Source organism: Panthera leo, chromosome E1 (assembly GCF_018350215.1).
Source record: "Panthera leo isolate Ple1 chromosome E1, P.leo_Ple1_pat1.1, whole genome shotgun sequence".
Classification (NCBI taxonomy): domain Eukaryota; kingdom Metazoa; phylum Chordata; class Mammalia; order Carnivora; family Felidae; genus Panthera; species Panthera leo.
The window spans coordinates 1752384-1818299 of record NC_056692.1 but is presented as its reverse complement, the minus strand read 5'-3'; the positions used below and the strand labels follow the sequence as shown (position 1 = coordinate 1818299).

The following is a 65916-nucleotide window of genomic DNA, read 5'->3' as shown; positions in this document are numbered from 1 at the left end:
GACCTGAGCTGAAGTTGGACGCTTAACCAACTGAGCCACCCAGGCGCCCCAAGACTGCTTCAGTTTAAAGAAGACTAAAGAGGGGACACCTGGCTGGCTCAGTCAAAAGAGCGTGCGACTCCTGACCTCGGGGTTGTGAGCTCAAGCCCCACGATGGGGATAGAGTACTTTATTTTAATGTTTTTACTTATTTTTGAGACAGAGAGAGACAGAGCATGAGCAGGGGAAGGAGAGAGACAGAGAGAGAGAGAGAGAGAGAGAATGAATCCGAAGCAGGCTCCAGGCTCTGAGCTGTCAGCCCAGAGCCTGACACGGGGCTCAAACTCACAGACCGCGAGATCATGACCTGAGCCGAAGTCAGAAGCTTAACTCATTGAGCCACCCAGGCGCCCCTGGGGTTAGAGTACTTTAAACAATCTCAGGGCGCCTGGGTACCTCGGGAGGTTAAGCGTCCAACTCTGGATTTCAGCTCAGGTCATGATCTCATGGTTCATGAGTTCAAGCACCACATTGGGCTCCAAGCTAGCAGTGGAGAGCCTGCTTGGGATTATCTCTCCCTCTCTCTCCAGTCCTCCCTCTTGCTCTCTCTCTCAATAATAAACACATTAAAAAAAAAAAAAAAAAAAAAGACTGATTGTTACTTTAAAAATTTTTTTTAAAAAGAGACCTAATCCTAAGGGCCTGAATGGTCATGGAAAGTTTAAAAAAAAAAAGGGGGCGGGGGGAGTGCCTGGGTAGCTCAGTGGGTTAAGCGTCCGATTTTGGCTCAGGTCACGATCTCACGGTTTGCGAGTTTGAGCCCCATGTCGGCCTCTGTGCTGACAGCTTGGAGCCTGGAGCCTGCTTCAGATTCTGTCTCCCTTCTCTCTCTGTCCCTCCCCCATTTGTGCTCTGTCTCTCTCTCTCTCTCAAAAATAAACATTTTTTTAAAAGTTTCTTTAATAAAAAATTAAAAAAAATAAAACGTTGACATTTGGGGCATCTGGGGGAAAGATACACAAGAAGTCTATTATCCTTTCAAATTGAGCATAAACTTTAAATTATCTCAAAACGTGGGGCGCCTGGGTGGCTCAGTCGGTTAAGCGTCCGGCTTAAGCTCAGGTCATGATCTCATGGTTGGTGGGTTCGAGCCCCATGTCGGGCTCTGTGCTGACAGCTCAGAGCCTGGAGCCTGCTTCAGACTCTGTCTCCCTCTCTTTCTACCCCTCCTCTACTCAACGCTCTCTTTCTCTCTCAAAAATAAATAAACATTAAAAAAAAAAACAAATTTTTTTTAATTATCTCAAAACATCATTAAACAAAAGAAAAACGGGTGAAGAGTCGGAGGCGGGAAGTACAAACAATTCTTTTGAGGAGCGTTGCCATGAAGACGAGAGGAGAAATGGGGCACGAGGTGGGGACGGCTAAAGGCCGCCTGGAGCTGCGTGCGGAGGCAAGGCCCCGACAGAGAAGAAGATCGGACGAAGGAGGGGGCACGGGCTAGCCCTAGTGCACAAGCAGTCGCCGGGGCCAGCTCGCCCCTCGCCCCAGGAGGGAAGGCAGAGAGCCAGCTACGGTTACCCTGGCAGATGTGGTGGCGGGAGCCTACGGGACTGCCCGCCGACTGCCTACCGGCTCGGAGAAGTGGGAAGCAGGTGATCAGCTAAGACTGAGGGTGCAGAGAAGTAATCGGAGGTTGTCCAGGAGAGCGGAAACGTAGCAGGACTGCTGGGCAACACTAAGGGTCCGCTTGCCGTGATGACAGCCAGGAGTCTTAACTGAGACCAGTCAGCAAGGTTACGTGTTCCTCTCCAGCTATCCCGAGCTGCGCGGGCGTAGGCACAGAACAGAGTTGAACTGGACACAGACGTGGTATCGCCGGGCAAGCACGGTGTAGGGAGAGGGGCAAGAAAGTGATTATAATGGAATTTAAACCGGGTACGAAGAGAAGGGAGAATGTGACCGATAACAAACAGGTTAATTTCTTTCAAGGAGTGAGAAGTGCTAGGAAAAATGAAACGGGACAAGGTGACAGAGAACGTGCGGGACGGGAAGGACTGGCACAGGGTGGTCAGGAAAGACTCCCGCGAAACAGGGGCAGAGAAGCTGAGCCCTAAGGGAGAAGTTCACCTTCCCGGGAGTTTCACATCAAGAGGTTAGCGTGGGCGGCCACAGTCCAGACACACGGAGAGCTGTACGAGATGAGGCCGAGAGGCAAGCAGAGGTCACACAGGGTGGGGCCTCACGCAAAGGTAAATGTATGGTTTGGAGCGAGCATGCTGTCACCTTGTTGATGACGTTTTTAAGCAGACGGCGCGACTGGCTGCGGAACGCAACAGGGCAAAGCCCTGGGGTACAAGGCAGAATAAGACCCCTGTCCTTCTAAGAACACGCGGCCATAGGGGAAATGAGATCGGAAATGAGATCTCGGATTTGCTTCAAGATGCCCAGTGCGGGGGAGGGAGAAGAGCTGGGAGGGTGGCCATTAAACAATGTTGGTAAACGTTCATTGTTAAATTGGGGTGATGGGGACAGCATAGGATGGGATACTTCAAAATACTATTTCCTCTACTTTTGTGTAATCTGAAGTAAGTTCCCTACATCTTTTTCAATTACGTGTTAAAAAAAAAAATCAAAGCCTAGCCGTGTAGATGGGAGGGAAGGAGATTGTATACACGCGAAACGAATAAATAGATCACTTCAATATGGTCTAAGAATGGACAGTGAATCATAGGGTGGTTTGGAAAGGTTTCCCAAAGGCAGTGACAAATAAACAGAGAACTGAAACGATTTTTGTGGGGAGCGGGGAAGCAGGACAGGGAGGGATCCCGAGCAGAGACCTACAAGTACGAAGGCCAAGGGCCGAGAAAGTCCAGCTACTGAAGGATTTAAAATGTTTTTTAACATTTATTCATTCATAAGAGACGGACAGCACGAGCAGGGGAGGGGCAGACAGAGAGGGGGAGACACAGAATCGGAAGCAGGCTCCAGGCTCCAAGCTGTCAGCACAGAGCCCAATGCGGGGCTCGAACTCATGAACTGTGAGATCATGACCTGAGTGGAAGTCGGACGCTCAACTGACTGAGCCACCCAGGCGCCCCTGAAAGATTTTAAAAGACGGCAAACGGGATCAGAATTTTACTTTGGAAAGCTCACTCCGGGGGTGCCTGGATGGCTCAGAAGGTTAAGCGTCTGACTTCAGCTCAGGTCATGATCTCACAGTTCATGGGTTCGAGTCCCCCCCCCCCATCAGGCTCTGCACTGGCAGCGCGGCTTGGGATTCTCCCTCTCTTTCTCTCTCTCTCTGCCCCTCTCTGCCTCGTGTGCACACACACACACTTTCTCTCGATAAATAAATTAAAAAAAAAAAATTAGCTTAAAAAAAAAGAAAAAGAAAGAAAAGCTCACTGCAGCTGCTGTGTGAGAAATGGATGAGATACAACAGAACGAGGCAAGGAGACGAGGCAAGGAGACAAGTCAGGGGACTGTGGCTGGAATCGGTGCCAGAAACTGTGAACCAATCCAGCTTCACTGTGGGGCTACCGGGTTACCTGCAGGAAAGCAGAGTCATTGAGTGGGTCAACACAGACGGTCCAATCAGGGGATCTATCCGTCTTTCCAATAAGCTCCGGCCCATTTACTTTCCCTCAGTTCTCATCTCGACTGGGCTAGAAAGCCTCTGAGGGAAAAGATCATGCCTGTTTATCTGCCTAGGGTAGAGAAACAATAGCTAGCCCATAACAGATACTTGATAAAGGTCTGTTGAATACAAGTGTACGAGGAAGCTAAGAAAACCCGTGTACGGAGGGTCCAATATGAGACACACAAGCAGGAAAAAAGTGAAGGCAGAATATGCCACCCCCCCCAAAAAAAAGGCAACACAAGCAATATTAAAAGGGGTCTAGTTTTCCGCATCACTTTCAGCTTTGCTCAAAATTCTACTACACTTAGACACTTCGCAGAAAATAAGAAAGACGGTAAGTTCATGGGCTTAATGGGCACTTGAGGGAGGAGTGAAAACTTGAAAAGACAATGAAAGAAACCACGCATGTCTAGGCAGAATACATAATATTTCAGAAATGCCTAAAACCACACGAATTAGACGAGGAGGACTTAGAAGAGAAAACGCATCATCAGCTCCTGCTTCCAAAAGTGGGCTGAGATAGCAGAGGCCCAGTTCTGTCACAGTCAATAGCGAGGAGTAATGTTAAAATCAATGATGAGACTGTCCCTGATAAAAGTGGGGCGAAGACTGTAGAACCATCCAGCGGGTTGTGACCACCCTTTTCCTGGAAGGAAGCACAGGGCTGGGAAGGTCCCAGTAACGAAGACCAGTCAAGGAAGACCATCTTGAAGGATGGGTACAATCTGGGGGGGCGGGTTAGGAGAGGATGGAGAGGAGATGTTAAAGGAACGCCCGACGTTAGAAGACGTCATGTTGGACACGTTATGCATTCTTAGTGCCTTCACCTGGGCAAGAGGATGGGAGTTCAGGCGAGGATGGGGGCAAAGGGAAGGATACGGAAAGGAGTGGGCAGGTCTGGAAGCTAGTTAAATAATTAAAATCAACAGGACTGCATATGAGGCATGTGAGCAAGAGTTCAGGATGACATCTGGGTTTCTAGTTTGCAGAACTGCATGGATGTTAGATTCTCCCCTTAGTATAACCCAAAGGACCCTTCTAGGCCAGTCTAGAAAGCTCTGCATGACCTGCCCACCGCCTACTCACCTCACCAGCCTCATCGTGTGCACTCTCTTCCCCCACCACCTCTGAGGCCCAGACACAACGCCCTTCTTTTCAGTTCCTTCCTACCACATGAGCCTTCCACTGCCTGAACCGCTTCTCCCATTTTCTTTCCCTACCCAACCCTTACTCATCCGGGGGGTGGGGAGGGGTCTCAGCTTAGGGCCTCCGGAAAATCTCTGTAGTTCTCCAGGTTAGCTTAGGGGTCCCTACCATACAATTCTCACAGCGTCTGAAAACATTTTGCTCGTCGCCACTGCCATCTGTAAAAAGGCGCACCCTGAGCTCACCCCTTCGTAAGAGCTCAGTATCTGTCGACTACATTCACTCACGCCGTCGAAACAATCCCCAAAACCAGATACGCCGGGGCCTGGACTCGAACCCGCTCTTGTTCGAACCCGCTCGAAACCACCAAGAGCCTAGCGGTGGAGAAAAACGAGGCCCTTCCTGTTGCCTGAGTTTCTACCGACGGCTTTCCCAGGGCGTGAATGTGGCCCAGAGCGACACGGGCTCCGCTCTCCGCCCCAGGCCCCCTGCCCGCCACCTCCCCGGCGCGGCGCGGGGCCCCGCGACCCCGGACCCCGGGAGCTGCGCCCGCTTTCCTCCAGGGCCGCGGGCCACACTCACCTGGGCCCCGCCCACCGTCCCATGCAGCCGCAGGAGGCACATGAGCCCGGGCAAGTGCGCGGCCGAACGGACCGGGGGATGTACCGGAGCCACGGCGCTCCCCGCGCGCGGCTGCAGCAACCCGGACACGCTCTCCAGCAGCAGCAGGCGCAGACGCGGGCCCGAGCCCACCGCCGAGAGCCCCCCGGTCCCGCCGGGAACCCCGGCCGCGGAGCCCGCCGAGGGCCCGCTGAGAACGGCTGCCGCCATCTTCACCCGGGCTCCGTGGTGGCGTGGCGCGATGACGCAAACGCACCGCGACGGGCGCCGGGTGGGGAGGGGGCGTGAGGAGGGGGCCGCGGCCCCGCGCACTGGGCGGGCGGAGGTTGGGCTCGCGGCGCGGGCTGCGAGGGAGCATGCGCGGGCAGCGGAGCGCCGCGCTCGCGGGGCGGACCACGTGGTCGGGACAAAAGGCGCCGGCGTCCCGGGCCTCCGCGGGCTGTGCCCGGGGCTCGCGGCGCCTCCGCCCTCGGCGCGGCCGGCGTCCTGGGACCCGGCCTCTCGCCTGGAGTCTGGGACGGCCGTTGGCGCCCTGCAAACGCGAATGTAAGCAGCACGCGGCCTGAAGGACGAGCCGCCTCCGGTCTTCCCAGCTCCGTGCCCCAGGGGAGTGTGTGTGCTCTCCTGACCTTAGTCGGTGCACAGACACGTGAACGCAAAGTTTGTTTCACAACAGCAGGGTCTGCGCTCGACTCGTCTCACTAGGTGCGCGTCGTGGCGCCTTTACGCCGCTTTTTAAGCTGCGGGGTGCGATGAAATGGGTGCACCGTGGTCTAGTTCTGTGGCCCGATATGGTATTTCCAGCTGCTCCGGCTTTTCACTAATACACTTCCCCGAACACTCATACTTCCCTCTTTGTGCACAAGGATAATTAATAATTTGAACTGGCAAAAAAAAAAAAAAAAAAAATCCTAGTCTAAGGGCCTTTATTCCTCTCTGCTTGCTCCTCTGTCTAATCCTTCGTCAAGTCCAAAATACGTTAGCCCAGTACAACTACTTTTTTTTTATTTCTCCATCTCCGGTGCCACTGTGGTCCCAGTCACCATTCTCTCTCATCTGGCCTCTTACAATGGCCTCCTCATTGCTTCCCTCTTGGCCTTGTGTACTCCCTTTGCAAAGCAACCAAAGGGGTCGTTTCACATGTCAAGTCAGTTCTTGTCACTCCCGGCTTGAAGTCCTGCAGTGGCTCCCAAATCTGATGTGAATGAAACGCCATCTCTTCACCTGGGCCACCGGAATCCGTGTGATCTGACCCATACCTACCTACTTCTCTGTCCTCAAAGTATACCACCAGTATCCCCAGTTTCCCTGGTTTTTTCTGATCCTTGAGCCAAACTAGCCTTCTTTCTATCCCCCAGCTAGCCCTCTGCCACCTCAGGACCTTTGCCCATGTTGCTGTTTCTGCCTAGAGAAATTTTTCTTTCATTCCCTGTGACTGATATCATCTTCCCATCCTCAAAGAGGGCTTCTTTTTAAGTAGTTCCTTTAAAGTAGTCCCTTATTATTTATAGCCCTGGGGTTTGATGTCTTATGAAGCTCTCCAACCCCCATCATCCTTTACCATGTCACCCTGCTTATCTTTTCTTAATAACTAACTCCTAACACTATCCAACATGTATTTCTTTTCTTATTGACAATCTCTTCTAGCTAAAAGACAAATCTCAGGAGCGGAGTCTTCTCCCCATCACCTGGAGCAGTGCCTGGCACATAAAAGGTGCTCGATATCTGTTGAGTGTAAATGAGAGTTGGATAAAAGAGAAAACCTACTTTTAATTTTGACGGGAACCGGCCAAATGCCCGCTAGAAAGGTTGCATTGACTTAACATCCTACCGACCATGTAAAATAGTGCCTTGTACATAATCCTAATTAATACCAGGTTTATTCGTTTGTAGGACCTCTTCGTAGATGTGGAGACTTATTCTTGATTGTGACATGTGTTGCAAGGTTGCAAGGGGCTTCTTCCAATTTGTCATTTTATTTATTTTACCCTCTTAGGCTCTTAGAAGTAAGGTGTTAACGGTACAGACCACAGGCCTGGGCTAGACTGCTGGGTTCAGTCACCAGCTTTGCCTCTTGCTAGTTGTGTGAGCCTGCAAGTTCCTTAACTGAGCCTCCATTTCTTCATTTCTTAATGTTTATTTTTTAGGGCAAGTGAGTGGGGGAGGGGCAGAGAGAGAGAATCCCAAGCTGGCCACACACTGTCATCGGGGAGCCCAACCCCGGGCTGGAACTCACGAACCATGAGATCATGACCTGAGCCAAAATCAGGAGTCAGACCCTTAACCAACTGAGTCACCCAGGCGCCCCCTCCCCCTGGATAATTATAAGGATAATTATAAACCCTTAATGCATTGGGCTGCATTAAATGAACTGATATTTGTAAACGGCTTGGAACAATGTTTGGCATGTGGTTAAGTATTATAAAGTGCTAGCTGTTATTATTTACAGCCCTGGGGTCTGATGTCTTATGGGGCTTTTCCCAACCTCCGAGATTATAAAAATATTTTCCTATACTTTCTCCTTATACTTTTATAGTTCTATTCCATGCATTTAGATCTTTAACCCAAGTGGAATTTATTTTGTGTAGGGTGTGAGATGGAGACAGAACTTTTTTCTCCCAAATGAATAGCCAACTGTCTCAACCCAATTTAGTGAATATGCCATTCTTTCCCGAATTGACTTGAAACGCTGCCCTGTGTGTCTGTATCTGGACATTCTATTCTGTTTCATTGCTCTGCTTAGTATTACTGCACCGATAACACAATTTTAATTATTGTGACATGATAAATTACCTTAGCGGTAAGACAAATGCCTGCTCTATTCTTATTTTTTCAGAATTATCCTGGCTACACTTGCAAGTTGATTCTTCTGACTGTTTAGAATCAAGTTCCCCCCAAAAAGTCCCATTGTTATTTATTTAATTTTTTTATTTTTATTTAGTTTTATTTATTAATTTTATTTCTTCACTTTTTTAATTTACATCCAAATTAGTCAGCATATAGTGCAACAATGATTTCAAGAGTAGATTCCTTAATGCCCCTCCCCCATTTAGCCCATTCCCCCTCCCACACTCTCCAGTAACCCTGTGTTTGTTCTCCATATTTATGAGTCTCTTATGTTTTGTTCCCCTCCCTGTTTTTATATTATTTTTGTATCCCTTCCCTTATGTTCATCTGTTTTGTCTCTTAAAGTCCTCACATGAGTGCAGTCATATGATTTTTGTCTTTCTCTGACTAATTTCACTTAGCATAATACTCTCCAGTTCCAGCCACGTAGTTGCAAATGGCAAGATTTCATTCTTTTTGATTGCTGAGTAATATTCCATAGATATACACACATATATATACACCACCTCTTCTTTATCCATTCATCCATCGATGGACATTTGGGCTCTTTCCATACTTTGGCTATTGTCGATAGGGCTGCTAGAAACATGGGGGTGCATGTGTCCCTTCGAAACAGCACACCTGGATCCCGGGGATAAATGCGTAGTAGTGCAGTTGCTGGGTCGTAGGGTAGTTCTGCTTTTAGTTTTTTGAGGAATCTCCATACTGTTTTCCAGAGTGGCTGCACCAGCTTGCATTCCCATTATTTATTTATTTTTAAAGTCTAATCAGGTGCAGTAGTGAGAAAGGGTTGGGGGGAGGGAGTCAAATGAGGAGTTCGATCAGACTGGGAACAATCGCTTGAGATAAGTCACGACCTTGGGACCAGCCTCCCACTGCTATTTTCATATGGTGTTAAATCTAAGGACAACTTGTAAAGAAATGACATCTTTATACTGATGGTTTTTCCCATCATTATAAAGTAAAATGGTGTATCTCTTTCATTCTTTCTAGTCTTCTTTAGTATCTTTCTGAAATTTTCTTTATATTAGTATCTTTTTTTTTAATTTTTTTTAACGTTTATTTATTTTTGAGACAGAGAGAGACAGAGCATGAACGGGGGAGGGGCAGAGAGAGAGGGAGACACAGAATCGGAAGCAGGCTCCAGGCTCTGAGCCATCAGCCCAGAGCCCGACGCGGGGCTCGAACTCACGGACCGTGAGATCGTGACCTGAGCTGAAGTCGGCCGCTTAACCGACTGAGCCACCCAGGCACCCCTATATTAGTATCTTTTAATGCAGTCACGTTCATGCCATAAGACCACTACCCTTCAGTTCCAAAATCACTTTAGAGAGGTAGCAATATAGGTCTCATTACCTTCTGGTCATGACCCTTTGACAAAAGTGATTCGTGAGTCTAAATTTTTTTTAATTTTTTTAAATTTTTTTTAAATTTTTGAGACAGAGACAGAGCACGAGCAGGGGAGGAGCAGAGAGACAGGGAGACACAGAATCCGAAGCAGGCTCCAGGCTCTGAGCTGTCCGCACAGAGCCCGGTGCGGGACTCAAACTCACGGAGTGTGAGATCATGACCTGAGCCGAAGGCACCCTGTGATTTGTGAGTCTAAAAGAAGTGTCTGATCTACAGCTTGAAAGGTGTGAAAAGCGAGCTTAGAAGGTGGTGATGGAACTGAGAGCCTGTGTTTGAACCTTAGAGGTGATCTCGGAAACTGTGGTGTTGTGCATATTACTTTTTGTCACATCGAAAACGGAGGGGCGAGTGTGAAGTTAGTTCACCTGGCTGGGAAGGACAGGGGGAGAATGGGAAAAGAGATGGAAGGAAGAAGGAGAAATACACGAGCCCCTGAAGTCCAGAAATGTCAGGAATCTACCATCCCCCCCCCCCCCCCCCCCCCCCCCCCCCGTCTCTAGAAATGACTCTCGGCCCAGCCCCTCCTCCCTTTCACTCCATCATTCACCGTCTCTTGACTAGTTTTAGTCTAGACAACCCTGCCCCGCTCTCTCCATCCTCCACCCTGCCCGGAATTATCCTCCTAAAGGAGAAGTCTCATCATGCCAGTCTTTCGCTTGAAAAAAACCACCACTGGATCCATGTGTCCTCCCCCACCCCGCCTCCTCCGGGGAGGACCTCAGTCTCGTTCCTTCACCGGCTCTGCAGACTCCTTCACACTCCGTTCCAGTCGCTCTCCTCCTATCGACCCCCACAAACACTTCAGAACAGGACGTGCCTTGCCTTTCTCTGGGGGAGCACCCTTTCTGCCCACCCGTCAGAAAGACTGTCCTCAAATGTCTCCTCCTTCGGACAGCGTACAGTCCCCTCCGTCCCTGCCCCAGTCAAGCGCTGGCAGGCGCTGTGTCTTCTGAGTCATACCTCTTTTCTCGTATTCTTGGGATCATGATGCCTGTTTATGGGTCTCCCGAACTGTACTAGGGAAGCGGGGGCCATGTTAACTCGTGTCTGTGTCCCCATCGCCCAGCACGGTGACTAGCACATTACAGGCACGGATGGACGCACGGATGCTCGCTGCAAAGACTGCCGATGGAAAGGCCTGGGTGGTCAGAGAAATTAGGCAAAGGAACCCCGCGAAGACCAAAGACGGACACCAGAGGGCGCTGACACACCACGACCGAGAGGCGGGAGGGCGGGCCAAGGCTGCGAGCACGCGCGAGCGGCGCGCGCTGAAGCGAGCATCACGCAACTGGAACCGCTCACCCACGTGTGCGTCCCCGAGCCCTCCTTCCCAGACTGTGCCGGCGCCCGCTCCTCCGCCCCCGCCGCCTCCCTCGCCTCCGCCGCCGCCGAGAAAGCAAACAAAGGGGAGGGGACCCCCGCCGCGTCCTGGACGCGGGGAGCCAATCAGCGGGCTCTAAGCTCCCGGCAGGCGGGCGCCGTCGTTCCAGGGGGCCCAATCGTTCCCAAGCGGGTGCGGAGGGGCGGAGAGATGGGCGGGCAGAGCGGGGAGCAGGGACCGCGCGCGCGGGAGGGACCCCCGCCCCTTCCTACCGCTCGGGACGGCGGGAGGGGCTGCGGAGGGGCGGGCGCGGGGGCGGAGCCAATCAGCGCGCGGGTCTGAGCGGAGGGGGCGGGCGGCGGCGCGGCGCGCGCGAGCCGGGCTGACGCATCTGGCCGCGGTTCCCCGGACCCGGAGGGGGGCCGGAGGGGGGGGGGGGGGAGGAGAAAGAGCCGCGCGTGCGCAGTGGCGCGGGGAGGAGCGGGGACCTGGCAGCAGGGCTGCGAGGCTGCGAGCGAGCCGCGGACCGGGCAGGCGGCGGGCGCGCGCACCATGGGGGAGAAACCGGGCACCAGGTAAGGGAGGTGGGGCCACGCGGCGGGACGTGGGCGGCGGCTCGGAGCTGGTGCCGGGACGGTCCCCAGACAAGGACACCCGGGAGAGAATCCGGGGGCCGGACGCCTGGGTCCCTAGGGGGCAGCCATCCGGGGCCGCACGCCCAGGTCCTCGAGGATAACGAGGGGGACGCATGCCGGGCCCCTGTGCAGAAAGCGAGGGCTGAAGGGGACCAGGAAACCGGCGCCTGGGTTCTCGCAGGGATGTGGGGGCCGAGCGACTGGGCTCTCCGGTGCGGGCTGCGATGCAGGGGCGGAGGAAGGAGGAGCAGGTGGCCAGCCCCGAGGGGTCGGGTATGGGAAGGCTGGATGCCGGGAGGGGATCCCCCCTCCCCAGACTCGTCCCGAGCTGCTGGAAAGCCTCCTGTCCAATGCCCCACGGGCAGTCGGGCTGTCCCAAGGGCCAGGTGGCTCTGCTTCCAAACTTCTGCCTTACCCCAGGTTGCCAGGAGCAACAGCTTCATCTTGGGGGAGCGGAGTGCATGACGACCCTCCCCGCTTCTGGGCCTTACTCCTCTTCCCCGAGGTGAGGGAAGCCAGTATCTGCCCTGGGCACGCCATCCACTCCCCGGATGTTTTCTGTGCAATCGAGGCTCCTTCCTTCCACTGATACCCCGAGTTCTCTTTTTTGGTCTCTAGCAAAATCCACTTCCTGTTGTGGCCCAGCACCCCCAAGGGGGCAGTGGGTGAATGCCTGAGTCCCTGGGGAGCAGGAGGAAAAGAGGAAAAGATTGGGGCTGTGTGCCTCTGTCCAGAAGGGATCGGGAACAGGGCCCTGGTACCGGGCTGTCACTTGTTCCGCCAAAGATGATCATAGGAGCCCCGCCGCTCCCCAGCCACAGAGTAGGAGAACCCAGGCTTCTGAGCAGCAAGTCGAGCAGTAGTGGAGAGAGATGACCAGAGGGAGGCCTGATGTCCCGGATCAGGGCTCAAACACCCCCCGGAGAAAGGGGAAGTCACTGACTTGAGGGAGGCCCCCAATTTCCGTTATGTGGTTCAGGGAGGGGAATGGATGGACCAGAGGGGGGACTGCTGACTTGGCACAATTCCCGCCACCCCCATCCAGTTCTGGGCCACAGGAAATGGAGAGAACATCTGCTTCTGTGGGCCCCCTCCGGTCACCCCCATGATCTGCCTCCTTGGCCAGCCTTGGTGTGCACGTGCTGTGCCTCCCTAGCCTGGGCTCCAAAGGGCAGGTGCCCAGCAGCCGCTCCGGGGCAATTACCTCAAACCACAGCCCGGTGGCTTTCCTCCTAATAGGGAGAAACACCGGGACAAGGAGGAAAACTAGAAGCAAAGGGGAGGGAGAGCTGGATGCCACGGCAGTCAGCCCCCAGGTTGGGTCAAGAGGTGGTGCTTTATTCTAGCTGCCGCCGTATCAGCGCTTACTCTCCCTAATTGCATGGGGATACCCAGGGACTTCCATACCCTTTGCCTTATGGCCTTTGGATATCTTGACCTTCTGGGAAGAAGGGGGAAGTGAAGTTGTAAGAGCAAAACTAGGTGGGGAGAAGGCAGGGTTGGAGGAAGGATGGGCAGGTTGGCAGGATATTCGAGGACCCTTCCAGGGATCGCGGCTGAGCGGATTGGGATAAGTGATGTCAGGCCCGCAAGTGGCCAGAGCACAGGGGTCTCTGGACACCTACCTACCCTCTCAGCAACGGGTAGAGTCCGGGCTTCGAGCGTTTCAGCTCTGGGAAGCGAGAATCCCCCTCAACTCAAGGAACTTAAGCCCAACTGCAGAGACAGGAGAGTGTAACGGCTTACTGACAAAGAGCATGGGCTCAGAGCCAGACTGCCTCTGATTCATCTGAATCCCACCATTTACTTGCTCTGGGGCCTTAGGCAAAATCCTTCCCCTCTCCTGTGCTCTCGTTTTCCTCACCTGTGAAATAGAACTATTAGGTCCTCCATCGTTGGGTTGCTAAGACTATTAAATGAGATAACACACGCCCCCGCTAAATGTCAGCCCGCACCATCATCTTCATGGTCCGGCGGGCATTGTGCTGGGGATGCCCGACTGGATGAGGTCTGTGACGTCCACGGTCTACCTAGTGACACACGGTCCACAGCTAACTGCCCGGACACGCTATCACAAGTTTTACCACCAGTGAAACATGAAGTGTGACGGGAACCCCCTGAAAAAAGGGGGGTAACGGGAGTCCGGGCTGGCTCTGCCTTCTGGAGGAGGTGATATCTGGGCTCGGCCTTCAAAGACAAGTGAGCTTTGAGGCTGCTGAGATCAGGGATGGGGAACCCTTGGAGGTTAACAGAGTAGGGCCGCGCTTAAGTAGAGCCTCCAGGTAGAAACCATTTCAGGAGCGAAAGCCAGGGCCACTGCCCTCCAGGTACTCTGGCTGTCTTCGGAGCCCAGAGAAGACAGGTGGAGGGTTCGGTCTTAGACCGACACAACTACCGCCTGCCTATTCGGGTCCCTCCGGGGGATGTCCTCTGGGAAGAGCCTGGGTGGTTTCTGGGCAACCAGTGACTACTGACTGCCACAGGAGGGGACCTAGAGTGAGAGTGCACGGAGGAGGGGGGCCCGGGAACATTAAGGACCTATGGCCGCCCTTCTGGTGAGAAGTGGGAGGGGTAGGGCTGGCAAAGCCCGGAAGCCTCCGGGCTGAATCCTGGGGGCGGGCGAACCCTGCTTCTCAGGCCGGCTCGGGAGGTCCCTGCCGAGTCTGACGGAGGCAGTGGGGCTTCCCTTTCTGTTTTGTTAGGGTCTTCAAGAAGTCGAGCCCTAACTGCAAGGTGAGTCGGTTTGCCATGCTGCTTCTCCTCCCAGCCCTCTGTGGGCCCGAGCAAGGCCCGGCCCGCGCCTAGATGATCCCCAACCTCTAGCCCCCACTTCCTGTGACAGCTGAGAGCCCACTTCCTTCCCTCCTGAAGCCCCTTGCCGCCGCAAAGGCTGCTCGCCCCTGCACTCAGCCATGGGCTGGGTGGGGACCGGCCTGAGGCCAGATGGAGGGGGAGGAGCCCCAAGCCCCAGCTGTGACCCTCTTAGGAGCCGAGCTCAGGGTGCCTGGGGTGGGAACAGTTAGCACCCCCCAGGCTATGACCTGTGTATCCCAGAGGAGTGACACCACAGCCTGCTTTCTAACTGGCTGCCTGGGGCAAGTCCTCCCCAAGCCCCACCACCCCACCCCACATACACACACACACACACACACACACACACACACGCATGCACACGCGCACGCGCGCACACACACACACACACACACACACACTTGCTTGACTTGTGGGGCAGAGGTGTGACAAAAGCCTCAAGGTTGGGTAGTCTGGGAAACCCCACTGTTGTCCCCTGCTCTGAAGGAAACCCGGGGGGACACCCCAGCCTGGGGAGGCCACGGGCAGGACGGCCCCTCCAGGGTTCTGCTGCCCTGCACCCACCTGCCCTGTCTTCCCTGTGTCCCTTCTGCATCCTCAGCTCACCGTGTACTTGGGCAAGCGGGACTTTGTAGACCACCTGGACAGAGTGGACCCTGTAGGTAAGTGTGCCCACGTCCCCCAAGAGGGGAAGAAGTCCCCGGGGCCGAGGGATGGAGGAGAGGCCCTGACAGGAAATGAGCTCATGCGGCGGCGTCCCTTTCCCAGATGGCGTGGTGCTCGTGGACCCTGACTACTTGAAGGACCGCAAAGGTACCGGCCGAGGGGAGGTCGGGGCGGCAGAGGAGGACGGGGCCCCAGAAAGAGGCCGGAGAAGGCAGTGGGAGTGGGATTCGGGCAGGTTTCGCGCTGCCCGGGAAGGAGCCGCTGCGGCTAGGTGCTGGGGGGCTGGGGAAGGGGGGGGGGTCCTGACCGCCCCGCCCGGCCCTCCCTCGCCAGTGTTCGTGACCCTCACCTGCGCCTTCCGCTATGGCCGCGAGGACCTGGACGTGCTGGGCCTGTCCTTCCGCAAAGACCTGTTCGTCGCCACCTACCAGGCCTTCCCCCCCATGCCCAACCCGCCCCGGCCCCCCACCCGCCTTCAGGACCGGCTGCTGAGGAAGCTGGGCCAGCACGCCCACCCCTTTTTTTTCACAGTGAGGACGCCCCTCACCCTCTGCAGGGCAAGGGGTCTGGGACTGAGGTGGGGGGAGGGGGTGGCCAGGCGCCTGTCAGGTGCAGATCTGGAAGAAGGGTGGGAGGGGGAGCAGACCCACCTCCCTCCCTCTGCCTGCCTTCAGGAAGCCCTTGTCTCTGTCTCCTCCCAGGGGCCCCTTCCTTCTTACCTTCTCACCCCCCGGCCTCCTCCAGCCTCTGAGCTGAGACTGGGAGAGAGATTGGGGGGCTCTCTGGGAGAACTGAAGCCTCCCCTTTCCTCTGCCGCAGATCCCCCAGAACCTGCCCTGCTCCGTCACGCTGCAGCCGGGCCCAGAGGACACGGGGAAGGTGCGGCAGGAAGGGCTCTGAGGGCTCCCGGGGCAGACCAGGGCCCAGTAGGAGCCCGGGGCGCACCCGAGAGGGGGGCTGTCAGGGAGGAGCGGGGTGGGAACCGTCCCCAGTGGAAATACGGTGTGTGGGGGAGGGTCACCGCTCACGTGTGACTCGGGAGCCGCACGCCCACGGGCAGTACGGGGGCTCACTCGGCCAGGTACTGGGCCTTTGGCAGAGGCGGGGGGACGGAGCCCCAGGCCCCACACTCCTCAGACTGTGATGAGGCAAGAGTCCCTGGTGAAGACGAGGGGGAAGGAAGGGCGTGGTGGCAGAGGGGACCTTGTGTAAGACGTGACCTTTTCTCCTCCTCCTGAGGCCTGTGGAGTAGACTTTGAGATTCGAGCCTTCTGTGCCAAATCGCTAGAAGAGAAAAGCCACAAAAGGTGAGGGAACCGAGCCCCTGTATGGTTTGATCGCGTCCTCCCCTCTCCCAGGAGCCCCAGGCCCGTGGGAGGGGCGGGCGGGGGGGGGGGGGGGGGGCGCGGTCTGGGTGTCTGAGGCCCGGCCCCTCCCACCCCTCCTCCCCACCCCCAGGAACTCTGTGCGGCTGGTGATCCGAAAGGTGCAATTTGCCCCAGAGAAACCCGGCCCCCAGCCCTCAGCAGAAACCACACGCCACTTCCTCATGTCTGACCGGTCCCTGCACCTCGAGGCTTCCCTGGACAAGGAGGTGGGGTGCAGGAGGGTGACGCAGGTGCTACGGTGCAGAGGGATCCCCGGGGGAGGGCTGGAGCCGCTTGTCCGGGCAGCACGTCCACCGGGCTTGGGCCTGGGTTTAGAGGAAGAGGGAGCCACGTGTCTGCGTGGGGGGAGGGGGGCACGCTAACAACAGGGACCCGCAAAACTCGACCGCATCCCCTCAAAAGCTGTACTACCACGGGGAGCCCCTGAACGTCAACGTCCACGTCACCAACAACTCCACCAAGACCGTCAAGAAGATCAAAGTCTCTGGTAGGAGGTGGGGGATTGAAGGGGGTCTCGGGGGAGCGATTTTCAGCCCCAGGACATACCCTGACGTGAGAGGCCCAGCCGGGGGGCGGCGGGGGGCCGGCCGGTGGTCCGAGTGCGGCGGGCGGCAGTCTGCGCCCCCTGCTCAGCCGCTGACCCCCCACACCCCACAGTGAGACAGTATGCCGACATCTGCCTCTTCAGCACCGCCCAGTACAAGTGTCCCGTGGCTCAGATCGAACAAGAGTGAGTATCAGAATGGCCTCGGGCCCCGCCTCAGAGCAGAACAGCAGGCCCCGGAGGGTGTGAGGTGGGGATGGCATCGTGCCCAACTGTCTCCACCTACGGGGGCCTTCCCTCCGCAGGCTGGTGGCTCTGAGCCGTTCGTTTCCTTGGGCGGGTCGAGCTGTGCCCAAAGGGAGAAGGGCTGGCGTGGGGTCGAAGCCCCCGGGGGTGGGAGCGACCTCGTCACCTGGCCCGGCCCCTCCTGGAGCCTCGTCCTCTCGCCCCCGCTCCCCAGTGACCAGGTGTCGCCCAGCTCCACGTTCTGCAAGGTATACACCATCACCCCGCTGCTCAGCGACAACCGGGAGAAGCGGGGTCTTGCCCTGGACGGGAAGCTCAAACACGAGGACACCAACCTGGCTTCCAGCACCATGTGAGGGGGGCGGGGTGGGGGCAGGGGGTTGTCCTGCAGACCAGGAGCCACCGGCGCGGTCAGTGCCGGCTGCGCCTCGGGCTCTGTCCTGGGAGCCAGGGCTGTGTCCGGGCACAGGACAGACCGGAGATGCTAGGCAGGGCGGGCGGGCAGATCGGAGACCGGCGTTGAGAAAAAGCAAGGCAGAGAAGACAGACATGAGGCAGGGGTGTGGGCAGGGGGGGTGTTAACTTTAAGCAGGGTGGCTGGGGAAGCCATAACCCTGATGTGAATTCGGTAAGGACCCAGAGGCATAGGAGACGTGCCTACGCAAGGAAGGGGTGTTCCGGGCAGAGGGAGCGGCAGGCCCACTCCAAGGTGGCCCGGGCCCGGTCTGTGGGAGGAAGCGAGAGGGAGGGGCTGTGGCGCCTCTGGGCGGGGGCAGCCCCCAACGGCCACAGCTTCGCAGAGTCAGGGCTGGGTCCCGTCCCGTCCCCCCCCCCCCCCGCCCCGGCGCCCGTGTGCGAGGGCACACTGCATGAGCACACACAGCGGGCCGGAGGCCAGCGTGGTGACAGCGAACCACAGGACAGGGGTCGGGGTGGGGTCAGGGTAACAGAACTAGACAGCGCGGACTGTCAGGTCACAAGGACTTCAGCTTTTACTGCGAACGATGAGAAGCCACCAGAGGGTTCTGTGCGGAGGGGTGCCCGGCCGTGAGGACAGCACAGCCCTGGCGGCCAGCGCCCGGACACTGATGGGAGCCCGCGGGGGAGACCTCGGGGCGCAGGGGTGCGGGGGGCCGTGGTCTAGCTCCTCCCCCTGATTGCAGCGTGAAGGAGGGCGCCAACAAGGAGGTGCTGGGAATCCTGGTGTCCTACAGGGTCAAGGTGAAGCTGGTGGTGGCTCGTGGCGGGTGAGTGCGGCGGGGCAGCGCGGGGTCGCACTGTTTCCCGGGCGTGGCCGTGCTGGCCCCTCATGCTGTGTCCCCCCCCCCCCCCCCCCCCCCCCCGCCACAACCCAGGGATGTCTCTGTGGAGCTGCCTTTTGTCCTCATGCACCCCAAGCCCCACGATCACATCACCCTCCCCAGGCCCCAGACAGGTGAGTATGCCACCCACCCCGAGCCCCCAAAGGGACGGCCTGAAGCCAGGCCGGTGGAGAAAAGCTGGCCCTTCCAGCACCCACCCACCCGCCCCCTCTCCTCGCCTCAGCTGCTCCTGAGACAGACGCCCCCGTGGACACCAACCTCATTGAATTTGACACCAAGTAAGAGACCCTCCCCTGCCTTCCTAGTGTGAGCCCTTTGGACAGGGACTCCGGGACTCCCAGACCTGCCCTCTCCCCACGGTCCCCTGCGGGGGCGGGCCAGGGCTGGAACATCACCTCCCCAGGGCCTAGCCTTCCGTGGGAGGCTGCCTGCCACCGTCCCTTCTTTGTCCCTTCTCGCCCACACGCCCAGTCCTGTTGCTGCTGGGGCCCCCCTGTCTCTGGGAGGGCGGCGGGGGCACCGAGAAGAGGGTCTCGAGCCCTCACCTCACCCCTGCTTCCCACCGTCAAGCTACGCCACAGACGACGACATCGTGTTCGAGGACTTCGCCCGCCTGCGGCTGAAGGGGATGAAGGACGAGGATTACGAGGACCAGTTCTGCTAGAGGGGGTGGAGGGGGCGGGGCCGGAGGGGGAGGGTCCCAGCCCGGCCGCCCTCCCTGCGCTCAGCACCGAGTCCTTGGCGGACCCCTCCGTCCTCCCTCGCCTGTGGCTCCCGGACACGCACTGGACCCTTCTCTTGTTGACCGTGGGCATTACTTGTTTGACCCCAGCTGTGCCTCCACAGCCCCCCCAGCGGGTGGCTCGAACCTGCATCTTCTGGAGGGGGTCCTGGAAAGGGGAACGACAGTAGGGAGAAGGGGAGAGAGCTCCCACATCCGACATCCTCCCTCCCCCCCCACACACACACACACACACTCTGCCTCCTTCTCCTTCACGAGGAGACCCTGGGGTGGGGGGCAAGGCCACTTCTTTGTTTCTGAGCATAAAGAAGAAAATAAACGTTTTAATAGGCGCGAGTGTATGTGCTTTCTGTGCAGCTGGTGAGGACACACAGGTGCTCGTCTGTGACTTGTGCTCGTGGCCGAGCACCCAGCCAGCCTCTCCTGTGTCCCGGCACAGTGCCGGGCACAAGGCTTGTCAATAAACGTCCCATCGAATGGGCTGTGACTGTGTTCCAAGGGCAACACAGAAACTGACTCGGTCAGTCCAGACTCACAGGTACCGTTTGGTAAAGCCACGAAATACACTTAGTCATCTGTAGGGGAAATAGAAACTCACTTCCTGGGACGCCTGGGTGGCTCAGTCGGTCGAGCGTGACTCTTGATTTCAGCTCAGGTCATGATCACAGGGTCGTGGGGTCGAGCCCCATGTTGGGCTTGGAGCCTGCTTAAGATTCTCTCCCTCTGCCCCTCTTCCCTGCTCACTTGCTCTCTCTAAAATGAAGTAAAACTTGGGGCGCCTGGGTGGCTCAGTCAGTTTAGCGTCCGACTTCAGCTCAGGTCGGGATCTCACAGCTCATGGGTTCGAGCCCTGCATTGGGCTCTGTGCTGACAGCTCAGAGCCTGGAGCCTGCTTTGGATTCTGGGTCTCCCTCTCTCTGCCCTTCCCCCACTCATGCGCTCTCTCTCCGTCTCTCTCTCTCTCAAATAAACATTAAAAAAATTTTAGTGAAATAAAATTTAAAAAAAAAACAAAAACCTCACTTCCCTGTAGACCAGCCACCCTTGGGAGTTGGGCGGACAGACGCTTCCCTATCGCCGCTGACACATGTGACCGTGCAGTGACCTGCTGTGACAGTGTGTCCATCTCCACTGCTGTGTGACTGCTCACCCACTCCGTTCCTGGGGCTTGGTGGCAGCCCCCCCGCCCCGGCCTCACCGGACATCCCGCGGGGCCTGCCTGGCCACCCTCATTCTAACCCAGAAGCCAAGGTTTGGGCGGCCGGCGGGGGTCACCGCTGTGGGCAGGTCCCAGAGGCAGCCCCCTGGAGCTCATCAGGCACTCCCTGAGGCTTGGCCACTGTCCCAGGCTGGGCGGCGGGGACTGAGCGCCACCCCACTGGCGTGCCTCACCTCCGTCACCCACTCTGTCGCCCACCCGTCCTCCCCTTTTTCTCTTAAGGCCCAATCATCCGTTCCATGAACGAGATCTTGGCGTTAAGTCCCTATTAGGTGCCGGGCCTAGGAGAGGGGCGTGGCAGGGACCAAAGCAAACACGAAACCACTCCCTAGTTATTTGATGACAGCGTGTGTGCTACGAAGGAGCAGCACAGGAGCCACGAGAACGCGCGACAGGGAGTTCTGACCCAGGCTGGGGTCTGGGGAAGACTCCCCGGAGGAAGTGACCTTTGAGCAGGGAACCCGCGGGAGAAGAGGGGCCGGAGTATCCAGGGCACGGAGTGAGAGCGCGGGGACAGGGCGCGTTCCAGGCACTAAAAGAGGCCAGAGGGACTGAGGGACAGAGATGGCCAAGGGCAGAGTAGTTCCAGATGGGGCTGGGGGGCCGGCGGGGCAGCTCACACAGGCCTCTAGCCTACGGCTCACCGCCTCACGTCAGACCACCGTTTACCCACAGGTCTGAGTCCTGTCAAAACGCCAGTGACCTTGTGCGCCCCTCTGCAGAGGCCGCCGCCCCGCCCACCCTGGCCTTTTGTCACAGAGGAGGAACGCTGGCAACCCACGGACCTCTCGACCTTCTCAGGGGGATCGGGCCCTCTGGGAGGCACAATGAAAACGTGCCCCAGGCTCTCCCTTCCCAGACTCTGGTTCGGCAGGTCCCAGGAGGAACCCACCAGTGTGGATTTGGAGAACTGACACACGATTTGAGAAACAGTGTCTTTTTTTTTTAAGCTTTTTATGTTTTTTAATGTTTTTAAAAAGGAAAAAGGGGCACATGATTTAAACAAACAAACATCGGAACCGTATGCGACGCTAAACAGTGAAGAGAAGGCTCCCTCCCGTCCTGATCCCCAGCCAACCCCTTCCTCGTTCCCAGAGGAATCACTATGGCCCATTCCTTGGTTATTCTTCCGAAGATGCTGTTCAGACTCAGTCACACCTGTCTGAGTGAAATACATATTTTGCACTGTTTTGAACGGACGGCAGCATACCGTGAGCCCTTTTCTACACCTGCCTTTTTCCCTGGTGGTGAGGCGGGGAGAGCATTCCTTTCTGCAGCGATACATATAGATCTCCCTCATTCTTTTTTTTTTTTTTAATGTTTATTTGTTTTCAAGACACAGAGGGAGACAGAGCACCAGTGGGGGAGGGGCAGAGAGAGAGGGAGACACAGAATCCGAAGCAGGCTCCAGGCTCCGAGCTGTCGGCACAGAGCCTGACAGGGGGTTCGAACCCACAGAGTGCGAGATCATGACCCGAGCCGAAGTCAGACGCTCAACCGACTGAGCCACCCAGGCGGCCCAGGACAACTTCTTAAAAGCAGACTTGCTGGGTCAAAGAAGGTGAGCGTCTTTTGGATTCTACCAACCAAGCAGGTGAGAGACATGGTATCATCTGAGTTTTAATTTGCATTTGTTTGATGATGAGTGAGGATAAAACCCAATTTATTGGGGCACTTCATTTTTAATGTACCCTCAGGGCTCTTCTATACTAAAAAAATAGAGCCTTGGTCATATATCTTGTAAATATTTTTCCCGATTTGTCATTATCTTTTGAATTTGTTTCTAGGGTTTGTTGTGTTTTTTTTTTTTTTGGCGGGGGGGATTTTTTTTTTTTTTTTACTAAGGTAAAATTCATATAACATAAAATTAACCATTGTAAAGTATACAGTTCGGTGGCATTTAGTGCACTCACAATGTTGTGGAGTCATTCAAAGTATTTTGTTTCTGATATTTTATTTTTATTTGAGTGAGAGAGAGAGAGAGAGAGCGAGCAAGCAGGGGAGAGGGGCAGAGGCAGAGAGAATCCACACTCAGCGCGGAGCCCGACACGGGGCTCAATCCCAGGCCCCTGGGATCGTGACCTGAGCCCAGATCAAGAGCCGGATGCTCAACCAACTGAGCCACCCAGGTACCCCTGCTTCTGACATTTTTAATAATTCACTTCTTAATGGCTTCTTGGGTTTTTTTGTCGCAAAGCTCTTGGCCCTTCTGCTCCCTTGCAACTGGAGCTTTTCTTTCCAGATTGAACTTGGAGCCCACGATACCAACCGGATCTCATCAGCACCCTCAGCCTCTTTCAAACACCTGCTCTCAACACCCGCCCCCACCCAGCCCCGGCTCTGTCCACCCACCACCCTGAGCGCCCCGCTCCAACACAGGGCCAGGGAGCGCTGCCAGAGAAAAATCACACAACCACATGCTACGTGCCAACACTGCAGGGCACTGGGTACACATTTGGGGCCACTGCCAGTTTATGGTCTCTAACCTCGGCCGGGCCCTCAATTCCTGATGACCCTTCACCCCTCTCCGTGTTCCTGGTCACCTCCCTCTCGGGCTCGAGTCCCACTCACTACATTCCAAACCTTCCTCACGCTCATAGCGAACAACCTTCGGTTGTTCACGGAGATGAGGCTAACGGGGACGAATGATTTCAATTTCCCGCCTCCTCCCCACGAACACGGACATCGATCCCGCTTCTCTGTACAGCCGAGGTCAAGCTGCCTTCTCCCGTCCAAAGCTCACCCCTCCCCCTGTGCTCAGATCTCTCCCCTCCCAAGGCCTCTGAGACCCTGATTCATCAAACCACGCCCCCCCCCCCAACTTCAACCGCTGCCCCTCTCTACTGGTTCTTCCTCCAAGGTCCGTAAACCCTCGCAAGTCGCTTCTATTCAAGGAAGGAAGGACACCAGAGAAAAGACACTCTTCCACACGAAGCAAATCCCTAGTCATTTCCTCCTTACCATCTCACTTTTACTGCGCTGTTATGTGCCAAGTTATACGTGCACACAGCTTAGGAAGTCGGGTGCAACAAGGCCTATACCCCTTCCCTCTCCGGCTCCTTTCTCCTCACGGGCAACCGCTTGCACCCCCTTCGGATGTTTCTTTCGGTATTCACCTCCAGATTTCCAAACAATGTGCTTCCGTTGCTACTTCTTGATTTGTAAGCATCCCCTACCGGCGTCCCAGCACACGAGGTGAAGACTGAGCTCCCGTCTGCCCCTCCCCCCCGCCGGGGAACCCTCGCCATCCTGCCCGGGCATCCCATACTCGGGGGGGGGGTGGTGGGGTCAATACTCAATATTTCCGTTGTTATGCTCACACATCCGTCATCTACAGTTGTCACGCGCGGGATATCGATGATCTCTCTCTTCTTGTTTCCCCTGAATAACTATCATTTCAAGCATCTGCTTTTTCTCTGAATTCATCACTAAGGCTGCCCTGTACTCTCCCCCCAAAAGTCCATATATCCTCTCAGGACGTGCCAAACAAAACAGACGCTTGTCTCTTCCCCCTCCATGAAGACAGCCTTCCAGAAGCCTCCTTCACCTGCTCCGGGCTGAGCGGGCCATTCTCCATGCCCGTCACCCCGGACTTCCCCTCAGCTGGTGTTCCTGTTTGCGCCTCTCCAGTGTTGAAGGCCTTCCCCACGACCTGGATCCCGTGTCTTCCTCTTCCACGTCTTCTTCTAAATACCTCCTGAGAAAGGGAACTGGGTAGACAACTTTGAGACCTTAAGGTCTTTATTCCATCTTCGTTCTGGCTGTTGTGAGGCCCACGACTCCCCTAACATGTTCGAGAACGGTAGCTGGCCACCTGGGGAAGGACTGGATTTCCTAGCATCCAGGAGCCGGGTGAGGCCGTCTGACTGTCTTCTTCAGTGGAATGTGAGTAGAAACGATCCGGGCTACTTCCTAGTCAGACCTCGGAGCCAGGTGCACCCCCCTCCCCACTTCTTCTTGCCCCTCGCTGCCGGCTACGACCCAGGGACATCAGCAGCCCAGTTGTGACAGGGCAGATGGCGATGCCCCAGAGCAGCAGGGCTCCTCGGACGTCACTGTGCACACACATCCCCTGAGCACCTTCAAACACAGATACTGATTCTGAAGTTCTGTGGTTGGGGAGCGGTGGGGGGAGGGTGCCCGGGCGGCTCAGTCAGTTGAGTGTCCAACTCTTGGTTTTGACTCAAGTCATGATTTCACGGTTTGTGGGTTCGAGCCCCGCCTCGGGCTCTGTGCTGGTGATGCAGAGCCTGCTTGGGATTCTCTCTCTCTCCCTGTCTCCCTCTCAAAATAAGTAAATAAACTTACCAAAAAAAAAAAAAAAAAAATGTGGGGGGGGGGCGCCTGGGTGGCTCAGTCGGTTGAGCATCTCACTTTGGCTCAGGTGATGATCTCACGGTCCATGAGTTCAAGCCCCACGTCAGGCTCTGTGCTGACAGCTCGGAGCCTGGAGCCTGCTTCGGATTCTGTGCTCCCTCTCTCTCTGCCCCTCCCCTGCTCACACTGTCTCTCAAAACAAAACAAAACAAAACAAAACAAAACAAAACTCTGTGGTTGGGCCTGAGATCTGCATTCCTAACAACACCATCAGCACTGCTGGCCTGCAGACCACACTGTGGGATACACAGTGGCAGAGTTGCAGGGCTGGCCTTGATCTTCAGATGATCCGTGGAGTGTGCTGAACTACCCACGCCTGGACCGTTCTCTGGGGAAAAAGGAAGTTCTGTTTTGTTGTGTCATTGCATTCTCAGCCTCTATCCTAGCGCAGCTGGAGGACAGAATCCCAGATCAGAACAGCTCAGTACATAATTCACTTATTCTCACTTTCCTTGTTTTATTTTTTTTTTAAGTTTTGTTTTTACACTTGTCCATTTAAGTAATCTCTACACCCAACATGGGGCTCAAACTCTCTACCCAGAGATCAAGAGTCGTGCACTCTTCCAAATGAGCCAGGCAGGCGCCCCTGATCTTGTTTTTCAATACAACTGTGCCCTGGGCGCCTTCCAGAACCAAAGACCCTCTGTTTCCATCTTCAACAAAGAAACCTCCAGTAACGGGATGGGGCTGAGTAGCTGCAGAGATGTATGCAGTAAGGAAAAGACTGGGCACGAGGTGGGGGTGGGGGTCCTAACTACCTCAAATAACCCGCTTCACTTTAGTATCACCTCTACCCCAGTTGTGCATGATGATACCATTAATTTAAGAGTGAATCAAGTTGCAGGGCGCCTGGATGGCTCAGTCGGTAAAGCGTCTGACTTCTGCTCAGGTCATGATCTCGCGGTTCATGAGTTCCAGCCCCGTGTCAGGCCCTGTGCTGACAGCTCAGAGCCCACTTTGGATCCTCTGTCCCCCCACCCCTCTCTGCCCCTCCCCTGCTCATGCTCGCTCTCTCTCTCTCTCTCAAAAAAATAAACATTGGGGTGCCTGGATGGCTCGGTCAGTTAAGCGTCCGACTTCTGCTCAAGTCATGATCTCAAGGTTCCTGTGCGTGGGGCTCTGCGCTGACATCTCAGAGCCTGGAGCCTGCTTCAGATTCTGTGTCTCTCTCTCTCTCTCTCTCTCTCTCTCTCTCTCTGCCCCTCCCCAACTCGCACTCTGTCTCTCTCTCAAAAACAAACAAACATTAAAAAATTTACTAAAAAGAGTGAATCAAGTTGCTTTAGGGTTTTCTTTACTGCCGGCTTAATTACCACTTCACTACTAAATCGGTTACCACTGATGCTCTGTTTTCCAGCTTCTATCTAAAGTTTTGCAATTAGTTCCCCTCTCTCTTTGACCCCTTAATACGATCCTCCTTGTTATTTCCTTAGGATTTTAAAAAGGGGTGGAGTTGAATGCCGGATCCCCGAGTTGATCTGAAAGTCTCCATTTGCTAACCCCGTGTGAACTAGCTTCATTCTCAACCTTCCATAGGCCGTCGAGGTGGATCTTTCCAAAAAAGGTAAACCTGGTCATAATCCACTTCTCGGAGATCCTTTAAGGGCTCTCAAGTGCTTTCAGAACAAAGTCCAAATTACTCAGCCTGCAAGCCGCCTTCTCCTGATCCGGCTCGCACTTCAGTCTGGCCGCTGCCACACTCCACTCGCTGGGGCCGGGCCGAACGCCTTGCTGTACTCGGGCTGGGCCGGGCAGGCCCCTTCTCAGCACCATGCACCTGCCGCGCTGATCCCCTTTTCCATCCAACCTCCCGGTCACCGGGTTAATTAACCCCTAAGACCCGATTCTGGCAAGGCTGCGTCCCCAAATCCTCGCTCTGAGCTCCCGAAGGTGCACCCTGAGCGTGCCTCTCGGCAAACATCGACCTCACTGTCACGTGGGGCTCCATCCCCTTCACCTCCGGACCCCCAGGCCCCACCGCGTAATAGGGAAGCGGAAAGGGGGAAAGGCTGAGATTGCCAAGCCTGTGCTTCGGTGGGGCTGCAGCCCAGGAGGAAGCGCTAGGACGAACAACGCAACACTCACCAAGTCAGGCTCTGCCCCGGCCTCGCCGGACGCCGACGGAGCCCACGGCCGTCCAGTCCGGAGGGACACCCCAGAGCTGCCGCCATCGCCACCCGGCACCAGCAGACGCGCGATAAATTCTCATAGAAGAAATCAAATAGATACCCCAGGGCAGTGTCGCGAAAGCGGACAGGTCTGAATGACCTCAGTCCGAGGAATGAAATGTTTCACCACCGCCTCTTACCACAGGTGGTCGCGAGGTGGCGGCGGCGGCGCAGACCGGGGCGTGAGCACGGCGCCCTGGGAGTTGTAGTTCACCGGGTGACTACACCCGCCCCAGCAAGGCGAGGCTGCGCTGAGCATCCTGGGAATTGTAGTCTCAGCTAGAGAGCGACCTGCGCAGGCGCAAGCTGACAGCCACTTCCGGGCTCGAGCGTCGAGTTTCGCCGAAGAAGAAAACCCCGCGGAGGAGTCCCGGAGTGACCATGGCGACCTACAGCCTGGCGAACGAGAGGCTGCGGGCCCTGGAAGACATCGAGCGGGAAATCGGCGCCATCCTCCAGAATGCAGGTTCGGGACGCGACGGCGGTACTTGCGCCGCCCGCCGCCAGGCAGTGGGGACGGGAGGGAGCCCGAGTGCTCGCGCTGCGGGGCGGGTCCCGGGGCGGGTCCCGGGGCGGGGCAGCACCCGGCCAGCCCCGCCCTCTCTCCGCCCCGCAGGTACCGTGATCCTGGAATTGTCCAAGGAGAAAAGCAACGAGCGGCTCTTGGACCGGCAGGCGGCGGCCTTCACGGCGTCGGTGCAACACGTGGAAGCGGAGCTGTCGGCTCAGATCCGCTACCTCACCCAGGTGTGTGTGCTGGGAGGTCCTGCGCGCCCGCCTGGCCCTCCGCCTAAGCGTTAGCCTTCGGGGATCGTTGACCTTTGGAGCCAGACGGGACTTGGCCGTCCACACTGGCACCACCCACGACCCAGCCGGATGACCCTTGGCAGAACCTCCCCTCTCCAGGGCTGGCTTCTCCTTCTAAAAAGAAAGTCCTGAAGGCAGGCCCGCCTGCCTCACTGCTCTGCATCACATGAGCTACTGGGACAGGGAATTCCCAAGGACTTGTAAACAATGCCAAACCCACAGGACTTTGCACTTAGAAACTTGACCTGACCTCGTGGGTTTGAAGTGGTTACGTGGAGAAAAGGGACAGGGTCGAGAGGGTTCTGAAGTCATTACAACAGCAACAACCATTTGCTAAGATTTTGCAGCATGCCAGACGCTGCATTGTCTATTCCTACAACAGCTCTAGGAAGTAGTTGTTGTTACCCACATTTTACAGATGAGGTTAAAAGAAGTTAAGTGATTTACCCGAGGTCACCCAGCCACCGCCCATGTGCCATAATGGATTCACACTCAAGGAAGAAAATGATACAGGAGACCGGATGCTTGGGTGGGGAGATGGGGAAGGGAAGGGGTGCTTCACCGATCAATGTGAATGTCCCCTAGGTGGCCACGGGGCAGCCCCATGAGGGTTCCAGCTACTCTTCGAGGAAGGACTGTCAGATGGCCCTGAAGCGAGTGGACTACGCTCGCCTCAAGCTCAGTGATGTGGCCCGAACCTGTGAGCAGATGCTGGAAAACTAGGCCAAGCAGGTGGAGTGAGAGCTCGGAGGAGGACCCGGGACAGGGCCTGTCTGCACCCGGGACAGAACCCAGACACCTGTGCAATGGGTAGTGTGGGCCGCCACATACACGCCCTGCTGGCCAGAGGATATGGGGACAAAGGGACTGAAAGTGGGGGGATGGAGAAACTTGGCAGACCAAGCCTGCCACAACCCTGCCCTGGTTCCTGCTCCTGCCCTCCATGAAAGTGCTGGCGAGCTCAGACAGACGGAGATTCAGACACCAAACCCACTTCCTCCAACACCGTGTGACCCTGTCGCAGGCCTCTGCAGACGGGACCAATGAAGACACGTTCTTCATTGAAAGAAGCAAAAACAAGAACTAGGGGTTTTAATAATAAAAACAGTATCAAGAAAAGCAAGGAGCCCAGACTCTCACTGGAACATACGTGGGTGATACAGGGATTGGGGGAAATGAAACCAAACTGCGTGGGCCCCCCCACCCCCCCCCGCCGGGGAGCAGGGGTGGGAAAGCCCAGGCCCGCACTGTGGGAGAGGAAGCAGGAGGGAGGAACAGCTGGTGTGTGAAGAGAGACGGTGGCAAGTGGGGAGACCCTCAGCGGAGAAGTTGAAGCCAAGAACTGCGGTGAGGGAGCAAGGGGTTGGAGGCCATGTTTGCAGAAGGAAGAGTCAGTAATTATAAAAATAATCTTTAGTAATTAAAAACATACATGAAGACTTTATCCAAGAGATCACATTAGAAGATGGATTTTACAGGATTGTGTAGAAAAAAATAGGAAGGGTCCACAAGAGGGCAGTGCTTGGTTACTTGCACACGAACCAGAAAACAGCTAGAGTGCCTACCAGGCGCCAGAGATCATTCTAATGTATCAATTCAATGCACAGGGGGCTGAATAAATCACAATGGCTGCCCTCGGAGATTTCCATTCTTGGCTCAAGCGTTGGAGTCTGATGCCAAAGGTGTGTAATGGAGCTGTAGATCTGGAAAAGATAAGGAGATTTCGAGATGAGCTCTGAGATCAAGAGAAGCGTAGGGGAATAGCTTGACCTGGGGAGTTAGAGCCCAAAACATTAGCCATACGACCTAGTAACACAACAGGTGCTCAGTAAAGATCTGTGAATTAAATGAATGGCTCCCACGTTCTGCCGTCTTCCTGATCTTGCTCCAAACCCGGCCTGTTTTTTGTCTTAATTTTTTTTTTAATGTTTTTACTTATTTTTGAAGGAGAAAGAGACAGCACGAGCGAGAGAGGAGCAGAGAGAGAGGGAGACACAGAATCCAAAGCAAGCTGTCTGCACAGAGCCCGACGCGGGCTCGAACTCACAGACTGCGAGATCATGACCTGAGCCGAAGGCGGATGCCTGACCGGCTGAGCCACCCAGGCGCCCCAACCCTGCCTCATCTCCCTCTCTAGTCTATAGTCTCTAGCTGACTCTTCTCTCATTGCCTATGATCCACAGTGTAGACAGCCTTCAGAACTGACTGCCTGGGGCAGGTTTCCAGCCAACTAGGAGCTACCAGGGGCAGGATCCCTGCCCAGGAGGCTCTGGGTCCCCAGGAGAGGGGCCTAGAGGCCCAGCTTACCTGGAGGGTGCTGCCGGCACTGCTCCCTCCTCCTCTGGCACAGGATGTACAAGAGGACAACGGTGAGAGCGAGGGTGATGGCCAGGAGGGATACCACAGGGATCGTAGCTGATGTCCCAGATGTAGGTCCCACATTGTCTTCCAACTGCTTCTGCTTCTCCCCAGCCTCAGGCCCAGCCCCGAACCCGTGGCCCACAGTGGGTGTAGCGGTTTCATTGATGTGGGCGAGCTTTGCATCCGAGGACGGCGCTCCTGCTGGAAGCGTGGGTGCCTGGGTGGACCACACGGCAGGTGGCAGGTGCGTCTGGGCAGGGGAGCCCAGGTCTAAAGGGGCCGTTTCTGTGGGCTCAGGAACCTGGCTGCTGGGGGGAGGTGAGTGCTGCCGGGAGGCCGCGCTCCCAGCGTCCACATGTCCACACTCTGGAGAGGCAAGAAGTAAGGGATCAGGGCTCTGAGATGAGGGACAAGGTGACGACGCAGAGGGAAGCGTGGTTGATCAAGGAGAACATCAAGGTAACAGCAGAAGGCCAGAAGAGGAAGGCAGAGGCAGAAGGGAAAGTGGGGGGCAAGGAAGTAAGCCGACCTCAACAGGGAACCACTGGAACAGGCATGCGCTCTGCACTGGGAGGTAGAGCGACCCCAGGGGTGGGGGTGGGGGGGACCCTGGCTCTGCTACAAAGCAGTTGTGTGACCTGTCCCTTGCTTCTCAGCCTCTCTGGGACTCCTTTCTTTCAGTCGTAAAGCAGGGATAACGTTAGTACCGACAGCCGCAGTAGCTAGGAGGCTTAAACGCAATAATGTAGGTCTCTGGAGCCTAACGTACATGCTGAAGTGATGTGACGTCGTGCCTGCAGCAGACTTGGAAATGCATCGGAAAGTAAGGTGGGCCGATGGTGGACAGAAGGACGGACAGACGGATGGACACACACTAAGGCAAATATGGCTTCCATGTTGGAAACCTGATATTGTAAAATATAAGCTATATTTATGCGTACAAACTACACAAAATGCATAAAATATAAATATACAAAAGCCACACACCGTAGAACCCAGGCCATGGGTATCTGGATGCTCGCCATACAGTTCTTTCAACTTTTGTGTATATCTTTAAATTTCCTTAATAAAGTCACAGTGAATGATATTGGGGGAACTGGGACGGAAGGGGCTCTGGCCGGCACCAGAAACCATAGAAAAGTGAGGTGTCACAGGAGAGGAGCCAGGTAAAGAAGACTGTTAAGGGGGAGGACGCAGCCCTGGAAACAGATCTCAGGGAGGAGGGGGGAAAGCTCGTACCTCTGAGATCAAAGCAGTTCATCAGTTCTTGAACCCATTGGTCTCTGCTGCCCCCACACACACTCCGGGCAGGTAGCTGGAACCTGCCGAGGAAAGGCGGGGTCTCACAAGCTGCACCCCTTCTCCCAACCCTTTCCTCATTCCAAAGATGTGAGGTCATCGCCAACAGCAAGTGAGGCCTTTTTCCCAGAACAGGAAATTCCCACGTATATAAGACAGGGAAACACAAAGCTGTGGACAATGTGGAACAAACACAACCCAGAGAGGGGGCTCCCAGGGGTTCCAGTTTGGCCAGAGGGGGTCCTCGCGCCACCCGGAGGCGCTGCGCTCCCCAGCGGTCAGTGAGATTACCGGATGTAGGAGTTACAGCGATGATAGACTTTCAGGTGCTTTCGGAGATGTGCCAGTAACTGACGCTTTGGAGGCGAGCCGGAAGAAATTGCTGTCCCGCAGTAACAGCTGCCAGTGACGCTGCCCTCGTTGCCATCGCCTGAGCGGGACAGGACAGAGGTAGTCGGCACAGGTTCCGGCCGGCGGGGCTCCCCCGGCTGCCACCGAAGCTCCAACCCACTGCTCCGTTGCAGCCTCTTCGCTAGATCCCGGGATCTGACCACCGGGCACAACCCAGCCATCACACCGCCAAACGCGTCCCTGATCGTCCCCCAGCCCAGGTGTCCCCCAGCCTGTCCCCAACCTCAGGCAGCTGGCCCCCTCACTGCCCCGACGGCCTGGGGACCCGGGCTCGGCACTTACTTACCCACCACAACCCTGCGGTCCTCGGCGCCCCCCCCCCTCCCGTCCCGTCCCCGGACTCGGGGGTCTGGGAGCCACCCCGCTCCGGACGAACCTGGCCGAGGCAGCAGCTCCAGCAGGAGGAGGAGAGCGAGGGACCGGAGTCCCCAGGGCCGCCTCATGTCGGGGACCCGGCGGCACCGGAGCGCGGCGTCCAGAGAGTTCCTCCCGGTCCCGTGGGCGCGAGTCCGGGTCGGGGGGCTGCGCGAGCTGGCGGCGCCCTCCTGCCGCGCACGCACCGTCCGAACCGACAGCGCGGTCGGTACTGCGGGGACCGCGCGGACCGCGCCTCCCGCCGCGGGGAAAACCCCGGAGGCGGGGCCCCGCGCCCCCGCGCCCCCGCGCCCCCGCGCCCCCGCGCCCGCCGGGAACGCGCGCCGAAAGCAAAGGAAAAGCCGGCTGCGCGGGGGGCGGGAGGCCCGACGGGCTGACTCCGGCTGCCGTCCGCCCGCCCAGGTCAGGCCTCGAATGCCAGGACTCCGACCCGCTTTCGCTTCCCAGCGCGCCCGGGTCACATGCCGGTGATGCCGGCCGGGGAAGTCCGGGCGGGGGCCGCACACCGGCCGGGCCCCCTCGGCGCGCGCTCCCGACGCGCGGGGCGTGGCCACCGAGGGCGGGCTCCGGCGGCCCTGACGTCACACCCGCGCCCCCCACCCCACCCCCCAGCCAGCCCCGAGGTATTTACCTTCGAAAAGTGGTGGCGGCTGCAGGTACCGGAGGAGCGGAGCGGCCGGGAGGGGCTGGGTCCCCTGGGGCTCCCCGCCGAACCGATCCAAGCCGGAGGGATGCCCGGCTCAGACGGATCCCAGAGTCTTGCCTCCTGCCCAAACCCTTCCCCTCGGGTCAGCCCTCCAAACCTACTCACCGCTCGAACCCCGGTCCTGAGGGTTTGAACCCCCAATACCCCAATACCGCCTCTCTCGTGACTACTCATCTTAAAGCCTCCTCGCCCCCTTCCAAGTCTGTTCCCCATTCCCACCCTGAGCCCCGAAAACTAGCCTCTGCTCCTAACATCCCTCCAATCCAGAGGTTCCCCTCGTAGGTGACCCTCAGACCCACCTCCTCCCCCTCTTGTGACCCGGCCCCAAACTCCCCTCACCGTACATCCGTTCCTCTGCTCAGTCTGGGCCCAGGCCCCTGTGGCCCTGAAGACATGGAGTTTGTATCTGGATACCGGGATGAATTCCTTGATTTCGCTGCCCTCCTGTTTGGCTGGTTCCGAAAGTTCGCGACCGAGCGCAGGGCTGTGGGGGCCAGCCTTGAGGGCCGCTGGCGCCAGCTGGAGACGCAGATCAGAAGGCTGCCCCAGGACCCCGCCCTTTGGGTGCTGCATGTTCTGCCCAACCGTAATGTGGGCATCAGCCTGGGGCAAGGAGCAGAGCCAGGCCCTGGATCGGGCCTGGGGGCTGCCCAGTTCCTGGGAGATGAGTCCCCACTCCACCTGCGAGACCTAAGCCCCTATGTCAGTTTTGTCAGCCTGGAGGAAGGGGAGGAAGCAGAGGAGGAGGAGGAGGAAGAGAATGGAGAGGAGGAGGGTGCAGGCTTGGAGAAGGTAGATCCAGACAAAAATGGGGCCCCTGCCCCTACCAGCAGGGACTCCCCCCAGGAAGCAAACCCTCCAGGGAGGCCAGAGGAGCCTGAGCAAGAGGCAGGAGGTGGAGGAGGTGGCCAGGATTGCTGCCCAGAAGACAAGGCAGAGGACGAAGCAGTCCCTGAGAGGAGGAAGGGGCGGAGAAGTGGTAAGACCCCAGGGTGGGGGCCTGGCCCTGCCCTGACCCCTCTCTGCACGCCCCCCCCCCCCCACTTTGGAAGACCTCCTATACCTCTCAGAGCCTGGCCAGGAGTCACTGACGGTGGCCTGCAGGCTGATGTCGCCCGAAAAGGTGTTTTCATTGACCCACAATGTTTTTTGGTTTTTGGTTTGTTTGTTGTTTTTTTTTAAATTTGAGTCAACATTTATACATCGAAATTAAAAGCCAAACAAACTCAAGAAACACTTAAAGTTGCAACAGCAGGCCTGCATTTCTGCCTGTGCGGCAGTTGGCCCCTGCAGATGAGTCACGTCCTCTCTCCCTGGTCCCTCCTGTTCATTTTGTTGACTTGCCCAGCCCCACTAGGCCTGATGTTCACACCCCTGACTTTCCCCTTCTTCCCCAGAGGCTGCCCCCCTGCACCTTTCCTGCCTCTTACTGGTAACAGACGAACACGGCACCATCTTGGGCATTGACCTACTAATGGATGGAGCCCAGGGCAGTGCAGGCAAGGGCTCAGGGCCAGAGAACCTGGCCCCTCGGGCCTATGCTCTCCTCTGCCACAGCATGGCCTGCCCCATGGGCTCCGGAGACCCTCGAAAGCCCCGACAGCTGACTGTGGGAGATGCCCAGCTGCATCGGTACAGAAATCCAGTATCTGAGACCGAGGGGTGGGGGGAGCTAGGGGTCTGGACTCCTGAGCAACCCCGAGGCTGACTCCGTCTCCACCCCCACTCAGAGAGCTGGAGAGTCTGGTCCCGAGGCTGGGAGTGAAGTTAGCCAAGACGCCGATGCGGACATGGGGTCCCCGGCCAGGCTTCACGTTTGCCTCCCTTCGGGCTCGAACCTGCCACGTTTGTCACAGACATAGCTTTGAAGTGAAGCTGACACCTTGGTGAGCAGCCAGAAAGATGGGGTGACAGGGAGGAAGACCCCAACAGTCAGGCAAACAAGACAAAGCTGGCCGCTGGGGGGCCCGGGAGACAGAATGGGGGACAGGGAAGTAAAAGGAGGGAAAGAGCAGCTGTTGACAGCAGAATATACAGGAAAACAGACCAGGTGATATATGGGCAGCTGCAGGACGGACAGACAGCAGGCCGAGGGCCTCCAGAGATTAACGCCAGGTGTCCCCACCCCCCGTGCCCCCAGCCCCCAGTGTAGTGCGGTCTTGTACTGCGGAGAGTCTTGTCTCCGGGCCGACTGGCGGCGATGTCCGGATGACGTGAGCCACCGGCTTTGGTGCCCGAGGCTCGCGGCCTTCATGGAACGTGCCGGAGAACTGGCAACTCTGCCTTTTACCTACGCCACAGGTACCACGAGGAGATCAAGATGGGGTGGGAGGAACTGGGGCCGGGTGCCCGGCTACGGGGTCCTGGGGCTGACGGGTTAGTAGTGCTGGGGGCTGGATCCCAGAAACAAGGGCTGGGGACTAGACCCCTGGAGCTGAACACGGGGCCTGGGGCTGAGGAGTGTGTGCCCGGGTCCCTGAGAGAGCTCAGGGGATCCGGGCAGCCCAGCTCCACCCCTAACTGGTGACTTTACTTTTTAGACCCTCTGTTTCCCCATCTGCAATATAAGTATATTAACAAATGCTCAAGCCTGGAAAATCGTTCTAAGGATTCTGTGGTGTTCACACCTGCTATGCTGTAGACACTCAGAACCAGATTCAGACCCAGGGTCCTTGGGAGAAACGGAGCAGAGCTGTAGTCTGGGGTCCTGGCCACCAGGCCCTCAACCCCTCCCCTCCTCCTTCTGCAGAGGTGACCAGTGAAACCTTCAACAAGGAGGCCTTCCTGGCCTCACGGGGCCTCACTCGTGGCTACTGGACCCAGCTCAGCATGCTGATTCCAGGCCCTGGCACGCCCAGGCACCCCCGGGGCAGCACGCCATCCCTCAGCCTTCTTCTCAGTGGTTTGTGGGGTTCTCTTCAGGCACGGGCCCCTCAGCCTAGAGGGAAGGACGGGAGAGAAACAAGTTGTCCGGATCCCAGATAACGCCTCTGCATAAGCACCAGACTCCACCATCACCCCCAGGGCTATCGTAGACCTATCTGCAGTCCTCGGGGAAGTCACCCCTGCCCGCCCCTTCCAGGAGCCTCGCCCACAGGCCACTGTCCACGGCTCTTGCTTGCAGCTCCGGGGAATACAACTCCTTTGGAAGGAAGAGGGGGAAGGGCTCGACGGGGGTCTCTCTGACACCAGGATCATCTTCCTTCCTTCCTCTCAGGAGATCCCTACCAGCTTCTCCAGGGGGATGGGCCTGCCCTGATGCCTCCTGTGCCCCCAGATCCGCCCAGGAGCCTCTTTGGTGAGCTGGGGGGGGGCCTTAAGGGAGCCACAGATAGAGACAGAGACTGGAGGACGCAGTCTGGGTGGCGGAGAAAAAGGGGGCTGTTAGACTGGAGGGGCTGGGGTCCAGGCCTGGACCAGGTCCCTCAGTAACCCACTCTCCCCAGGCTCGTGGCAGGATTACTACACGTGGAGGGGCCTCGGCTTGGACTCGCCCATGGCCGTGCTTCTCACCTACCCGCTGACTGTGTACTATGTCATCACCCACCTGGTGCCCCAGTCCTGTAAGGAGAGCCGAGCAGGGGGACAGAAGTGCAGGGGGCAGGGGGGCAGGGGGCTGGAGGGGGACGAGGGGAAGGGAGACCATCTTCTTAAGTGGCCAGCTTCTCCCCCAGTCCCTGAGCTCAACATCCAGAACAAGCAGTCACTGAAAATCCATGTGGTGGAGGCCGGGAAGGAGTTTGACCTGGTCATGGTGTTTTGGGTAAGTCCCTCCGGGACAGAAGGTTGGGTACGTGGAGGTGCGCGCAAGGTGAGCCCCTGATCTGTCTTCTCTGTCCTTCAGGAGCTCTTGGTCTTGCTCCCCCACGTGGCCCTAGAGCTGCAGTTTGTGGGCGATGGCCTGCCCCCCGAGAGTGACCAGCAGCATTTTACCCTGCAGAGGGTGAGGGCTGGTGGGCGGGTGGGGGTGGGGCCTGCTCTCCCCTGTCTTGCCTAAGGCAGCTTCCCAGTGCCCTAACGTCTAGCCCTTTCTCCACTCCGCTCCTGGCTCCCCAGGATGGCCCAGAAGTGTCTGTCCGTCCTGGTTCCGGGGTATCGGGGCGGCTCAGCTCCGGGACCAAGGAGAAGGGGGGCCGCAGAGACCTGCAGATCAAGGTGTCTGCACGACCCTACCACCTGCTCCAGGGGCCCAAACCTGACGTGGTTATCGGTAAGAGCCTGGGGTAGGCGTGTGGGGAGGCGGGAGAAGGCCACGGGCGACACCATCTGCCCGCTCTCCCTCTATCTGCAGGGTTTAACTCCGGCTTCGGTCTCAAGGACACCTGGCTGAGCTCGCTGCCCCGGCTCCAGGTGGGGGATGGGGCAAAAGGGACCTGCTCTCTCCTCCTGCCCCGACCCCTCCTCCTTTTCCGAAAGCCTCTTCTTCCCACCATCCGCTCCGGACACGGGGCGCGCCCAGGGTCCTTCTGACCCTGTCTGTCCGTCTGTCTGTCTGTGTGTCTGCCTGACTCGTGACTCTCCCCCTCCCTGTCTGCCGCTGGCGCCGGGGGAGGGATTGGGGTGCGGCGCCGCTGGGAGAGTCTGAGGCCCGCGCCCCGCCCCCACCCCTAGTCCCTCCGAGTGCCGGCCTTCTTCACCGAGAGCAGCGAGTACGGCTGTGTGATGGACGACCAGACCATGGCGGTGGCCACGGGAGGGGGCACCAGCCCCCCGAGACCCAATCCCTTCCGCTCCCCTTTTCGCCTGCGAGCGGCCGACAACTGCATGCCCTGGTAACTGCCCGCGACCCCCGCCGCCCTCCTCCCGGGAACCCCCTGCTCGGCCCCCGGCCCCCGGCCCCCGGCCCCCGGCCCCGCACTCGCGGGCTTCCGCCGCTTGCACCTGCCGCCCCGCCCCGGGGGCGTGTTCCGTTATGGCCGCCCCGCGCCCCGCCCGGGCCGCCCCGCCCCTCCCTGACGGCGCCACGCCCCCTCAGGTACTGCAACGCCTTCATCTTCCACCTGGTCTACAAGCCCCCGCAGGGGGGCGGGGCCCGCCCGGCGCCGGGTCCCGCGCCCCAGGCCCCGCCCCCCGCCGCGCCCCCCGCCCCCGCCCGCAGACGCCGAGGGGAGAAGAAACCTGGGCGGGGGGCCCGCCGGCGCAGGTGAGGGCCCAGGTGTGGCCGCCCGGCCCCCCCCCGCCCAACACGCCCCCGAAAGCAGATCGGAGCCGCGCACGGCCGGGGGGAGGCGTTTGGCGGATCGCGCGGAGGTAAATAAAAGGGCTCGTTTGACACCACTGAGTCACGCGCCTCCCGGTTATACGCCCTGGACGGGGTCCTTAAACGCGCAGGAGAGGAAAGGATTTCGGGATGACTCATTTTCCTCCAGCTTCTTTCCGCCCCGCCATGGCTGTCGCCTCCCTTCCCCGTGGCTGCGACCCTCCTTGGCAATCCCAAACTCCTGGTGTGTGTGTGGGGGGGGGGGGGCGTAAGTCATTTCCAGGCCCCTGTAACCCTCGGGGACCTGCCCCAACGCAAGACCCGAGAAGGGGAAAGTGGCTTCTCACTAGCAGGCAGGGCAAAAGCATACAGGCTCCGAGGGGCGCACAGACCCCGTGGTTTAGAGGCAGCGAAGGGCCCCAGGCCACCCAACCCTGGGCCCTCCTCGTCCGGTCTCCACCTTCTCTCGTTCAGCATATCCACTGAAGGGCCAACTTCTGAGTCAGCCTGCCAAAGGCATTCAAGTTCACCTGTTCGTTCGCCAGGCAGAGAATTCCCTCTAGGCATTAGTCCCCTGCTTCAATCCCCTTTCCTCCATTCTTAAAATCCCCGTGAGTGTGGGCTGGGCTTAGTGCCTCTGTGGCTAAGTACAGAAAGGGAAAAGTAACAGAAGCTTGGCACACACCACTTGCCCCCAGTGAGTAAGTCATGTTGACGTCATGTGCTCCCCGACTTGTTGCAATGAGGCCCCATCACCTTAGTGTTCTTCCTAAGAATCCCTGAGCTCTGTCTCATCCTGAGAAAACATCGGACGAATCCTGTGGGACAGTCTACAGAACGCATGACCACTCCTGCCAAAGTGTGAAAGTCACCAGAGACGAGGAAAGACCAAGAAACTGACAGACTGGAAGAGACAGAGGAGACATGATGTCTAAAGATGACGTATCCTGGGTCAGATCCTGGGGCAAAGAAAGGACTTTGGTGGAAAAAACTGGGGAACCCAAATAAAATCTATATTTAGCTAACGGTATGGTGTCTGTGCTAATGTCTCAGTTTCCATAAACACACTGTGGTGGTTTAAGACATAACGTTAAAGGAAAATGGGTGAAGGGGTACAGGAACATTCTGTCTTTGTAGCTCACCTATAAATCTAAAAATTATTTCATTTTTTATAATGTTTTATTTATGTATTTTGAGAGAGAGAGAGAGACACAAGGGAGGGGCAGCAGGGAGAGAGAGAGGGAGACAGAACTCCAAGTAGGCTCCAGGGAGCTGGTTCACTGGCTGCATAAGGAAATGCAAATTAATAAGAAAAAGAAAGTGAAATACACAATCCCCTGGTTTGCATCTATAATAGCTAAAATGAAATTTTAAAAAGAGTTCTGAAAAAAAATTTTAACACTTATTTATTTCTTTTCAAGAGACAGAGAGTGAGCAGGGGAGGGTCAGAGAGAGAGGGGGAGACACAGAATCCGAGACAGGCTCCAGGCTCTGAGCTGTCAGCACAAAGCTCAACACGGGGCTTGAACTCACTAACCCTGAGATCATGACCTGAACCGAAGTCCGACCCTTAACCGACTGAGCCACCCAGGCGCCCCCTATCTTTGGTTTTAAATGCTTCAGGGTAGGAGAGCATGTTTGGGGCAATGTGGAACCCACAGCTCCCTATGGAACAACCACAGGTGTCCTTACACAATCCAGACAGGCAGGAAGTCATTCCCCGGGGAATAATCTGGAAGCCAGCCATCAGCCGCCAAGAGTCACCGCATTAGCATACAATCAGGTACCGTTCAAAAGGCCGTATTATGAGTAACATAAGACCCTCCTCTCTCCCCTATTACTTGGGAAATTCCAAGATTTTAACAAGCACTGTGCCACGAACTGGGACACAGACAAAAAATATATTATCATACCACAATATCACACCCCCAGCTTTTTCCCAGAGTGTTTGAAGGCACAGCCCAGACATCAGTCATCTTACTCATATGCATCCATAACTAACTCATAAGGGCTTTGAAAAAACTGTAACCACGGGGCCATTATCACACCGAAAAAGTTAGCATTTATTCTTTAATATCTTGTAATACCCAATTCACGTTCAAATTTCTTCGATTATCTCAAAGATGGCTTTTACAGCTGGTTTGTTGCAAGCAAGAAACAAACAAGGTCCAGGGCGCCTGGGGGGCTCAGTGGGTTAAGCCACCGTCTTCCGCTCAGGTCATGACCTCATGGTCTGTGAGTTCAAGCCCCGGCGTCGGGCTCTGTGCTGACAGCTCCGAGCCTGGAGCCTGCTTCGGATTCTGTGTCTCCTTCTCTCTCTCCTCCCCCACCCTTAAAAATAAATACACATTAAAAAAAGAAAGAAAGAAAGAAACAAGGTCCACACGTGGCTTTGGCCGCTGTGTCCCTTTGGTCTCTTTTACTCTGTAAGGGGATTCCCTGTCTTTTTTCTTTCTTTTTTGTTTTCATGCCTCCGTGAGAAACTGAATCATTTGTCCTGTAGAAAGTTTCTCATCCTGGATCTGGCTGACCGCTGACTCGGGATTTTTTTTTTTTTTTTTTTTTTTTTAATTTGTCTGTCTTCCTTAGTGCCTGTAAGCGGGTAGATAGATCCAACTGGGAAAGGCCCTTCTCGAGTGGCCTCTGCCAACCTCCAGGCAGGGTTCATGCCACCTTCCGCCCCCTCTCCACCCTCCAGCCAGCAGCCTCCAAATGAAGACATTGTGGAACTTCCCCCGTGTGCTTGCTCAACGGATTCCTTCTCAGCCTAAACATCACTTCCTTAGGAAAGTACAACTTCCTTGACTCCCAGATAAGGGTAGACCCGCCCACCCCACCCCCCCTGCTGAGCCCTCAGCACCCTAAAACTCTAAAAGGGAAGCCTAGGTCCCTGGTGAATTGAGGGGGAATGGAGCTTTTTACCACTCCCTTGGCCAGAAAATAACCTTTCCCTAAATTCCTGCTGTCTACCGCATAAAAGTATGAAAGGATATGGTTATCTCCGGCTGGTAGGATTACTAAGGATTTGCGGGCTCATTTGACTTAGCCGTGTGGCTCATTTTTCTTCCATAAGCATACGGTACCTGTAGCACAAAAATGTTTAATTTACGAGTTGCTGTCTTTAATGATTCACTTCCTCAGTACTGATTGAATGCACACGAGGCTTCGTGCTGTACTTTAGAGAGGCGACGGGGAGAACAGACACGCTTTCTGGCTCCGTGAAGCTTTCAGTCCACGGCAGGGGCCAGCAGGCTGTGGCCTCCGGCCAAATCTGGCCCTTTCGTACGACCGGCAGGCTACGAAGCCAAAAGAAGAACGTTTTGTGATGTGAAAATTGTATGAACTTCAAATTGCAGTGTCCCTAAATCTATGATGAAATAGACCCACAACTATTTATGTGTTGTCTGTGGCTACTTGAATGATACAAACAGACTTGTGCTTGTGACAAACCATGTGGCCCCACAAAGCCTCAAATATTTGCTAACAGGCTCTTCATAGGAAAAGCACACCGACCCCTGGTTAGGGCAGGATTTCCAAAAAGCAGGGGCGCCTGGCTGGCTCAGTCAGAAGAGCATCCAACTTTGATCTCCGGGTTGTGAGTTCGAGCTCCCCATGTTTGACGTAGAGATTACTTAAACACACTTAAAAAGGAAGATTTTCAAAATGCAGATTTATGAGAGTTTATCAAGTCAATTCAGTGGGCCTCAAACAGTGTCCTATTTTTAAAAATTGTTTAATGTTTGTCTTTGAGAGAGAGAGAGAGGGCAAGTAGGGGACAGGCAGAGAGAGAAGGAGACACAGAATCCAAAGCAGGCTCCAGGCTCTGAGCTGTCAGCACAGTACCGGTGTAGGGCTCGAACCCACGAACCACGAGACCATGAGCTGAGCCGAAGCCAGATGCTTAACTGACTGAGCCCCCCAGGCACCCCACACCATATATCTTTATATGTGTGTTGCATCGTGATATGAAATGTACTCCTCACTGTAGACCGTGGTCAAAACATCTGAAAGTCACTGGCTTAGAAGGAGGCCTGGAAGACACAGAGAAGTAACCAGAAAGTTATGGTACAGTGTGATTGCTGTGAGGGTGAAAAAGCTACAGACTTAGAGACAGAAGAGGCACTTAAGACAGCCTTGGGGTATCAGCGAGGGCTTCTTGGAAGAAATGACATCTAAGCAGTGACCTGAAGGACAACTAGGAGTTAGCCAGGGAAAGAAGAGAAAAGATGGTCACGGCATGTGCAAAGGTCCTGGGGCAAAAGTAAGTAAGGCCTTTGGGAGAAAGTTACAAGGGGTTCGGAGTTTAGAATGAGGTGAGGCTTCTTTAAACTACTTCTTTCCTTACTCCCCATCACATTACTCTTCCATTTTCATGGAGCAATTATCAGTTACTTGATTATCTCATTTATTTATTTACGTTTATTACACCTCCTCCAACGCATTTGAAAAAGTAAATTCCACGTCAGGGGACACCTGCCTTGTTTATAACCACGGCTTTTGCTTATAACAGCCACTCAGCTCTTACTACAGGAGTTTCAGGAACATATTCCTGCTAGATTGGAGGGACGAACGGACCCTGGGAGGGTTAAGACTTGAGGAGACCCACCCACTGGGAGGCTTTGGTAAAAACGCGGGCAAGAGATTATGGTGCCTTCGATGTTGGGGACAAGCAGATGGACGTTAGGGCTAATGAGGAGCCGGGTAGGATCAGCGAACAGATACTGGGGCCAAGAAATGAAGGGTGCTGGTGGCTCCCAGCTGGGGCAGCGAGACAGACACAAGAGCCACCTGCTCGTGGCAGCACGGCCATGGACGTGAGGAGTGGAGTTAAGTAGGTAGAAGGGGGTCGGAGAGAAAGGCGAGGAGTTCAGGAGGCTCTGTGAAACGTGAGCCCTCTGTGGGCCTCCTCGTGACTCCGGAGGCAGCTGACAGGGTGACGGGGGCGGGGGTCACACAGCCAGGGGTGGGGGACAGCGTCCGGAGAGAGCGAGGTGCCTTCTCAGCAGAATCCTGGTGCAGGACAGGACAAGGAGGAAGAGGGGCCGGCAGGGGCATGACAAGTCCTGAGGGCGGCAGAAAAGCCGGGAGAGACCGTAAACAGAGAGAGGGTGGTCAGCTGCCTCAGATGCTGACACAGGGTGTGTCAGGGAAGATAAGGTGATTAAGTGTCCCCTGGACGCCGGACCGGGACACGGGAGCATTCGATAGAGTGGCGGGTGCAGACTGGAAGGGGCAGGGAAGGGGGGGGTGCGAATTAGAGGCAACCCTAAGAAGAAAATTCAAAGGACCCTTAATCCCAGCACCCGGGGACAGCCACTGTCACCGTGTCGGTGTGTTCACAGCCTCTGCACATCCTTTTTTTTTTTTTTTTTTTTAAGTTTATTTATTTATTTTGAGAGAGAGAGAGAATCCCAAGCAGGCTCCACACTGTCAGCGCAGAGCCCGATGCGGGTCTTGAGCTCACGAACCGCGAGACCGTGACCTGGGCCAACGTCGAGGCAGCTGTTTAACCGACCGCGCCACCCAGGCGACCCCCTCCGCGCATCTTTTTACAAAACTTTAATAACCCAGGTGGACACAGTGCCAACCAGCCTGCTTTTTTTCATATAACATGTGACCCAACGGATGTCCGCGTCCTCATGCATTCTCTCTTCATCGATGGCTCACGCTGATCTACTTTATGAACGCGACATACCCAGGCCCACATTGGGGACAGTTGGGACATTCCTGATTTTTCTCTGTGACAAATGAAATAGGAAGTAGAGAGTGTCCCGGGACACAAAATAGCCTGAGCCTGGCTGGTGGGTGGGGGATGGCTTTGCGCGGAGTCTCTGGCCGAGGACCGAGGAAGGGAAGTCCGTATCAGGGGGGAAGGAAGGCAACAGGGATCTGTGTGGGGCGCGAGTCCCAACCCAGCCTGCTGGACTCCGGAAACAAGAGCTACCAGCACAAACAGGACAGCGCCTGATCTCAGGACACAAAGTCACCCACAGAGGGAGCTCCTCCCCCTTCTCAGGGGACACGGTGTGGCTCTGAGGGGGGAGGACATTGAAAACCCCAAAGAACCCAGAAGAATGGCGCTGGCGGCCGGACGACCGGAGGGTTTGGGAGCTGTCACTTTGCACTGGGAACATCGCCCAGGAGGGACAGGAGGCACCACGATGCGGGTACCCGCCTGCTCGGGAGGTCATGGCTTTAGTCTCCCAAGTGTTTGGAGAGTCTCCTGCTGTCTTTCTCTCATTGATTTCCAGTTTGCCTACCTTGTGGTCAGAGAGCACACCCTGTGTGATTCCAGAGCCTGGTCTCGGGGCCCGGGAGAGGGTCCGTCTTGTATATGTCCCGTGGGCGCTTGACAAAAACGTGAAGCTTGCTGTTGTTGGGTGAAAGGTGTCAGCTGTCAGCCGACGGTGTGGTTGGCTTCTCTAGCCTTGCTGACTTTCTTCTGCCTGGTCGCTCAGTCAGTGGCTGGAGGTAGGTCATGGGTCCCGGGCTTAGACAAACCCGGTCTGAACCCAGGCAGATTCAGACCCGGAACCCTGGAGAATCTCGTCTGAGAGCCACGCTCTGTTGGCCTGGCACGGAAAACACAAAGAGGCAATACGCACGCAGGGCTTAGTCGAGTCGGACTGTGTTCTAAGCGCTTTATTTACATATGTGAGTAAATAAGTTTCATCCTCGTAACAAACCTGGAGGTCAGGTGTTCTTAGTATCCCCCATTTTATTTAAAAAAAAAATTTTTTTTAACGTTTTATTTATTTTTGAGACAGGGAGAGACAGAGCATGAACAGGGGAGGGGCAGAGAGAGGGAGACACAGAATCGGAAACAGGCTCCAGGCTCTGAGCTGTCAGCACAGAGCCCGACGCGGGGCTCGAACTCACGGACGGCGAGATCATGACCTGAGCCGAAGTCGGCCACCCAACCAACTGAACCACCCAGGCGCCCCTACCCCATTTTACAGATGAGAAGACTGAGGCACGGGGAGGTTAAGTCAGGTCACCAAGGTCAGTAGGGAAGCCTGGAAACAATATGTGCTTGTAACCTCTTGGGAAACTGCTTCTTGGAAAACAACACAACTTCCCGGAACAGATAACGGAGGGCTTACTTTTGAAAGGCTTTTATTTCCCTTTCGTGATTGGCCATGAACAGAATCACAAACACGTCTGCCGAGTTTTCTGTGAAATTCACGGAGAGATTTAAGCGGGGGGGCGGAGCTCCTGGAAATGGATCAGCGAGCTTCTAGAAAGATCACTAAACTCCACCTGATGCCGCCGGCCTCAGCACTGTTTGTTTGTTTGTTTTTAATGTTTATTTATTTTTGAAAGACAGAGTGTGAGCAGGGTAGGGACAGAGAGAGAGGGGGACACAGAATTCGAAGCAGGCTCCAGGCTCTGAGCTGTCAGCACAGAGCCTGACACGGGGCTTGAACTCATGAACTGTGAGATCATGACCTGGGCGGAAGTCGGACCCTTAACCGACTGAGCCACCCAGGCGCCCCGGGCAAGTCCTGACTTCATGTGCCTCAGGTGTAAAATGCAAACTCGTCTTTGAAGACTTATTACTATGGAGAAAAGAAGTAAATATCTCGTTAATAATATTTTATATTGATTACATGGTTAAATAACAACAGTTTAGATATATTAGGTTAGTTAAAATATCGCCTTATTGGCGCCTGGGTGGCTCAGTCGGTTAAGCGTCTGACTTCAGCTCAGGTCATGATCTCACAGCCCGTTAAGTTCGAGCCCCGCGTCGGGCTCTGTGCTGACAGCTCAGAGCCTGGAGCCTGCTTCGGATTCTGTGTCTCCCTCTCTCTCTGACCCTCCCCCAATCGCGCTCTGTCTCTCAAAAATAATAAATAAATGTTAAAATAAAAAAGGGGGGCGCCTGAGTGGCTCAGTTGGTTGAGAGTCCAACTTCGGCTCAGGTCGTGATCGTGCAGTTCGTGAGTTCAAGCCCCATGTTAGGCCCTGTGCCGACAGCTCAGAGCCCGGAGCCTGCTTCGGATTCTGTGTGTGTCTCTCTCTGTGTCTCTCCCCCACTCATGCTCTGTCTCTCTGTCTCTCTCTCTCTCAAAAATGAATACACATTCAAAAATAATAAAAACATAAAATAAAAATTAAAAACCTTCTGGGGTGCCAGGTTGGCTCAGTCAGTTGAACGTCTGACTCGGTTTTGGCTCAGGCCGTTATCTATCTCACGGTTTGTGAGTTCGACCCCCGAGTCAGGCTCTGTGCTGACAGCACAGAGCCTGCTTGAGATTCTCTCTCTCTCTCTCTCTCTCTCTCTCTCTGCCCCTCCCTGCTTGCGTTTGCTCCCTCTCTCTCAAAATAAATAAATAAACATGAATGAAAATAAAATACCTTCTTAAAAAAAAAAAAAAAGACAAGCCTCAGGGGTCAGAGGCCTGAGTTAGCATCCCGGCTCCCCACTTACTGGCTTCACGATCTTGGACAAGTTACCCTCTCTGCATCTGTTTCCCCACCTGCAGAAAGGGGACAGCAATAAGACTGTCATGAGCACGAGGCAGATCACTAAACCTAGATGCTTACGAGGTCCTTGGCACAGAGGCTTCCACAGATGCTGCACATTGTCATTACTAGCCCAGCAAAGTGGCAGAGAGGACAAGCCCAGGACGGAATCCACAACTGAGACGAACCCTCCACTTTCCCAGAGACGCCGTCTAACCCTGTTGGCCACCTGCCACCCCCCGAAGTCCGCGTTTGCCAGGGCTTATCCCCGAGTGACGCCCTCCTACCTCCCCCCATCGTGCCTCAAACCATCAGACTGTTTCTCAGCTGCCCTCTTGCTCTCATGGCAACTTGGCTCTGCTCCGAACTGAGTCCTCGAAGGGACGGTGGTCTCTCCCACATGGCTCGCATCCTGAGGTGAGGCACGTGTCTTTCGGCCTCCCTGCTGCTGCTTCCACTCTGAGGTCTCTCGCCACCCCCCCCTCCCCCCGCCGCCACCTTACTTGCAAAACCCCAAGCGCGACTGGACCAAGCCCCACCGACGGGGACACTGTGCCCGAGCTCCCCAGCACGGCTGGGGGCGGCGGGTCTCGCCGTGAGTCCCCAGCGGTGAAGCACCCAGAGGCTCTCAGCCCTGCCCTCCTGGGTTCTCTGGACGGACGACTGCGCGCCGCCTCGCTCCCCAGAGGGCAGCACTTTGTCGCCACCCTCGGCCAGCCACCCCGGTTCTTCCCTTTCCAGAGAGGCCACTGCTCATCTTTCCCCTGGGACTTCTCACCATGACCGCTCCCTGCAAATTCCTCTCTGTTTGTTTCTTGGTCTTTCGTGTTGAATTTGCCCCTTGGGTGCCTTGGTCACCTCTGTCCCCCCCCCCCCCCGTTCCCGTCCCCACCACTCCGATGGAGGCGCCCTGGTTGAAATGCGGGGGGGGGGGGGGCGCATTTCACGAAGCTGCCCGCCCTCCTCGGAACTCGGCCTTGGCCTCCAGGACTCACACTGCCCTGGTCTTCCCCAGGCCTCGCCAGGCGACCCTCTCCTGGCCCCTCCACCTCTGGCCCGCCTCCTATTCTCTCGCCTCTTTTCTCGGCCACCCTCCCTCTCCCAGCCCTGCCCCACTCCTGCCTCCCCCCCCCGCCCCCCCCCCCCCCCGCCTTCTCACGTTGGTAATGGCAGCCCCATCCCATCACCAACTCCAGATCTCGGGGTCAGCTCCCTCTTCATCTCATCTGCTCTCCCCTGGCTCGCCAAGCTCGGACCACTCCGCCCCTGTGCTGCGCCTGCCACGGCCCACGCTCGTCCCCAGGGCCTTTGCACATGCTGTTGGCTGCACCCCACACTCTCCCTGCCAAACCTCCCTTCTTTCCTGGTCCCCCCTGCCTCAGAAAGCCCTTCCTGGGCCCCCGGAATGAGAGCAGTCCTCAACAGCTGTGACTTCAGCGCCTAAACTCCTATTTTTCTGCACGATTCATTGCTACCGAAGGCTGTGCATTCATTGGCTTACGTGCTTACTGTTTGCCCCTCCCAACTGAACCCCCAGCATGTTCAGCAGTGCCTGGTATCAGGGCGCCCGCGTGGCTCAGTCGGTTAAGCGTCCGACTTCCCTCAAGTCATGATCTCACAGTTTGTGAGTTCGAGCCCCGCGTCGGGCTCTGTGCCCACAGCTCAGAGCCTGGAACCTGCTTCGGATTCTGTGTCTCCCTCGCTCTCTGCCCCTCCCCTGCTTGCATTCTGTTTCTCTCTGTCTCAAAAATAAACAAACATTAAAAAAATTTTTTTTTTTTTACATCTTGGCACTTTCCCTCTGCCTACGTCATCAGGCCTGTGGATGACGCACCAGACCGATCACAAGCACAGGAGTTAGAGTCTGACAGGCCCGAGTTCAAGTCCCGGCTTGAGTGGTCCCAGCTGTGTGGTCTTAGGCAAGTTACTCAGCTTCTCTGAGCCACGTAGACTCATTCTGCAAACATGTGCCGAGTGCCTACTTTACAACGGGGTCACCTTGCTACGCCTGTCCTAAGGATTATATAAGATAACGTAGGCCATGTCTCTAGAACCAAGCCCGGCTAATTATGATTAAGTACTCAATCATCTGGTGCTGTTTATCCTTCACGTTTCGTCATGATACGGTCTCAGAGTCTATTTATAATCATGCGTGTTTACCATCTGGATTTTCTCATTGGTCAAAAACTATTTAGGGCCAGGGCACCCGGCTGACTCAGTCTCTGGAGCGTTGAGACTCTTGATCTCGGGGTTGTGGGTTCTAGCACCACGTTGGGTGTAGAGATTGCTAAAAAAATAAATAAATAAATAAATACACTTTAAAAAATTTTATTTAGGACTGCCTCGGGGTCCTAAAGGGGTTGGGTTTTGTTACAAACGCTTGGAAGTTTCCAGTTTATTGCACTGGGGATCAGAGAATGTGGCCAGGTCAGTTTCAGGTTTGAGGAACCTGGAATTTCTTTCAGGGTCTAATGTTGATTTGTGAATGTTTCATTGGCAGTGAAAAGGTGTGTTCTCCATTTATAAGATACAAAGGTCAACAAGGATTTGAACACAAGCCCCAGGATGGATAATTTATGACTGACCACTGCTGTATTCCTGGCATCCAGCAACAGGCCTGATGTACATCATCCAGGTTCAATAAATATTTGTTGAATGAGTGGCTAATTAATCAAGCAACCTTATTATCACTTAGATTCTCAATACCTTTGTACCTTTGCATATTTTTTTCCTTCTCCATCTGGCAAAGCCTGGTGAGTTATGTCACATCTTCCCATCCCAACCCATTACATATTTTTAAAAAGATTTTATTTTATTTATTTTCTAATAATTTTTTTTTTAGAGACAGAGCAAGTGCATGTGAGCGGGGGAAAGGCACAGAGAGAGAGAGAGAGAGAGAGAGAGAGAGAGAATCCCAAGTAGGCTCTGCATCATCAGTCCAGAGCCAGAAGCGGAGCTCGAACTCAGGAACAGTGAGAACATGACCTGAGCTGAAATCAACAGACGCTTAACCGACTGAGCCACCCAGGCGCCCCTAAAAAAGCATTTTTAACTTGCATGTCTTGGTGCAAAGTCGAGAGCAAAATAACATGGCAATTAATCAAGAAATTAAACTGGGGCGCCTGGGTGGCTCGGTCGGTTAAGCGTCCGACTTCGGCTCAGGTCATGATCTCACGGTCCGTGGGTTTGAGCCCCGCGTCGGGCTCTGTGCTGACAGCTCAGAGCCTGGAGCCCGTTTCCGATTCTGTGTCTCCCTCTCTCTCTCTGACCCTCCCCCGTTCATGCTCTGTCTCTCTCTGTCTCAAAAATAAATAAACGTTAAAAAAAAAAAAAAAGAAATTAAACACATCGCCTTCCTGCCCTCCCCAGATAATAGTGACAGAATTACAGACACAATCTGGCCCCGTGGTTCCAGTCTGTTCCAATCTGTCCCCAAGGTTGGAAGGGAGGTTTCCGCACCTGTTAGTGCCCCACTGTGGCTCCTGTAAAGTCCTATGTTGAAGTCCTAGGCTCCAGGACTTCAACATGTGGCTGTATCCAGAAGTAGGGTCTTTAAATAAGTTAAAGTGAGGTCACCACAGTGGGGCCTTACCCAAAATGACCGATGTCCTTATAAAAAGAGGAAATTGGGGCACAGACACGTACAGAGGGAAGATCACGCGAAGTCACAGGGAGAAGGAAGCCAGAGAAAGTGCACTCAGAAGCAGCCAGGCCAGGGGCACCTGGGTGGCTTGGTTGGGCGTCCGACTTCAGCTCAGGTCGTGATCTCAAGGTTCATGAGTTTCAGCCCCGCGTTGGGCTCTGTGCTGACAGCTCGGAGCCTACAGCCTGCTTTGGATTCTGTGTCGCCCTCTCTCTCTGCCCCTCCCCTGCTTACGCTCTTTCTGTCTTTCAAAAATTAATAAATTTGTAAAAAAGAAAAAAGAAAAAGAAGCAGCCACCAGCCCCGCCAACCTCCTGATGCTGGCCTTCGGGCTTCCAGAACTGTGAGAGTAGATTTCTGCTGTTTAAGCCCCCAAGTCCGTGGTCCTTTGTTCCTCAGCCCCAGCAGATGAATACATCACCCGGAAAGGCCAGCCAGAGGGGAACCTATGGAGGGGACAGAGCATCATGTGGTCCCAGCCAGGCTGCCCCCTGCTGGGGGCTCTTCCTTGCTGCTCAGCGGTCCCTAATTAGGATGTGACCCACACCTCTCAGTAGCACTGAGCAGAGAGTGACCCTGAAATAAATGTACGGTTGACTCTTGAACAACGTGGGTTCGAACTGCGTGGGTCCGCATATACACGGGTTTTTGCAATAAATACAGTACGGTGCTGTCAATGTATTTTCTCTTCCTTATGACTTTCTTACTAACGCTCTTTTTTAGAGAGAGAAAGAGAGCACGCGTGCGCTTGCGCGAGTGGAGGAGGGGCAGAGAGACAGAGACCACCCACCCCCGCCCCCCGCAAGCCGGCTCCGCATCATCAGCACAGCCCCACGCGGGGCTCCAACCCACGACCAGGAGATCACGACCTGAGCCGAAATCGGGAGTCGGGCGCTCGACCCACTGAGCCACCCGGGCGCCCCTTCTGTTGTTTTATTGTAAGAATACAGTTTATAATATACAAAAGATGTATTCGTCGACTGCTCGTGTTCTCGGAAAGGCTTCTGGTCTATGGTAGTACATCATTCTCAAGTGGGCGGGGTGGGGGGTGGGGGAGATCAGAAGTTACACGTGGGTTTCGACTCCCCACCCCCCCACCCTTGAAGGGCCAATGGGTCGCGACTTTATAAGGGGTTAAGCAGCCTTTACTGCAACGCTTAGGCGCGTCCTCTCCTGGGGGGTAACGGGGAAGAGGTTAAGGAGTCTTCCTTCCCACCTTCCGCCTCCACGGCCTTGACTCCCCCACCGCAGGAAACGAAACGCCTGTCCATTCGGTTCCTGGGACCCCAAACCGAGGAACCACCTGCGATCTTTTTTTTTTTTTTTTAATTTTTATTTATTTTTCAGAGAGAGAGTGAGAGAGATTGCGAGCACCAGCAGGGAAGGGGCAGAGAGGGAGGGAGACACAGAACCCGAAGCAGGCTCCAGGCTCCGAGCTGTCAGCACAGAGCCCGACACGGGGCTCGATCCCACGGACCGCGAGATCATGACCTGAGCCGAAGTCCAACACTCAACCGCCTGAGCCGCCAGGCGCCCCTGTGGTACATCTTTTCATACGCTATTTGCCACTTGTACGTCCTCTTTGGTGAGGTGTCTATTTGGGTCTTTTGTCCAATTTTTTAAACCCCTTGTTCTTTTTATTTATTTTTTATTATTATTGTTGAGTTTTAAGGGATCTTTGTATATTTTGGGGAACAGTCCTTTATCAGATGTGTCTTTTCCAAGTATTTTCTCCGAGTCTGTGGCTTACCTTCCTTCTCCCTCCCTTGACAGTGTCTCTTCCAGAGCAGAAGTCGTTAATATTGATGAAGTCCAGCTTATCAATGATCCTTTTATGAATCATGCTTGAAAGTTAGTTCTACCTTTGAACGTTTGCATCACCTGAACCAACAAATTCCCCTTTTGTTCCAGCAGAGGTGGGTTTTCTGTTATTTCATGTACATTTCTTTAAAAGGGACTCTGGGCACAGCAGGCGATAAGCAGTTGACATCCTGACTACTGTTTAATGTAATTTTTGGAATTTATATATATTTTTTCGCTTTAAAAGGATTTCCTTTCTGAAACTTACATTCAGTTTCATAACTACATTGACGAAAATTATTTACAGTCACGTCAAGACTTCCCCATTTTGGAGTTTTTCTTTGACTACATCTCTTGGTGACTTAAAATGCTTTCTTTAAAAAAAAAAAAAAAAAAAGGAGAAGAAAGAGACACAGTGGAATTTCAAACCCAAGCCTTCTCAGAAATGCAATTCTACTGCCCTTCACACACAGAAAGTACCTTGGATATTTATACAATTAAGTCATAGTTTTGTGTGTTTTTTGTTTGTTTTTTTGTTGTTGTTTGTTTGGTTTTTTTTGTTTTCGCTCTCAGAACTGTAGATGTTGTTCCTCTGTCTTCCAGTATTTAGTACCGCAGAGAAATCTCTAGCCAGACCACTTTTGTTTCTTTCTAGGTGACCTTTAATTCTGCCTACACGTACCCTTCAATGACATGGCTCTTCGGGATGAATCTAGTTTTTTTTTTTTTTTAAATGTAATGTTTATTTTATTTTTAAGAGAGAGAGAGATGGGGGCGCCTGAGTGGTTCGGTTGGTTAAGTGTCCGACGTCAGCTCAGGTCACGATCTCATGATCTCATGGTTCGTGGGTTCGAGTCCCACGTCAGGCTCTGTGCTGACAGCTCGGAGCCTGGAACCTGCTTCAGATTCTGTGTCTCCTTCTCTCTCTGCCCCTCCCCCGCTCATTCTCTGTCTCTCTCTCGAAAATAAAATAAAAATATTAAAAAAATTTTAAAAGAGAGAGAGCGCGCGCCATTGGGGGAGAGGCAGAGAGACAGAATCCCAAGTGCTGTCAGCACTGAACCTGACGTGAGGCTCAAACCCACGAACCGTGAGATCATGACCTGAGTCAGGCGCTTAAGGGACTGAGCCACCCAGGCGCCCCTTCAGTTTGCTTTTCACATTTTCCCCAGGACGCCATGTGCCTTTCCAGAAGCTGACCCAACCAGATCTGCGCCCAAGGCAGCCTCCTCCCGGCACAGGCTGTGAACGGTGGGTCACGGCCACCAGCTCCACAGGGTCTCCGGGAACACTTTGCTCACCCGGCGTCTCCGTCCCATCAGCGTCCCTTCTGCTGCTTTAACTGCTGCTCTCTCTCCGAGTAGAGTGTTTTCTGGAGCGTGTCCCCCGCACGCCTCATCCACATGGGCCCAGTTACCGTCCAGCTCTCCAGTGGGTCTGGGCTTGGATTCTCTGGGCGCATTTGGCGGTTCTGGGCCATTCTCCCTTTTCTCCCCCAAATACATGGGGGCGCCCTCTCATCGCGGCCCTTTCTTTCTCGATACTATGCTCCCGCTTCCCAGAGAGTCCTGGCGAAAACCTTCCTGAAAATCCCATCCAAACCCTAAAGTAAATATTTCTCCAGCGTTCTCCTTTTAGTCTCCAGGATGATGACCCCTTCGCTTGTTTTGCAGAACTTTTTTCAGAATCCCTTTGGCTTTTTTTTTTTTTTAATAAATTTTTTTTTTCAACGTCTTTTATTTATTTTTGGGACAGAGAGAGACAGAGCATGAATGGGGAGGGGCAGAGAGAGAGGGAGACACAGAATCGGAAACAGGCTCCAGGCTCCGAGCCATCGGCCCAGAGCCTGACGCGGGGCTCGAACTCACAGCCCCGAGATCAAGTCACGTCCGTGCTCTCCCAGCTGAGCCAGCCAGGCGGCCCATCCCTATGATATTTTTGCCACTATTTTAGACACACAGAATTGTATAAACGTAACATCAGGAATACCTGTAGACCACCCCTCACGGGCTTCTTTCTCTCTTTACTCACCTAAAAAGCAGACACACCTGTCAGACGCAGTGCTGATGAACCCCTAGACAGATACGTAGATTGCTCTGGATCCCACTCTGCCTGTGGGGGCAGGGCTGAGTCCCTCTCAGGGCGGGCAGTGGGAAGGCCCTCGACTGGGGGACACGATATTGCTCTGACAGTGAACGTCACTTCTGGCCATAAGCTATAAAGCCCAGCACAGAAACCAGCTGTACCGAACCCGTCAAAGGAGGCTGCAGGGATGCAGGGATGGGTGGTTCGGTGGGTTAAGCGTCCAACTTCTGCTCAGGTCACGATCTCCTGGTTCATCAGTTCAAGCCCCACATCCGGCTCTCTGCTGTCAGCTCAGAGCCCGCTTTGGATCCTCTGTCCTCCTCTCTCTGCCCCTACACTGCTCATGCCCTCTCTCTCTCTCTCTCTCTCTCTCAAAAATAATACACTTTTTTTTTTTTTAAGAATACTTTTGGGGCACCTGGGTGGCTCAGTCGGTTAAGGGTCCAACTTCACCTCAGGTCATGATCTCACAGTTCATGGGTTCAAGCCCTGCATGGGGCTCAGTGCTGACAGCTCAAAGCCTGGAGCCTGCTTCAGATTCTGTCTCTCTCTCTCTCTCTCTCTCTGCCCCTCCCCCGCTCATGCTGTCTCTCTCTCTCTCAAAAATAAACATTAAAAAAATTTTTAAATACAAAAATAATAAAAGAATACTTCTGCAATGCTTACAAGCAACTATTACCAGGATTTCAAATATGCCTTCTGGAACACAGGAGAATGCAAAAAAAAAAAAAAAAAAAAAAAAAAAATTAATGAAAAGAGACAGAAAAATTAATGAAGAGACACATCAGAAATAACGTGGAAATGTTTTTAAAGCATTCAGCAAAACCAAATACGAGTTGTCACGTGTCCGTGAATCCGAGGCGGGGCTTTGGGGGAAGTTCAAAGTATTTTCTTGTTCTAGGTACCCTCTGATTCAAGAGGCAAATTCTTCATAGGTTTTTCTCCATCCGGTTGTCTTATAAAAAAGGAGGAGTCCCTCCCAGAGTCTGGCATCCATCTGAGCAGTGAGCTTTCTGCACTGTCCACGCCTCTCTAGTGGCTTCAGTGGGCTGCTTGGAACAGCCACACGAGAGGCCACTGGCTGGACACGGCCGTGTGGCCGTGTGCGTGATGTTCTCAGGTGTCCCTCTGATGTCCTGTCGCCCCGCCTCCACACTCCACATCCTACCTGGGCCTACGCTTTCCTTTCTGCTCCCCACGATGCCCACAGCTGGGTCTCACGCCCCAGGCATGAGCCCCCAGGGTCTCCAGCCCAGGGCCCTGCCCACAGCAGGGGCCTCATGAATGCATCTCCGTATGGAAAAAGATTCTCCACGGTGCAATTGACAGAAACACCTCTCAAACTGGCTCCCTCTCAAACTGGCTCGCCAACACCTTGAAGGACCGATCAGGCTTCAGGCATGGCTTGATCTGCAAGTTCAGACAATGCCATCAGGACTGTTTGTCTCCAGCTCTCGCAACTTCCCCTCGACCGACTCCGCTCCCCAGCAGGCAGGCCTTCCCTTGTGTCGGCCACCACCAGCAACTTCAGCATCCCTGACAGAAACAGGACTTCGAGGACCCCAGGCCGACGACCTAAAGCAGAAACGAACTCTCACGGGACCAGCTTGGATCCTGTGGCCATCACTGAATCAAACACTGAGGCTGGAGGCATAGAATGTTCTAATCAATCAGTCCCACCCTGAGAGACAGGCGGTGGCCTCACCAGGAGGAGGAGGGCTTGATAACCACACAGTGGCAGGAGATGCGGAGGGGACACCGAGGGTCCCCCACCATCCTCTTAGTTTCTTTCCAGGAGGGCCCCTCCCCGGGGACCATGGGAAAGGACAGGGCCACCGCACATCTGCTTAGCGCATCCCTGCTTACAAAACACTTCTCACGCTGTCCCGTTGAATCCCCACGACCGACCACGAGTGACGGGGGGCATCACTACACCCCTTATGCCTGGGAGGCATCCCAGAATCAGGGCATCGGGGCCTGGGCTGTCACACGCGGCAGCAGGCGGGGAGCCGACGGGGGAGGGGGGGATGCAGAGAGGTGTGCACCCAAAGGAGGAAGCACACGCTGACCTCAGGCCACTTCCTGTGTCAGGCTCCCCAACCTCCCACCGCCTCCCCCCTACCCCACGGCAGCAGCCCCTCGGCCTCTGCCCGCTCTCTGCCGGCTCCCCTGCCGCTCTCCCTTATCTCTCTCCCTGCCAGTGCCTGCCACACCCCTGCCCCAACCTTTGAACCTTGCTCCTGAATTATTTTCCTCTGCCGGGAGTCCCTGCGGCTCACTTTCACTCACCCGCTCTCCTCGGAAGCGCCCCACCATGTGCACTGGGAAGTGTGCCCGCTGCGTGGGCCTCACCCTCATCCCCCTGTCCCTGCTCTGCATCCTGGCCAACGCCCTCCTGCTGGTGCCGGGCGGCAAGACCACCTGGACCGACGGCCACCTCAGCCTGCAAGTGTGGCTCATGGCCGGCTTCATCGGCGGGGGCCTGATGGTGAGAGGCCGGCCCGGGGGCCACTCTGCGGGGCTCGGATCGTTGGGGGGGGGCGGACAGCTGCCCGGGGAGGGGTGGCCGCGGCGTGGCGGGGCCCTGGAGCCTCCCCTCTGCCCCCTGAAACGGAGCACCCGCGAGTCCTGAGCTGAAGGTCCAAGGGAAAAGAGGAGGAAGGAGGGAGGGAGGGAGGACGTGCTCCTTGCGCCCCCCCGGCCCCCCTCCCCCGTCCCTGCTGGTGCAGCAGATGCTGAGGACGCCTCCCTACAAGGGCCCGGTGCCGGGTCAAAGTGGGTTATCTGGGCAGGATGACGAGGGACACGGAGGGTGGGTGCGGGGACACTGGGGCCGGGAGCACAGTGGCAGGGGGGTCATCCCACCTGTGGCCCAGTCCGTGCTCCCGGATGCCCACCCTGCACCCCACAAACTCAGAACCCAGGCCAGTGTGGTGGAGAAGGCACCCCGTGTCTGTCAGAAGTGGGGGGAGGGGGGGGGCTCCAGACCCCATCCTCCGAGCCCTCCCTGTTCTGGAAGGTCAGGGTAGTTTAACATCCTCACGGGCCCGAACACCAGAGGTCTCCCCAGCACAGCCCCCCACGTCTCTGATGGACGAAACTCCTGGGGACGGGGCTCACCTTTGCCTGTTTCTCTGGCCACAGTGACACTCCTCCCTCGTCCGGTGTCACACCCACCCTCCCCTCCCCACAATCCAACCAGCCTGCTTTGGGGGAGCCCCCTCCCCCCACCGAGGATGCCCCCCTACCCACGCTCACTCCCAGCTGCGTTCTTCCCACCTCCAGGCCCTGGGCCATTCCTAAGCGACACTACACTACGGGGACACAGGCCAAGTCCCTGCTCTCCCTGAAGCTGGGCCCGTGGTGGGGGACACACACTATCGAGGAAGGGAGAAGGAAGCCCGGTGAGAGCAAGGACGGCCTGTTTTGCTGGCTGCCGTGTGGCACCTGTTGTGTGCCGAGTGCCTAGTCTGGGGCCTTGGACTCGACAGGGGCTTGATTAATAGTCTGTGAACAAAGCAAACAAATGAGCAGGAGGATTTCAGATCGGAGGTCTCACCGAGGAAAGAAAGCAGGACGCTGTCCTGAAGGGCTCCTTCCGAGGGCAGGCGGAATGCCACTGTTCACAGCGTCTTCTTTTTTCATTTTAATCATCACCTACTATCTCCTTTAAATTTCATCTGTAGGCAAGAGCACACTTTTATCTTCTTTTACTGTTTATGTATTTTCGAGAGAAAAAGAGAGAGCAGGGGACGGTCAGAGAGAGGGGGAGAGAGAGAATCCCAAGCAGGTTCCACCCCGTTAGCACAGAACCCGATGTGGGGCTCGAACTCACAACCCCGAGATCAAGAGTCGCAAGCTCTACCGAATGAGTCAGCCGGGCGCCTGTTTATAGCATTTTCGAGGAAGGCCTCGATGAGACGCCATCTGAGCTGCGACCCACAAGACAAAAGTGAGAAGTCTGCCCTGCAGACAGGGGACTGGGAAGTACGCAGCCTCAAGCTTGCACCTCTGACTGCGTGAGAGGCCAGTGCACCCGAGGTTTAATGAGATGCGATCCGGCATGGGCACCGGCCAGAGCACGTCCACCCTTGTGAGGAACGTGAATTTTTATTATGAAGTCAACAGGAAACCAGTAAAGGACGTTTTACCTTGTTTTGAGCCTTCGAAAAATTTTTTGAATTTTTTTTTTAAGTCCTACAGCTAAATGGCCAGATCCTTAGTAGGCAGCTCAATGCGTTTTTACAAAGCGAACCCGCCCATGTACCCAGCACTCCGACCAAGACACAGGTCATTACCAGAATCCCAGACGTGCCTCCCTCACCAGGCGCTACCCCCCACCGACAAGAGTCCCCACTACGCTGACTTCTGACCCGCAGGCTGGTTTGGCCCATTCAGCACTTTACACAAACGGAATCATACGGTGTAGTAATTTTGTGTCTGGCTTCTGCAGCTCAATATATGTCTGTGAGGCTCCTCCTATCATTATAGAGAGTTCTAGTCTGTTATTTCTCGTGCATTCCAGTGTGTGAATATACCACAATTCATTTAAACATCCTACCGTTGATGGATGTTTGGACAGGCTCCCAATTTGGGTTTATTACAAATAACGCTGCTATAAATGTTCCCGTAAATGTCGTTAGGTGAACTTATGTTTGCACTGCTGCTGGATGGATATTTAAGGGTGGAATTGCTGATCTTTTTCTTTTTAAACGTTTATTTACTTTTAAGAGAGAGATCGCACAAGTGGGGGAAGGGGCAGGGGTGGGGACAGAGGATCTGAAGCGGGCTCTGTGTTGACAGCAGAGGCCGATGTGGGGCTTGACTCACAAACCGTGAGATCATGACCTGAGCTGAAGTCAGACACTTCACTGACGGAGCACCCCGAAACTGCTGATTCTTGAGTTTTGCAAGTATTCAGTGCAAATAGATCTTGCCAAAGCGTTTTCGGAAATTCGTATACCAATTTTATTCCCATCAGCAAAATATGAGAGTATTAGTAGCTCCATACCCTGCTGGATTTGAGAAGATCCCACTGGTAGGGCGCCTGGGTGGCTCGGTCGGTTAACTGTCCAGCATCAGCTCAGGTCATGACCTCGCAGTTCATGAGTTCGAGCCCTGTGTCGTGCTTTGTGCTGACAGCTCAGAGCCTGGAGCCTGCTTCCGATTCTGTGTCTCCGTCTTTCTCTGCCCTTCTGCCACTCGTGCTCGGTCTCTCTCTCCAAAAAAAAAAAAAAAAAAAAAAAAAAAAGATACCACTGGCTCCCGTGTGGAATAAGGAGTCAGTAGGTGAAGCAGAACCAGACTGAGGTCACTGAAGTTGTCCAGGAGAGTGGATAGTGGCTGAGAACGGGCCGGTGGCCAAGTAAGCAGATTCGAGCTATAATCCCGGCGTTTCCTTCTATGCTTACAAAGACGCTTCTCTTGGCAGAGTAGACGTAGGCACAGAGTTAAGACAGAGGAGCTTAGACGAGAAAAAGAAACAAAACACTGACTAAAAAAGTAAAAATCTCCAGCAGGTAGGTCATTCGAAATTGGTAAACCCCAGAGGCAATTCTAGGTGTCTTCGGATCTACGAGCTTCCCAGCAAGTGTCCTACCCAGAGAGGCTAAGCCAAGAGGCCAGCGCTGGCCCTAGACTTGCCAAGAGCCTAGGAAGGGGAGAGAGGAAGCATCTGGCAGGAAGCCCATCCAATTCCGCGGGTGTTTCTATGAGGTCCCTACGGATGAGACAACAGAACTTGAACTCTCAGCCCCTCCCCGAGAGAGGAACACAACGCTGGTTCACGCAAGGCACAGATCCAGACAGCTGTGAAATTCCAGAGATGGGCGCCGGGCAAAGAACTCGGCCTGGTGCAACAAGATAAGGCTAGAGCCAAAGTGAGAAGCCTCGAATGCCTTCTAGAGCTCAGCCTTGATGGGCTGCTCTCTGAGGAGACCCTGAGGGATCTGAGCCAAGACCCGTGGAGAGGCGTTTACGCTGGGGGTAGCAACATTACGGCGGAGTGCGCGGCAACGCGGAGGCACAATAGGTAAGGAAACCTGGCAGAGGGGCTGAGACCATCATCCTCGAGGGAGGGGGCTGGGGACTGACCCTGCAGACCAAGGAACAGACAGATTCAAGAACCATTAAAGGACAAGGCGAGAAGACTCGAGGTCTGGCTGGGTGTGGAGGATTCAAGTTGATCAGCCTGGGTGACCTACAGAATATTTCCACCGATGGAAATGAACAAAAAGTCACAGGGAGGCGAACTGGGGGAACCTGGGGGGGAAATCGTGAGGTCAGGAGGAGGCTGGCTGGGGTGAGCTGAAACCTAGACACTGACATGAACGTATCCTTGAGCAGTTACATTTGAAGCTGGAGGTGGGTACTGTTCCAGGCTACAGGTGACACCCTGAGAGGGGACGGGCTCTGTGACGAAGGCCACAGGGAGACAGGAAGACAGAAAAGGCCAGGGCGGTATGTTGGGGAGCCCTACACTTCCTATCAGAGCATTCGCTAACGCTCTCCTCCACCTTCCCCGTAATCCCAGCTCGCCAGACCCTCCAACACCACGATTCCTTCCTGCTGCTCAGGGGACTTCTGGTCATTGTGACCGTTTACTCTGAGCCAGTCTTGACATCAGGCGGACCTGTTATTTCATTAATAAATCCTGACGGGGCGCCTGGGTGGCTCAGCCAGTTAAGCGGCAGACTTTGGCTCAGGTCATGATCTCGCCGTCCGTGAGTTCGAGCCCCACGTCGGGCTCTGCGCTGACAGCTCAGAGCTTGGAGCCTGCTTCCGATTCCGTGTCTCTCTCTCTGCCCCCTCCCTGCTCGCGCTCTCTCTCTTTCAAAAACAAACATTAAAAACATTTTTTAATATTTTTTTATTATGAAATTTATTGTCACATTGGTTTCCATACAACACCCAGTGTGCTCATCCCAACAGGTGCCCTCCTCACTACCCATCACCCACCCACCCCTCCCTCCCACCCAAAAACTTTTTTTTTTTTTTTAAATAAAGCCTGATAGGGGCGCCTGGGCGGCGCAGTCGGTTAAGCCTCCGACTTCAGCCAGGTCACGATCTCGCGGTCCGTGAGTTCGAGCCCCGCGTCAGGCTCTGGGCTGATGGCTTGGAGCCTGGAGCCTGTTTCTGATTCTGTGTCTCCCTCTCTCTCTGCCCCTCCCCCGTTCATGCTCTGTCTCCCTCTGTCCCAAAAATAAATTAAAAACGTTGAAAAAAAAAATTAAAAAAATAAAATAAAATAAAGCCTGACAACAGCCCTGTGAGGTGGGTCTGGAAGACCGAGAGATGCATCAATTCACGGAGGGTGTTGGCATGAACCCCAAGCCCCCTGACTCCGGTTCAGGAGGGCCCCTGCTGTGTGTCAAGATTTGCAGAGGACATCATGATATGGGGCCTTACCTCGTGGAGGCCATGTGAACACAGATAAGTAGACACATAAATAATGATAAATTGAGGCAGAGCCCCAATGCACTGCCGGGGCAGTAGAGAGAAGGTCTTCCTACAGTCCGAAGGGCTGAGGGCATCCTAAGCCCCCCCAGGAGGAGGTGAGCGCCGAGGCAGGAAGGTGCTGAGAACGGGCGGGGGCCGGCTGCCACACTGTCCTTCCTCCACAGGTGCTGTGTCCCGGCATCGCCGCCGTCCGCGCAGGGGGCAAGGGCTGCTGCGGCGCGGGCTGCTGTGGAAATCGTTGCAGGGTAAGATCCCAATCAGGGCGGGATTCGGGGTTGGGTCTCTGCACAGGTCTTGGGGACCTGAGGCCACGGTCCCCCCCCCGGCCACAGGAGCTCCCCTGCGGAGTCCCGGGCACCACCGCGCCCCTCCGTCGCCCCGCCAGCTTCGGCCTCGGTGGGCCTGCGGTGGGGACCGCGAGCCCCGGGGACGTCGGCGGCCGCCGGCGGCCGCGGGCCCGCGGGGTCGGCTAAGGCCCGGCCCCGGGCCTCGCCGGGAGACGGATTCTCCACGAGCCTCGAGCCGGGCGAGGGAAGGTGCGCGCACCGGCGGGGCGGGCGCGGCCCCGCTCACCGCGCCGCGCACCCCGCATCCAGATGCTGCGCTCCGTCTTCTCCTCGGCCTTCGGGACGCTGGGCGCCATCTACTGCCTCTCGGTGTCGGGAGTCGGGCTCCGAACTGGACCCAAATGCTTAATAAACGGCCAGTGGGACTACCACTTCAAAGACGTCCCGTAAGGCTTCGCGCGCCCCCGCCGCCCCTCGCCGCCTGCCTTTGCCACCCGCATCGGGAACCCCGGCGGGGACCGAGGAGCCTGCCGCCCCCCACCCCCGCTGGGCGCCTGCGCGGGGCCGGGGCTGGGGGAGGGCCCTCCACGCGCCCTCGCTCTCTCACGTGACCCCGCCCCGCCCGCAGAGGCTCCTACTTGCGCAACCGCACGCTGTGGGACGCGTGCGAGGAACCGCCCCGCGTGGTGTACTGGAACGTGACGCTCTTCTCGCTGCTGGTGTTCGTGTCGTGCCTGGAGCTGGTGCTGTGCGGGGTGCAGCTGGTGAACGCCAGCCTCGGCGTCTTCTGCGGCGACTGCAGGAAGAAGGAGGTGGGGCGGCGCGGGGGGGAGCCGGGGCGACGACCTCCTGGCTCCCTGGCCGCGTCCTCACCCCGTCTTTCCCGCAGGGCGCCGCTTGCTGAGGCCCCACCCGCCGCCCTGCTCGCTCTCGGACGCCGCCGGCCCTCCCCGCCCTGGAATAAACCTCTGAGCTCTCGTGCGCATGCGCGTCTCAGGTTGCTCCCAACGCGCTGGGGGGGGGGACGTCCCAAGGCCTCCAGACACGCCTGGCCTCGGGGCGCTCCTCTGTGGGCCCCCGCAAGTTTTCTTAACACGTAGTTACTGAGCCGTTGGCGTGCCCCCGAATACGGTGGTAAGCAAGACAGGCACGTTCTAGGCGCTCAAAGAATTTCACGTTCCAGGGGAGTGAGATGGGCACGTTTTTTCAAAGGCAATAGATGACTTTCCTTTTTAAAAAACACGCTGGTAATGGGCTAGGTAGTGGCTGAGGGAGGGACGTTTTGAAATAAGATGAAGTCCGAGAAAGTGAAATTTTGAAGCGGAAATTTGGTGAACGGTCTAACCGTCCGGATAGCCAGGGGGTTCCGGCAAGAGAGAAGCAAGCGTGACGGTCCTAACTTGGAAATCCCTACATCAAAAGCCACTCTTTGACTTTTGTAGGGAAAAGGAGAATGTGGAAAAGACAAGCTAGAGTAAGCCCTAGAAAATGAAAACTCAAGGTGTCCTAGCGTTTGGTAGAACCCAATTTGGCGGAAGTTTCTCAATCTGAGGTCACTGGTGCTTCCGGAAGGAAACAGTCTGGGCTCTTAACCAGGGCGATGTGTCTGCAGACGCCCTCAGAAAGACGGACTTCCTTAATTGCACGCAAAATTGTGTTTAAGGGCATTTTCCTGGGTTGTGTGGGTCCGTGACTTTCAGCAGCCTGCCTGGACTCCCCAGACCGAACCCGAATTTGGGCCTGGCCCAGTGGTGGGCTGGGAGGAAGACTAGGACGCCGTTTCCTCCACCCCCGAAACAAAGGAGACCAAAGCCAAGACGGAGAAGCTTTAATAGCGAGAGGTGGGACTGGCTTCGGGGCGGGCGACCCGGTCAACTCCGGCAGCAGAAAAAGCGCACGTCGTTCAGGGCGGTGTCGTCTCGGAGGCCCCGCGGCCGCTCGACCTTGGTCTGCAAACCGCACACGCCTTTGGGGCAGGCCTTACTCCACTCTCCAAAGTCGCCCCAGGCCAGGCCGGGCCCCTCCAGCTCCGTGCCGTCGGAGCAGCGGAAGCGCAAGTTGTTGGCTGCCGTGTTGTCCCCGGGGGCCATGGGTGCCTCCACGCGAAGCGAGAAAGCCACGAGGAAGCCACCGCCGGGACACCACTGTGGCTCACTCCACGCGCCCCACCTACGAGGGCGGGGGAGAAGCGATGCTTCCGCGGTTGCCCCGCCCCGCCCCCTTCCCAGCCCCGGGGACGGGGTCTTGCCGCCAGTTGCTACGCGCCCCGGGGTGCGTTGGGTGTGGTCACCTGACCAGGGAGGTCTTCCACCCAGTCCCCAGGTCGACACTGCCCCACAGCCCCAGGGGGACATTCTAGCCCGGAGGGTGTGTGTGTGTGTAACGCAGGGGAAGGGCGTATCCAAATTCTCGGGGGCCCTTGGCCCGCGTCCCGCACCTGCCGGACTGGGACTCCACCACCTGCGTGTTGCGCTCCGCGTTCCCGCGTGAGCAGTGCAGTCGGATCCCGTTCAAAGCAGTGTCGTCGCCAGGAATGCCTTGGGGGGGCTCCACCTGGGTGGGGAGGAGAAGAAGGGTAAGGACCTGTGAAAACACTGCCATCCTCTGTTCCCCAGCAGCGGGTGGGGAGGTGAGGGGATGTGCATCTTCCCCCTCCTCAGAGATCTCAGCCTGAATCCCCACCTTGAGCGAGAACCCGCTGGCGAAGAATCCATCGGGACACATCTCAGGCCAGGCCCAGTCGCCCCAGGGTCCCCCGTTGGCCACCTCGATGACCGACGTGTAGCCGCTCAGGTGGTCGGCTGTTGCATGTCCGTAGCAGGTGGCCCACAGCAGCAGCAGCAGCTTGGCTGAGGCACCCTTGTCCATCCTGCAGCCTCTGAGAGCCGGGCTGGGCCCCTTCTTGTAGATTTATATTACCTCTGCCCCTGTGAAGTCTCCGGTTACGGAAGGGCCTCCCGGATTAAGTGACACCCGAAACTAATCTGCTCCCAGAACCCTGCAGACTCCATTCTCTGCTCTGGGAGACGGAGGCTCCCCTCTCTGGAGGAGGAGGAGGAGGAGGAGGAAGGGCAGAGAGAGGGGACCAGCTGAGTTAACCACCACCTACAGAGCATCTACTATAGGCCATGAATTGTGGTCAGCGTTTTGCAGGCATGTGTTAATCCTTACAACCCTTTTAAGGAGGTGGGAATGACCCTTTCTATTCACAGATGAGCAAAATGGGGTTTGGAAATGACAAGCAACTTGCCTAAGGTCACAGTCAGCAAGCTGGGGAACATTCCAACACTGGGAAGCGGGGAGCCCATGTCTAGGGATGGAAGCAATGACTCTGAAATGCTGGGTGGGGGTTCTCCTGACCTCCAGGATTTGGGGGAGCATTCGAGGGAGAGATAGGGCAAGAATCCATGAACTGTGGTAGCTAGAAAGGATCTTGTTAGTGATTGGGGCCCAGACTCCCAGAGAATCTGGGGTCCCCCTTCCCCCGAGAAGAAAATACACAGACAGGAACAATTCCAAGAACTTTTACGGACAGGGGATTGAGAGCCCCTAAGAACGGGGGGGGGCTGTTTCTTCCCTTGCTTCCTGTGTCCTTTCCCTGAATGTTGTCTCCGCCATGACCACTAGGCGGACTCCTAACTTGGGGGGGAAAAATGGCTCTGATTTGTCATGAGGTCACCACCCAATGTGCCTGTCCTTCACGCTTTCCTGTGTTTATTCAATATATATTTATATACCAATAATGTGGTTTTGGCCCAGGCAATATTCTCAGTGCTGTAAATAGATCAGCAGCCAAGAAAATCAAGGAAACAGATGATAAATTTTCCAATGGATCTTGAGCTCTGTGAAAGCACTTTTGTCTTTTTGAGGCCTACTACAGGGCCTGGATGTGGAAACAGTTCACAAGGTTTGTTTTGAAGAATAAGGGGCAGG

The 65916-nt window shown here is 55.7% G+C and overlaps 7 protein-coding genes across 11 annotated transcripts in view; 4 read left to right on the top strand and 3 right to left on the bottom strand.

Moving 5' to 3' along the window:
* Positions 1-5622, bottom strand: part of PELP1 (proline, glutamate and leucine rich protein 1) — a 23270-nt gene extending 17648 nt beyond the window's left edge. Inside the window, exon 1 of the mRNA XM_042916097.1 lies at positions 5351-5622. Coding sequence (XP_042772031.1) covers positions 5351-5599 — 249 coding nt within the window. The 5' untranslated portion in view covers positions 5600-5622. The remainder of the gene's footprint in view (positions 1-5350) is intronic.
* Positions 5623-11436: 5814 nt separating this feature from the next.
* Positions 11437-19556, top strand: ARRB2 (arrestin beta 2). Of its 5 annotated transcripts, XM_042915794.1 has the most exons (16): positions 11462-11542; positions 12023-12107; positions 14305-14335; positions 15015-15075; positions 15182-15226; positions 15413-15609; positions 15899-15958; positions 16319-16386; positions 16538-16673; positions 16870-16954; positions 17125-17197; positions 17472-17609; positions 18421-18504; positions 18613-18692; positions 18803-18857; positions 19150-19556. In XM_042915794.1, the coding sequence occupies exons 2-16, from the start codon at positions 12064-12066 to the stop codon at positions 19241-19243; spliced, it is 1251 nt and encodes a 416-aa protein (XP_042771728.1). In that variant the 5' UTR covers positions 11462-11542; positions 12023-12063; the 3' UTR covers positions 19244-19556. The 5 variants fall into 5 exon arrangements, with proteins under 5 accessions (XP_042771729.1, XP_042771728.1, XP_042771730.1 ...); XM_042915795.1 differs by lacking the exon at positions 12023-12107 and having other exon boundaries at positions 11437-11542; XM_042915792.1 differs by lacking the exon at positions 11462-11542 and having other exon boundaries at positions 11566-12107.
* Positions 19557-27403: 7847 nt separating this feature from the next.
* On the top strand, positions 27404-28922 carry MED11 (mediator complex subunit 11). The gene is made up of 3 exons (XM_042916077.1): positions 27404-27551; positions 27702-27832; positions 28478-28922. Exons 1-3 carry the CDS (start codon positions 27467-27469, stop codon positions 28613-28615), a joined length of 354 nt encoding a protein of 117 aa, XP_042772011.1. The 5' UTR covers positions 27404-27466; the 3' UTR covers positions 28616-28922.
* Positions 28923-29290: 368 nt separating this feature from the next.
* CXCL16 (C-X-C motif chemokine ligand 16) lies at positions 29291-32575 on the bottom strand. The gene is made up of 5 exons (XM_042916076.1): positions 32340-32575; positions 31844-31982; positions 31493-31575; positions 30200-30619; positions 29291-29595 (listed from the first exon to the last, which is right to left on the bottom strand). Exons 1-5 carry the CDS (start codon positions 32404-32406, stop codon positions 29549-29551), a joined length of 756 nt encoding a protein of 251 aa, XP_042772010.1. The 5' UTR covers positions 32407-32575; the 3' UTR covers positions 29291-29548.
* Positions 32576-33003: 428 nt separating this feature from the next.
* ZMYND15 (zinc finger MYND-type containing 15) lies at positions 33004-39238 on the top strand. Its single transcript, XM_042916779.1, has 13 exons — positions 33004-34023; positions 34442-34676; positions 34775-34930; positions 35185-35345; positions 35794-35946; positions 36262-36342; positions 36491-36607; positions 36719-36807; positions 36889-36987; positions 37101-37254; positions 37336-37394; positions 37656-37816; positions 38020-39238. The coding sequence occupies exons 1-13, from the start codon at positions 33438-33440 to the stop codon at positions 38189-38191; spliced, it is 2223 nt and encodes a 740-aa protein (XP_042772713.1). The 5' UTR covers positions 33004-33437; the 3' UTR covers positions 38192-39238.
* A 17182-nt stretch (positions 39239-56420) lies between these two features.
* TM4SF5 (transmembrane 4 L six family member 5) lies at positions 56421-63873 on the top strand. The gene is made up of 5 exons (XM_042916657.1): positions 56421-56726; positions 61861-61941; positions 62293-62429; positions 62612-62795; positions 62873-63873. The coding sequence occupies exons 1-5, from the start codon at positions 56553-56555 to the stop codon at positions 62885-62887; spliced, it is 591 nt and encodes a 196-aa protein (XP_042772591.1). The 5' UTR covers positions 56421-56552; the 3' UTR covers positions 62888-63873.
* VMO1 (vitelline membrane outer layer 1 homolog) lies at positions 63797-64851 on the bottom strand. Its single transcript, XM_042916656.1, has 3 exons — positions 64666-64851; positions 64421-64536; positions 63797-64152 (listed from the first exon to the last, which is right to left on the bottom strand). The coding sequence occupies exons 1-3, from the start codon at positions 64849-64851 to the stop codon at positions 63855-63857; spliced, it is 600 nt and encodes a 199-aa protein (XP_042772590.1). The 3' UTR covers positions 63797-63854.
* Between the last annotated feature and the right edge of the window lie 1065 nt (positions 64852-65916).

What these genes read in the sequence shown, in the direction of transcription:
- ZMYND15 (XM_042916779.1), top strand. Translation starts at nt 33,438, where the DNA reads ATGGAGTTTGTATCTGGATACCGGGATGAATTCCTTGATTTCGCTGCC. An exon ending in GAGGAAGGGGCGGAGAAGTG is followed by an intron (nt 34,024 to 34,441) that starts GTAAGACCCCAG and finishes CTTCTTCCCCAG; the next exon opens with AGGCTGCCCCCCTGCACCTT. An exon ending in GCCGACAACTGCATGCCCTG is followed by an intron (nt 37,817 to 38,019) that starts GTAACTGCCCGC and finishes ACGCCCCCTCAG; the next exon opens with GTACTGCAACGCCTTCATCT.
- VMO1 (XM_042916656.1), bottom strand. Translation starts at nt 64,851, where the DNA reads ATGGACAAGGGTGCCTCAGCCAAGCTGCTGCTGCTGCTGTGGGCCACC. An exon ending in CCAGCGGGTTCTCGCTCAAG is followed by an intron (nt 64,537 to 64,665) that starts GTGGGGATTCAG and finishes CTCCCCACCCAG; the next exon opens with GTGGAGCCCCCCCAAGGCAT. An exon ending in GTGGAGTCCCAGTCCGGCAG is followed by an intron (nt 64,153 to 64,420) that starts GTGCGGGACGCG and finishes CCGCCCTCGTAG; the next exon opens with GTGGGGCGCGTGGAGTGAGC.
- MED11 (XM_042916077.1), top strand. Translation starts at nt 27,467, where the DNA reads ATGGCGACCTACAGCCTGGCGAACGAGAGGCTGCGGGCCCTGGAAGAC. An exon ending in CGCCATCCTCCAGAATGCAG is followed by an intron (nt 27,552 to 27,701) that starts GTTCGGGACGCG and finishes TCCGCCCCGCAG; the next exon opens with GTACCGTGATCCTGGAATTG. An exon ending in AGATCCGCTACCTCACCCAG is followed by an intron (nt 27,833 to 28,477) that starts GTGTGTGTGCTG and finishes AATGTCCCCTAG; the next exon opens with GTGGCCACGGGGCAGCCCCA.
- CXCL16 (XM_042916076.1), bottom strand. Translation starts at nt 32,406, where the DNA reads ATGAGGCGGCCCTGGGGACTCCGGTCCCTCGCTCTCCTCCTCCTGCTG. An exon ending in GGAGCTGCTGCCTCGGCCAG is followed by an intron (nt 31,983 to 32,339) that starts GTTCGTCCGGAG and finishes TGTCCCGCTCAG; the next exon opens with GCGATGGCAACGAGGGCAGC. An exon ending in GAACTGCTTTGATCTCAGAG is followed by an intron (nt 30,620 to 31,492) that starts GTACGAGCTTTC and finishes TTGCCTCTCCAG; the next exon opens with AGTGTGGACATGTGGACGCT.
- TM4SF5 (XM_042916657.1), top strand. Translation starts at nt 56,553, where the DNA reads ATGTGCACTGGGAAGTGTGCCCGCTGCGTGGGCCTCACCCTCATCCCC. An exon ending in TCATCGGCGGGGGCCTGATG is followed by an intron (nt 56,727 to 61,860) that starts GTGAGAGGCCGG and finishes CTTCCTCCACAG; the next exon opens with GTGCTGTGTCCCGGCATCGC. An exon ending in TACCACTTCAAAGACGTCCC is followed by an intron (nt 62,430 to 62,611) that starts GTAAGGCTTCGC and finishes CCCCGCCCGCAG; the next exon opens with AGGCTCCTACTTGCGCAACC.
- ARRB2 (XM_042915792.1), top strand. Translation starts at nt 11,827, where the DNA reads ATGCAGGGGCGGAGGAAGGAGGAGCAGGTGGCCAGCCCCGAGGGGTCG. An exon ending in CTGGTGGTGGCTCGTGGCGG is followed by an intron (nt 18,505 to 18,612) that starts GTGAGTGCGGCG and finishes GCCACAACCCAG; the next exon opens with GGATGTCTCTGTGGAGCTGC. An exon ending in CCTCCCCAGGCCCCAGACAG is followed by an intron (nt 18,693 to 18,802) that starts GTGAGTATGCCA and finishes TCCTCGCCTCAG; the next exon opens with CTGCTCCTGAGACAGACGCC.